The 60,948-nt window shown below is 31.7% G+C and overlaps 8 protein-coding genes across 40 annotated transcripts; 6 read left to right on the top strand and 2 right to left on the bottom strand.

The window, feature by feature from the left end:
- Positions 1-1,141: 1,141 nt before the first annotated feature.
- Positions 1,142-2,118, bottom strand: LOC146912165 (uncharacterized). Its single transcript, XM_085720413.1, has one exon. It carries the CDS (start codon positions 2,072-2,074, stop codon positions 1,427-1,429), a length of 648 nt encoding a protein of 215 aa, XP_085576539.1. The 5' UTR covers positions 2,075-2,118; the 3' UTR covers positions 1,142-1,426.
- Positions 2,119-6,939: 4,821 nt separating this feature from the next.
- LOC146912164 (uncharacterized) lies at positions 6,940-9,749 on the top strand. Its single transcript, XM_085717313.1, has 6 exons — positions 6,940-7,093; positions 7,544-7,636; positions 7,734-7,877; positions 7,968-8,075; positions 9,190-9,241; positions 9,514-9,749. Exons 1-6 carry the CDS (start codon positions 7,070-7,072, stop codon positions 9,543-9,545), a joined length of 453 nt encoding a protein of 150 aa, XP_085573439.1. The 5' UTR covers positions 6,940-7,069; the 3' UTR covers positions 9,546-9,749.
- A 3,868-nt stretch (positions 9,750-13,617) lies between these two features.
- On the top strand, positions 13,618-15,157 carry LOC146912163 (uncharacterized). The gene is made up of 6 exons (XM_085717653.1): positions 13,618-13,739; positions 13,956-14,048; positions 14,135-14,278; positions 14,362-14,469; positions 14,776-14,827; positions 14,981-15,157. The coding sequence occupies exons 1-6, from the start codon at positions 13,716-13,718 to the stop codon at positions 15,007-15,009; spliced, it is 450 nt and encodes a 149-aa protein (XP_085573779.1). The 5' UTR covers positions 13,618-13,715; the 3' UTR covers positions 15,010-15,157.
- A 3,606-nt stretch (positions 15,158-18,763) lies between these two features.
- On the top strand, positions 18,764-28,371 carry LOC146912161 (uncharacterized). 2 transcript variants are annotated; one of them, XM_085719549.1, is made up of 7 exons: positions 18,764-18,840; positions 19,520-19,851; positions 21,014-21,106; positions 21,191-21,334; positions 21,633-21,740; positions 27,528-27,579; positions 27,905-28,371. In XM_085719549.1, exons 2-7 carry the CDS (start codon positions 19,540-19,542, stop codon positions 27,934-27,936), a joined length of 741 nt encoding a protein of 246 aa, XP_085575675.1. In that variant the 5' UTR covers positions 18,764-18,840; positions 19,520-19,539; the 3' UTR covers positions 27,937-28,371. The 2 variants fall into 2 exon arrangements, with proteins under 2 accessions (XP_085575675.1, XP_085575676.1); XM_085719550.1 differs by lacking the exon at positions 18,764-18,840 and adding an exon at positions 19,086-19,311.
- LOC146912162 (uncharacterized) lies at positions 23,205-27,424 on the bottom strand. 31 transcript variants are annotated; one of them, XR_015015855.1, is made up of 8 exons: positions 26,550-27,424; positions 25,938-26,448; positions 25,078-25,157; positions 24,832-24,962; positions 24,666-24,739; positions 24,307-24,393; positions 23,949-24,092; positions 23,205-23,531 (listed from the first exon to the last, which is right to left on the bottom strand). XR_015015855.1 is itself a non-coding variant. In XM_085719554.1 (8 exons), exons 4-8 carry the CDS (start codon positions 25,968-25,970, stop codon positions 23,269-23,271), a joined length of 510 nt encoding a protein of 169 aa, XP_085575680.1. In that variant the 5' UTR covers positions 25,971-26,059; positions 26,162-26,226; positions 26,314-26,448; positions 26,550-27,424; the 3' UTR covers positions 23,205-23,268. The 31 variants fall into 31 exon arrangements, 14 of the variants coding, with proteins under 14 accessions (XP_085575680.1, XP_085575684.1, XP_085575683.1 ...); XR_015015856.1 differs by having other exon boundaries at positions 25,078-25,145; XR_015015857.1 differs by having other exon boundaries at positions 24,832-24,957; positions 25,078-25,145.
- A 3,173-nt stretch (positions 28,372-31,544) lies between the features above and the next one.
- Positions 31,545-36,023, top strand: LOC146912160 (uncharacterized). 2 transcript variants are annotated; one of them, XM_085719546.1, is made up of 7 exons: positions 31,545-31,634; positions 32,678-32,895; positions 33,463-33,555; positions 33,641-33,784; positions 34,091-34,198; positions 35,331-35,382; positions 35,693-36,023. In XM_085719546.1, the coding sequence occupies exons 2-7, from the start codon at positions 32,698-32,700 to the stop codon at positions 35,725-35,727; spliced, it is 630 nt and encodes a 209-aa protein (XP_085575672.1). In that variant the 5' UTR covers positions 31,545-31,634; positions 32,678-32,697; the 3' UTR covers positions 35,728-36,023. The 2 variants fall into 2 exon arrangements, with proteins under 2 accessions (XP_085575672.1, XP_085575673.1); XM_085719547.1 differs by lacking the exon at positions 31,545-31,634 and adding an exon at positions 31,724-31,843 and having other exon boundaries at positions 35,693-35,912.
- Positions 36,024-38,612: 2,589 nt separating this feature from the next.
- On the top strand, positions 38,613-42,993 carry LOC146912159 (uncharacterized). Its single transcript, XM_085719548.1, has 7 exons — positions 38,613-38,741; positions 38,989-39,209; positions 40,364-40,438; positions 40,525-40,668; positions 40,981-41,088; positions 41,806-41,857; positions 42,169-42,993. The coding sequence occupies exons 2-7, from the start codon at positions 39,009-39,011 to the stop codon at positions 42,198-42,200; spliced, it is 612 nt and encodes a 203-aa protein (XP_085575674.1). The 5' UTR covers positions 38,613-38,741; positions 38,989-39,008; the 3' UTR covers positions 42,201-42,993.
- A 13,485-nt stretch (positions 42,994-56,478) lies between these two features.
- LOC146912158 (uncharacterized) lies at positions 56,479-57,455 on the top strand. Its single transcript, XM_085720412.1, has one exon. The coding sequence runs from the start codon at positions 56,523-56,525 to the stop codon at positions 57,168-57,170; it is 648 nt and encodes a 215-aa protein (XP_085576538.1). The 5' UTR covers positions 56,479-56,522; the 3' UTR covers positions 57,171-57,455.
- The last annotated feature ends 3,493 nt before the right edge of the window (positions 57,456-60,948 follow it).

Raw genomic sequence — 60,948 nt, 5'->3', positions numbered from 1 at the left:
GCTATGTGTCCATCCAAATATTGTTTCAAAAAGCACAGAAGCACGGATCAAAAGGTCTTTCTAGGGTTATAACTTGGCCGGGCTACAAGAGAAATGTCATATGTGGGGCAATTGAAATCAAAAAAGCCTATCAAAGAGGAACATTTCTTGTAACAACAATTGAAATTCAAAATCTTCCCTACCAACCATTACAAACCCTTTGGTGATTAACAATATAACCAATAACCTTGACAACTTATTCTATTTTTGGTTTTTCTTTCTTTTTCTTCTTCTTTTTTTCTTTTCTTTTCTTTTTCTCAAATGTACAAACTAAGTATATACACTTCAATGTTGTCAGGTTATTCAAACAATTTCACCAAGATACTTGACATAAGATTTACATCCACCTTCTCTCCCCAACTTGAATCAAAATACACCCTATTTGAATGTTCCTTTACTCTAAGGCAAAAGGGACAATTTAACAATAAAGGTTAAGGGTTCAACAATTAAAATCATATCAGAGTCCTAAAGTGCATCAAGAATGAACTGGATTTTGAAAACTTCAAGGGCAAATTCATCAAGCATTGTGCTTATGAATTGACAGTTCATAATTGAGGACTCCGATTCATTTGGCTCAAGTGGGTTAGCAAATACTCACTCTTCTCACAAGGTAGGCTATTTTGTGGTCAAGTATGTTTCACTCAATAACAAAAATGTGCCTTGATCCTTTCCATGCTTTCATACAATTCAGAACAATTATTGGATTTAACATAACAAAAACAAGTTTAGACGGTGATTGTTGGTCTCCAGCATATAGTACAATTTGAAGATACCTCACATTTAGGTTATGTACTAAGTGGTTCACAAATAAACACATTATTGCGGAAAACTAAATGAAATGAAATTTGTACAAAGTACTCGTTTCATATTCGAGTAAAACCTAGAAAAACTGGAAACTTGTACCTTGGCTTTGCGCTTTAAGAACAATTATGTATCATTACCAATCATCTGAGACTTGCAAATGAAGCAAGAGTGATACTAAAGAAACTTCCATGATTTCAAAACAAAAATGAAATACTTAATCAAACAAAAGTGCTAACATATTATTCAACATAAAACAAAGTACTAACAAAACAAACTACGAGCCCATGTGCCAGAATTAAACAAACTGCAGAAATCAGAACTGAGGTAACTCGCAGTTGCGAGCAGAGCTACTCGCAGTTGCGAGTGAACAGGTTACTCGCAGTTGCGAGCTGTTTTACTCGCAATTGCGAGTTATGACAGTTCAGAATTCTGCTCTCTGTTTGGATTCTGTTTTTGAATGTTTTTGGCTTATGCACATGACTCCTAAACTATATTATGCATTAAAACAGTAAAATAAACTTAAAAAGTTGGGTTGCCTCCCAACAAGCGCTTGTTTAACGTCGTTAGCTCGACGCCTTTTTCGTTAGGGTGGCCAAAATGAGACGGACAACACATCATCCTTTGTGTTCCTTTGCTTTGGGAGGAATTCCATGAACTTTAAGTACAGATGATGTGGAGTCCATAACCTCCCTATCTTGATTTTGAACAAGGCACAAATTTTATCAATGACTCGGTCAATTTCAGCCTTGCTCACTTTCTTCCCCTTTTGTTCACATGTTTCTTCCTTGCTAAGTAACCATTCCCGTTTCTCTGCCATCTTCACTTCTTCTCCATTATCAACAGCTTTGGCCTCTACAGCATAAGACCTTTGAGGAAGTTCTGGTTCATGTGGTGGCTCTATTTCTATTGCATTCTCTAGTACACCACATTCTTCTAATGTTGTGTCTTCCTCAGTTTGAACAACACCTTCTTCAACAATCTCTCCGTCATGAGTGGATTGAATGTTGGATTTGTTCTCCATGATTTGTGCTTGAATCATCTCCAACTGGATTGATAAATTCCTCAATCTTTGGTTGGTATTTTGCATGTTTATCATGGATTGTTGCATGAAGATATTCAAAGTATTTTCCACATTGGAAATCTGCTCCTCTTCATAAGGATATTGTTGATACTGTTGATATGGCTCAAACTCGGGTGGAGTGTAGAAGTTACTATAACCATGATCAGCCATGATTGTGGCTAGGTGAGGATCCTGAAACGGAAACAACTAACAAGAAATTTTTCTTTGTATATCAAAGAGGGGTTAGTACAAACAACTATCAAATAATGAAAACTATTTACGGATTATATACAAATACTCAAAACGATAAATCAATCGTTCTATCTATGATAACTAAACACCATTCCCCGGCAACGGCGCCATTTTGATGTAAGCATATTTTCACATCAAACGAGGTAAGTATTTGTGTATCGTCTCCACAGGGAATAGTGCGTTATCAATGACAGTTTAACATCGATTATCATTCAAAGTATTAAGAGTACTTGTTTGTTTGAATTGAAATGTATCTAGCTAAACTAATTGCAAAAAGTAAAAGATGAGATAAATAAGGATTGAAACTTGTTAGGAGTAGCGTTCCTTAACCAAGCGTCACACGTAACCTAATGATCCATACGAATTCTAGCTTCATAAGCAACATTATCACAATCAATTCTAAACTATCCTTCGTGTCCAAAGTGATATAATTATTTCTAAGTTATCGTTTAAACATTCGTGTCCAAATTCCTTAAACGATAACAAAGTCGATCGGATAACCTAATCGACCGTGTCCAGCCTGGTTGAGTTATACGAAAGCATTTAGCTCTTGATTATGGTGATTATCACAAGATTAACAAAGATGTCAAGTAAGTTAACCTAAGATATATTGCTATTCTAGCTCAAGATTCAAGAGTTTGTGTCCAAATCATCTTTGAATCTCATTGAAAGCATTAACACAAGAATAACAACAATATTGAATATAAATTGCTAGAAACATATTTTGCAAGATCAAAAGATTACATGTTAAGCAAAGATCAAGTACCTCTCATCCCAACAAAGGGTATTTAGCTACACATCATCATGGAAGCCATGCAAGGATGGATTGAAAAGGAAGGATTCATTACACTTGTGATGTCTCAACAAAGTATTAAGATCCAACTTCCAAAACCAATCTCACTCTATGAAGAACTACCTTACTTCTCTCTATGAAAATATCTAAACTAAAACCTAAGAGAAGCTAAGAAAATATCAAGCTAAGATATGATAAGATCCTCTCCAAAGAGTAGCAAGAGGCTATATAAAGACTTCTGCCCTGCCTCAACTCGCAGATGCGAGCTACACCACTCGCAGATGCGAGTTGCTTCTCTGGCCCAATAATAAGCTGCCACGTCATAAATGAAGGGATCAAACCGCCCTAACTCGCAGCTGCGAGTTAGGGAACTCGCAGTTGCGAGTTACTCGCATTTGGAACTCGCAGATGCGAGTTTGGGTGCGAGCTGCTTGCTTCCAGGGACAGCTTCTGCCCAAATAGTACTTTTTCATGATTTTGCTTCTTTGATCAATGTCTTGGGCTAATTCCTGCACAAAAGGATAGAATAATGATAAGTAAAGCGTAATAAGGCATTTAACGCTTATTTCTCGGCTTTTCCTTCAATTACTTGCAAAGCAAGCAACAAAAAGTGCTTAAAATATAACATGAAATTAACACTTTTTAGCATTTATCAACCCGCAGTACTTTTTTTTTATTTAAGTGTGTTAGATTATTTTATTTTTTTTGCTAGATTATTAAAAAAAATATTGAGGAAGTAAAGTGTAGATTTTAACATAAGAAGAGAGAGGAATGTAATTCAAGCTTCTCTTAAGAGAGGGGAATGAAATGTTTTCTAATATGTTTGGAATAAGGGGGGAGGGGAGTGTATATTTTAACATAAGAGGGGAGGGGAGTGTAATTCAATAATCTTTGAGGGAAGAAGAGTGTAATTTACTCTTTTATTTAATTATATTAAGGTGTTCAATCTTAATTAATTTACACTACAAGACTTATAACAAATAAAATTTTTACATCAAATTTCTTTCATCTGGATGTCCTTAAATTCATCGCTTACATTCATAAAATTTCTTCCATTCCACAACCCCGGACGTGAGAACAAAAACATATCCTTCATTCAAATTTCTTCTTTATTCTTCCCTATTGATCAATTCTTGTTTATTTTTCGTTTTCTTCCCATTTTGATTGTTCAATTTTGTCGTTCCAAACTGCTGCAGTTTCAAATTATAGTGAGAATTGTCGTTGTTTCTAGAACCGCGTCAGGTATCGTGACTTTCTTTTATTTAAGCAGCCAACCTAATAAAATCTGCTAACACGCATAGACATGCCTCACTATCAGCCAAAGCCTTTAAGTCCAAACAAAAGAACAAAAGCCTCATGACATAACCATTTCAGCAACAACCAAAAAAATGCTAGCAAACTCCCAAAACATCACAGCGGCAACACCTGCTAGCAATCCTTAAAGTATAACGGATGACTTACTCAATTGTTATAATTAACTACCTCACAACCAAGAAAAATCAAATCAAAAAGAAAAATCAACTCACCATACCTGACGTGGTTCTGGAAATAACGGTAATTCTCACGATATTTGGAATCAAACGAACGACGATGATTCTCACGAAAATTTAAAAAATGCGACAGTTTAGAACGACAAAATTGAACAATCAAAATGGGAAGAAGAAATTTTATGAATGTAACCGATAAATTTAAGGACATTCAGATGAAAGAAATTTGATGTGAAATTTTAATTGTTCTAAGTCAGTCTTGTAGTGTAAATTAATTAAGATTGAACACCTAAATATAATTAAGGCAAGATTACATTAGGAGTCCTTTATCTTATTTTTTTTGTAACAATTTGGTCATTTATCTTTATTTTTTTTCCGTTTAGGTCCTTTATCTCTATTAAAAGCACATATACATCTTTTTCTCATTTTTTATTAAAAAAATACATAATTTTATTTTTAAAAATATATTTTTATTAAAAATGAAAAAAAATCCAGAAATATGATGAAAATGTTCATCATCTTGATCTTCTTCCTTTGAATCTTCATCATCTTCTTTAAATAAAAAAATTTCTACTAAAATATATCTCCAAATATCGTGAGTTAATGTTATATTCACCTCAAATCTTCTTTTAAACACAAAAATCAAAACCTTAATTTCACAAATGGTGCAAGGCGGATGGTGGAGGTTTAGTCACTGGCGGAAGGGTTAGACTTTACAAAAGTTAAGATTGTTCTGGAAACAACAAAATTGATGTGCAAAGCTGCTCTCATTTTGGGGTTATTTTTATGCCGGGTTTGAATATTGAGTTAGAAAATAATAATAATATACGGTGTGACAATTTATATAACTAATTTTCTTTTTTTTTTTTGTGATGAAACTAAATCTCTTTTCTATAGGGTTTTGATTTTTGTGTAGAATTTTTTCTGATTCAATGAAGATGATGAAGATTCAAAGAAAGAAGATGGAGATGATGAACATCTTCATCATATTTCTGGATTTTTTTTATTTTTAATAAAAATATATTTTAAAAAATAAAATTATGTATTTTTTTTAATAAAAAAATGAGAAAAAGGATGTATATGTGCTTTTATGAGAGATAAAAGACCTAAACGGAAAAAAATAAAGATAAAGGACCAAAGTGTTACAAATAAATAAGATAAAGGACCTATAATGTAATCTTGTCTATAATTAAATAAAAATTAAAAGTACTAAAAGTTACCTAAAATTGATGTTTTTTTTTTATAAAAAAAATTTACTCATTTATTTGACATTTAATGTTGCCAATGTATATTACTTTTTGATTGGTTGATATCATGAGGGGGTAAATACCCTCTAAACAAGAGAGGGTAATCTAGAAAAAACCGAGGGTAACGTAGTTCTCACCGTAAATTATTTTTGTTTGGAAAATATTTGTAAACTATTGTGACTTTTCATGTTTGAAGGAAAAATATAGTTCAGTCAATGAATGATTATGACTTATGAAGCTAGTTCCTAGCATCGGATGATGATGCCATTGAAAGTAGCTAAGACAACTTTAGGTAAATTGTTTGTTCACGACTGCAATCAAACTGGCGATCTTTAATCCGAAACTAATTATGTAATATGAGTCGGACATTGCTCATAAAAAATCACATCAAAACCATTTTCACACCAGCTGTTGCTAAAGCGTCTGCTCACTTGTTTACCTCATGATATGTGAGACATAATTTCGCTTCCCAATCCATTTCTAACCATCAAATAATTCGCTACACTAACCTATACCAAAAACCGTGCATCCCGCCTTAGCAACTAACGGGTTAACTATTACACTAGAATTCAAATGAAGTTGAACTGCCTTTGACCATGAGACCAAGCCAACTCCAAGCAAATGTTTCACCAATTTAAGCGAAATTAAAAATATTTAGCATCAGAATATGTGGACTCTAATTAGAGAATTAAATCAAAAATATTAACGTCAACGAGTAGCGTCTACGTGACTGAAGCTAAATTGTGTAAAAAAATGGATTGGAAAAATGCATTTGCATTAGAATTAGTGGACACTAAATTGTAATTTTCTTGTAGTGTTATTACACTTAATGTGAAGTAACTGATTTCACTAATTATGTTTCCTTTAGTTGGCTTTTAAGCATTGAATTTGATTTAGTAACTAACAAAACATAGGCTTGTCCCTTTGATGTGTAGTTCACATGAAAGCCTTTTGAGGCAAATTGATTAAGTTTTTCATTTTGATACTTGTTATCTTTAAATTTATTTTGATACTAATTATGGATATTTTGCAGCAGACAGCAGTGAGTAGTTGGTCTTGGATCCACCATGTGCATATATTCACAAAAATGTGGTGTGTACAGTTCATAATCTGTGCATGCACATGCAGTTTAACATTTTGAATATCACACATATGTAGCAAGTCAAATAAGCAGGTTGAAAAGATCCATTTTACTGCCATATAGTACTCAGAGTTAATTACCATAGTTACTTTTTGCAGCAGTGGTAAAAAAATCATTTAAAATTCGGTTTCAGAATTTGTTATAACAAACCAATTAGTTTTGTACTATATAGTAGTGTGAGTCTACACAACAAACATTGGTGCAAAAGAATTGAAGTTGAAAACCTTAGAGAGTGAGAGAGAAATCATGAGCCTTGGAAACCAGAGAGAGGTGATTCATCTTCTTCTTATTCTTCTCCGTATTTTTATTTGTTTATTTTGTCTTCTAATTCATTAATTAGTTAATTTTTTGTTACTAACTATAACAAATAAAATAGGAAAAGAGATAAATAAAAAATTAGGATACTGTAGAGTACTCTCGAATATGTCAATGAGATTATGAATATTTTTTTTGACACCGTCGAATTTTACTCATATTTGTCGTCTTGATTATATGCTAGGGACTAAATTGATAATATGTATTTTAGGTCAATATATACTTATATAATTGTAATTATGACCAACTCTATATAAAATTAGTTGCATGTATAGTTAGTGTTAGTGACTGTCCAAGCTCCATATCATGCATGATTTTTTTTGTTACTCTTCTATCAAAATTTAAAACTTGTATAAAGTTTTGACAATCATACGTTAACTCCAAAGTTCTATATCTTATTTGCAGGGTTTGTGTATCGTTCGGTTTGGTGGTGCATCGAGTGGAAATCCTGGACCAGCTGGTGCAGGAGTTGTTCTGTTCGCGGAAGATGGGAGGAAGGTATCAACAACTATATGCAACAATTCAATTGGTTTTTATTTTATATTGTTGATTTATAAAATATTGTAGCTGATTATTATGTTTCTTTTCTTCATAGCTCTACCGATTCCGTGAAGGACTGGGCGATCAAACAGATAGTTCTGCTGAGTATCGCGCTTTAATTTTGGGACTAAAGCAAGCAATCTATAAAAGATTTAGGAACATCACTGTGCAAGGGGACTGCATACGTGTTATCAACCAGGTTTGTGTTCTATTATGGTTTCTACTTTCTACATTAACAAGAAAATGAAATTTACAATTTCCTTATAATATGTTATTGATTTTGCAACAGTTTTTGGGATCATGGAAAATCATGAACCCTAATTTATTGAGCTTGTGTGATGATGCTTTGCAGCTAAGGGAATGTTTTCACTCATTCAACATTCAACACATTCCTATGGTATTTATTTAGAAATTTGGTCTATAAAAGAAGTCATGTGATCCTAGTTAACTTTATAAATTTGAAATTAGATATACACAATCTAAATGTTCCACCTTGAATTAAAAATCAGCATCCTAACTAATTATATATTTTGTTCAATCTATGCATACACAATTCCCAGTGAAAGTCTATCATGGTCAGAAACATAAATGAATAGTGTTTGGACACACACATCAAAAGATTTTTTTCTAATAATAAAAAAGAAAATAATAATAAAATGATTTAGTATTTTGAAAAAAAAAAAAATTTATGTGTGTGACCAAATATTATTCATTTATGTTTGTGCATACAAGAATGCCTTCAATTCCTAATACTTGCTCGTGTGTACTCAAAGATCACTAGCACCTACATCACTAATATGAATATTTTAAGGGAAATATTAACGAGTGCCTCCGGAGCACTTTTTAAGGGTCTTAAATAGTAATTTTTTTTATTTATAAAACATGTGTATTTAATGCATCGGAAATTGAACTATTTGACTTTTTTAAAGAATAATTTCCTAAATAGAAATGCTTAAAGAGTGCCCCAGGAGCACCCGTTAACCCGTTAACATGACTCATATTTTAATTACATGCAAAGATTACGTGCATCATATCATCATGCTCCTATTTTTATGAATATTTACATTACATGCAAGTATAACTAGCTTATTATCTTTTTGTTTCTATTTTAGATTACAACTCTCCCTCTTTTAATTATATGGTATTTGCTTTGTGGAAAATCAAATAAACCAAAATTGGAGGTTGAAAACATTTACAGTGGTCCATGCTACATTGTTCATGCTCACTCGCACTAAATCTGACAATTTTTTTTTTTTTTAGATTATAACTCTATGTTTTAGATAATAACATTAAAAATATTAGCGTCCACAAATAGCGTCTACCAACTGAAGCTAAATTGTATAAATAGAAATGAACTGAAAAAAAAAATGCATTTGCATAAAAAAATTTGGACGCTAAACTGACGTTATTAGCATCAGAAATGGTCTGAAGCTAAAATTTCTGAAACTAAATTGCATTTTTCTTGTAGTGGCCATTAACATCTACTAACGTTTTTTTTTTTAATGTGTAAGGAATATAACATTGAAGCTAATGCTCAAGCAAACCGGGCTATCTATCTTCGAGGTTAGACCTTAAGACTTTTCTTAGTTTCCTATATGTTTCAAATGTTTGATTTCCTAATTACTGAGAATGATAATGACTTGCAACTAAAACTACTTTGAAACCAAAAAACATATTTGGTTTGTGTTTAGTTTTCTATTTCAATATATATTTCATTTAGATAACTTTTTGAAAGAAATATTGTGAACAATATGTTTAGCATGCGTTAAATTTTGGTTTCATATATGCATTTGGTAGGAAAACATAAAATTTAATGGATCTTTATATTTCTGTAGATGGTGAAGTTGAAGAAGATGCATATTGTTGATCACATGACAGCGCCGTTGTCAAAAACTAATGACGACTATGTTAGATTTCTACCAAAAACAATTTAGCGTAATGGATGTTTTGCATGCGACACTATATGTCAAAGGTCAAATGTTGTTTACAATATTGTTAATTTGAATATGCCACCATTTGCTTAGGGATTTAAAAAAACAAATATTGCTAGTATGAAGTTTGGATTGTTATATTTTCATGTGCATGTTTGTGAATATCTATTTTCTGCTATTCTACTTTGGATAATGCTTGATGTAGCGAATTTTGGTTCACAACACTCTCACGATGGCTTAAGTGTATAAAACGTGTAACCACATACAAGCAATACTTGCTGTGTTTTCCGTGAGAGGCACAACTTAATTGGTTGAAACTTTATTCGTGAAACTTTCGATATGATATTAGTTGCTAGAAATAGCGTTGCTAATCTACTTTCATTTATAAACTATTTTCTATTTGATTGATGACCACCATGAATGAAGGTGTTTTGATGTTTTTGACCCTAAAAATGAGCTTTTTTTATACATAAGTTCTTCCTAATAATTTGACTTGAAGTCATAAACTTTAAGGTAATTTTATAACATACCCAAAAAAAGGATTAGGAAATTTGATTTTGTATTTTTTTTCCTCTGGGGTGCTTGCTTCATGTCGTGTTCATTCTTATTGTTGAACATCAAACTCCACTTTGAATCTATTAGTAAGGTGTAAGTATTTAACTCACAGTTTGCACTTGTGTGACTGTAAAACTAAAGAACGTAAAAATTGTGGAGTGAACCAAAATATCTATGAGGTAGAATATTCACTATGAAAACGCCACTCATTTTTATTACTATGTTAAAGTGGCACTATTTAGTATTTATAACAGTTTTGTTTTTGAGGGAAAGTATTTATAACAGTTGTGTAACTTATTTTGAGATTTGGATCTCTAATTTTTTTTTTCTTTCTTTCTACTTTTTGGTGATTTTGGGCTTAGAAAGGAGATGGAGCGTAGAAAATATGAAGAAATATGGAGATAACGAATGAGAGAGATGAAAAGATAAAATGAGAGACATATGAAGAAATTGAACATTAATTTGTGAATTAATTGAATCATTTACTTAGAGTAAACCTAAGATAAGGAAAATTTAATCACAATTTAAATATCAAATTTAAGAAAACTGAAGCTCCAAAAAGAAATTACATCTTAATTAACCGTGGAGTAGTAACTCCGACAAAATCAGCGAATAATAAATGTGTAATATGAGCCAGACATTGCTCATAAAAATCAAATCCAAACCATCATCACATTTAGAGCTGCTAAAACATCCACATACTTATTAGTCTCACGATACATGTGACTCACTTTCACTTCTCGGTCCAATTCTAACTACTGATGAACATGTTTCACCAATATAATACCTGAAACCTTACCTCCCAATTTAATAATTAATTAATGTGTTAGTTAACTAGCACTACCCCGATCTCATTTGTAAGAAAAAAAAATTAACTTTTTAAATTTTTTCAATAAATGATATATCTCGGATCAAACCACCCCAGTCAGCACTAAACGACCCAACCATTTTGAAAAACCATGTACCAAATACCATTCTTATCTTGGATCAAACCACCACAATCAACACTTAACATCATCCTTTGTTGCACTATCGGTATATAATTTGACCCAATAAATAGCACGATGCAGTCAATTAATTTCTCTAAACTGTACTACTTTTGCAATTCTTCTATCATAAATTTTTACTTTCTCTAAGACACCAATACATGGCCTAAAAGTATAAGAAAACGACTTATATCAGCCGTTTGGATTGAGATCCACAATTCTTATATCAACTATACCCTAATCCTAACCCTTCTCATCTGTTTGGATTGGAAAATTATAAGCTAAATGAAAGCAATAAAAATAAATTTATGTAAAATGGTGAAATAAGATCATTAAATATTTGTTTGGTAGTACTTAAAGTTAGATAGAAAAAAAGGTTTATATGATATATTTTTTATAAAGATTGTTTGCTTGGATAGAAATAGAATAGATGTAAATATATTTATTTGCTAAAAATATTAATATCACGACTAATCAAACCATTTACCGGATAGTCAAGCTTACAACTCTACCCTAATGACAAGATTTTTTGACCTAAACTACTTCCAAGATGTCAAGACGACTCATGAAACTCACAACTCTTACCCTAACTGAAAGAATCTTGTAGTCAAAGTACTTGATTGAATGTTCAAGGACTAATCAAACTCTACACCGACTAATCAAAGTAGTTGGATGAATGTTCAACGACTAATCAAAATCTTTATCGACTAATCAAGCTTTACAACTCTCACCCTAATGACAAGAATCTTCGACCTAAACTACTTCCAAGATGCCAAGACGACTCATCAAACTCACAACTCTTATCCTAACTGAAAGAATCTTGTAGTCAAAGTAGTTGGATGAATATTCAACGACTAATCAAAATCTTTATCGACTAATCAAGCTTACAACTCTCACCCTAATGACAAGAATCTTCGACCTAAACTACTTCCAAGATGTCAAGACGACTCATCAAACTCACAACTCTTACCCTAACTGAAAGAATCTTATAGTCAAACTACTTGGATGAATGTTCAACGTCTAATCAAAATCTTTATAGACTAATCAAACTTACAACTCTCACCCTAATGACAAGAATCTTCAACCTAAACTACTTCAAACATGTCAGAACGACTTATCAAACTCACAACTCTTACCCTAACTAAAAGAATCTTGCAGTGAAAGTACTTAAATGAAAGTTCAATGAATAATCAAATTGTTCACCGACTAACCAAGCTTACCACTCTCACCCTAACGACAACATTCTTCAGCCTAAACTACTTGGAAGTCTATTAATTGATCAGTCAAAAGGTCACAACAACTAATCAAACTCACAACTCTTACCATAACTAAAAGAAACTTATACGGAAAGTACTTTGATGAATGTTCAATGAATAATCAAATTGTTCATCGATTAATCAAGCTTAAAACTCTCACCCCAACAACAAGAATCTTCGATCTAAACTACCTGAAAATTGTTAATTGATCAATCAAGAGTTCACAACTCTTACCGTAATAGAAATAATCTTATACGGAAAGTACTTTGATGAATGTTAATCGATTTATAAAGATAATCATTGCTTGGTTTGTATATAATTATTATTATAGTTATTATTATAATTAATTTGTACTTTAATATAAATAAACATTAATAATATTATATTATAACGGCAAAACTAATTTTATATTTGTATAGAAAATAACATAATACAATTTTATTAATAAAAGCCAAGATTAAAAATACAACAACTAAAATTCATAAAAATACAAAAACGGAAAATCGATAATTAGTAAATAATGTATGTGGTCTTTAATATATATCACATACAAAAACCTAAAATGACCGGATTGTGTATTTATTAGCCAAATTAATATTACACACAATTTATTAATCTTATCATTTTTCAAAAAAAGATAAAATCCAATTACAAGCGTTTATAAAAATAAAATGAATCAAAATTCAATTTACTAAATTTTTATTCATTTTCATATTTTTTCCATATAAATACAAATTGCAATTTCAGGTGCCAAAAAAAAAAATTAAGCATTCAAATTATTTTCATAATTTTCTTCCAAATATGAAATTTCAGATTTTATTCATTTACTAAATTGGAATTTCAGATTTTTATTCATTTTACTAAATTATTTTTCATCCAAAAAAAATTTAATCAATTTCAGATTTTATTTATTTACTAAATTGCAATTTCAGATTTTTATTCATTTACTACATTATTTTTCTTCCAAAAAAATTAAGCAATTTCAGATTTTATTCATTTATTAAATTGCAATTTCAGATTTTTATTCATTTTCATATTTTTTCCATATAAATACATTATGAATAAAATTATGAGCCCATTTTTTCCATAGTACTCATTGGAGTTAATTACCATAGTTACTTTTTGCAGCTGTGGTAAAAAAATAATTTAAAATCTGTTTCAGAATTTGTTATAACTAACCAATTAGGTTTGTCAAAAAAAAAAAAGGTTTGTACTATATAGTGGTGTGACTCTACACAACAAACACTAGGCCAAAAGAATTGAAGTTGAAAAAAGAAAATTGAAAACCAAAGAGAGTGAGAGAGAAATCATGAGCCTTGGAAACCATAGAGAGGTGATTCGTCTTCTTCTTATTTTTCTTCATATTTTGATTTGTTTATTGTGTTCTAATTAATTAATTCATTAATTAGTTGCATAGTTAGTGTTAGCGACTGTCCCAAGCTCCATATCATGCTTGATTTTTTTTTATTACTCTTCTATCAAAATTTAAAACTTGTATAAAGTTTTGACAATCATATGTTAACTCCAAAGTTCTATATCTTATTTGCAGGGTTTGTGTATCGTTCGGTTTGATGGTGCATCAAGTGGAAATCCTGGACCAGCTGGTGCAGGAGCTGTTCTGTATGCGGAAGATGGGAGACTGGTATCAAATTTATGCAGTAACTTTTTACTTTATAATGTTGATTTATAAAATATAGTAGCTGACTGTTATGTTTCTTTTCTTTGCAGCTCTATCGATTTCGTGAAGGACTGGGCTATCAAACAAATAGTTCTGCTGAGTATCGCGCTTTAATTTTGGGTCTAAAGCAAGCAATCTATAAAAGATTTAGGAACATCACTGTGCAAGGACACTGCATACGTGTTATCAACCAGGTTTGTGTTCTATTATGGTTTCTACATTAACAAGAAAATGAAATTTACATTTTTCTTATCATATCTTATTGGTTTTGCAACAGTTTTTAGGTTCATGGAAAATCAGCAACCCGAATTTATTGAGCCTGTGTGATGATGCTTTGCAGCTAAGGGAATGCTTTCACTCATTCAACATCCAACACATTCCTACGGTATTTATTTAGTACTCCCTCCGGTCACTATTATAAGCAAAAATCAACTTTTTAGGTTCATTCATTAAATGATGTATTTAGTCTATGTTATTGACCAAATACATCATTTAATGAATGAACCTAAAAAGTTGATTTTTGCTTGTAATAGTGACCGGAGGGAGTAGTAATTTGGTTCCACCTTGAATAAAAAAATTAGCCTCCTAACAAGTTATATATTTTGTTCAATCTATGTCTACACAATTCCTAATACTTTTTTTTTGTCTCGCCGTTAACAATTACTAACATGTTTTTTGTTTAATGTTTAAGGAATATAACACTGAAGCTAATGCTCAAGCAAACCGGGCTATCTATCTTCGAGGTTAGACGTCAAGACTTTTCTTAGTTTCCTATATGTTTCAAATGTTTGATTTCCTTTAAGAATTGCAATGACTTGCAACTAAAACTACTTTGAAACCGAAAAGCATCTTTGGTAGGAAAACATAAAATTTAATGGATCTTTATATTTTTGTAGATGGTGAAGTTGAAGAAGATGCGTATTGATGATCATATGACAACATTGTTACCAAAAACTAATGGCAATTATGTTACATTTCTGTCAAAAACAATTTAGGAGGATATTGGGTGTTTTGCATGTGACAATGCATGTCAAAGGTCAAATGTTGTTCACAATATTGTTAATTTGAATATGCCGCCATTTGCTTAGGGAATTAAGAAACAAATAACTGTATGAAGTTTGGATTGTTAAATTTTTATGTGCATGTTTGTGAATTTTATTTTCTGCTATTCTACTTTGGATAATGCTTGATATAGCGAATTTTGGTTCACGGCATTTTCACGATGGCTTAAGTGAATAAAACGTGTAACCACATACAAGCAATATTTGTCGTGTTTTCTGTGAAAGACACCACTCAATTGGTTGATACTTTATTCGTGAAACTTCCGGGATGATATTAGTTGCGAGAAATAGCATTGCTAATCTACTTTCATTTTAAAACTATTTTTTTGAAAGAATTTTAAAACTATTTGTTATTTGATCGATCTGAAGGTGTTTGATGTTTTTGATCCTAAAAATGAGTTTTTTTTTTTATTTTTTTTATATACATATAGTTCTTCCTAATAATTTGACTTGAAGTTTAAACTTTAGGGTAATTGTAGAACATACAAAAAAAAAGGATTAGGAAATTTGATTTTGCATTTTTTTTTACTTTGGAGTGCTTGTTTAATGTCATGTTCATTCATATTGTTGAACATCAAACTACACTTTGAATCTGTGAAATTTAATGTGGATTTGTAAAATTTGGATTATTTACATAGAGTAAACCTAAGATACGGAAAATTTAATCATAATTTAAATATCAAATTTAAGAACTTTTTGTTTTTGGATAAGTAGAGAGCCGAAGCCCAAAAAATAGATTACATCTTAATTAACCGTGGAGTAGTAACTCGGACAAAATCGGTAAATGATAAATGTGTAATATGAGCCGGACATTCCTCATAAAAATCAAATCCGAACCATCTTCACATTTAGAGCTGCTAAATCATCCGCATACTTATTAGAGCATGTTTGGTATCACGTTCCAAGGCAAAATTGCGCTTCCCAAGGCAAAGCAAACGTGAAAATCCTGAAGCTGGAAATTGGAGCTTCTGCTTCACCGTGATTTTTCACCGTGCTTTTCAAAAAGCAACGGGATCCCAAACAGGCATTTAGTCTCACAATACATGTGACTCACTTTCACTTCCCGGTCCAATTCTAACTACCGATGACTTCGTTTCACCAATATAGTATCCGAAACTGTGTCTCCCAACTTAATAATTAATTAACGTGTTAGTTAACTAGCACCGCTCCACTCTCATTTATAAGTTAAAAATTAGCTTTTTAAATTTATTCAATAAATAATGTATCTCGGATAAAACCACCGCATTCAGCACTAAACGACCCAACCATTTTGAAAAACCATGTACCAAGATACCATTCTTATCTCGTATCAAACCACCACAATCAACACTAACATCATCCTTTGTTGCACTATCGGTATTTAATTTGACCCAATAACTAGCACGATGCATCCAAGTAATTTCTCTAATCTCTACTCCTTTTGCAATTCTTCTAGGAGTTACACTGTCATAATTTTCCACTTTCTCTAAGACACTAATACATGGCCTAAAAGTATAAGAAAACGACTTATCATGGTGACTTTTATTTCTCCACTGCCCCAACTCATTCATCTTCCAAATTAATCTACAACCGTATATGAACAAGATAATTAAGATTAGTTTCTCTCATGTGGGAAAGTTTATCTTTAACTAATATATGATTTTTTTTATTTTATAATTTTACTAATTTACTAATGATATTTTTTCGACAAATAATTTACTAACGAATAATATACACCTTAAAAAGTCTCATATAACTTGGAATTAAAGGACAAGGGTAGTTTATATAGAAACACTAACATTCCTCTCCACCAACGAGGCGCCTTTTATAAGGAATAAAATTGTGAAGAGTTTACACCCAAAGCGGACAATACCTCGAAACATGGTGTGACGTGCTTAAGGATGGAAAGGAACATTGACGACTTCACAACCAACAATCGAACGTAGACAAGCTCCCTTAACCTCGACATATACAATACCCACACTCCTCCACCAATGAAGCGGTTTTTACCAAGGACAAAATCTTGAAGACTTTACACTCAAAACGGACAATACCTCGGAACGTGATGCGGTGTGCTTAAGGATGGAAGGGAATACTACGTACTTGTTATGTTACTCGTGCTCGTGGTCGATTTTATCTCCTAATATCCGTGAGTACACATTTTTTGCTATCCCTAGTTCCAATTCTATCTTTCGCATTAACGAAATTTCATTACATATTAGTACAAAAGGTGCACGCCTCAACATACACACAAAATACAAAGTCTGTGCATGTTTAATTTGAGGCAAAAACTAATAAGAACCATTTTCTTAAATGTTCATCGTGGATCAACACTTGGATCAACACTTGAAAAAAAATTATAACGACAACAAAATCGTATCTTGAAAATAGGAGTTAATAGTCATACTTACTTTCATGGTTAAGATAGTGACTCAATATATATTGATTAAAAAAAAGGAAAACGAATATGTTATATAGTATTGAATCGACACCAATCAAGTCACCACATTATCCACAAAGATGAAGAGGTTCATGAACTATTAATTTTGAGAAGTATAGTTAATTGTTGTTAGAATTTCTGATAATTTTAAGTACTTATAATTTCGGTTATATAATTATTTTTATCATAATATTTTAAATAAAATCATTAAAAAAAGTACCAACAAATTAAGTGGCCATATGTTCAATCTCAATCTAGTAAATTTTACGGAGATTAATCACCGTCGACAATGAAAATTATACTTATAACATGATAATCCATTAAAAAGAGTACTTACGAAAGTACTTTCAGATCGATCATTAAAGAGGTCCTTACATCGATATCAGAAGTTGACTTGCAATCTTACGAGTGAGTGTCTAAAATTCTAACTTTTAGTAACTATTTTACAATTGCGTCAAAAATTCTAACCGACTATTTTACAATTGCGTCAAAAATTCTAACTTTTAGTAAATGAAACTTTCATGATACTCTAAACGTGTCTAAAAAAAATCGTTCAAAAATTTAAGAGTTTAAGGAATTTTGTTTTAGCAGAGACTAAAACTACATATAATTTTTTTTAACAACTAAAAATATATTTAACTCTTTTTTTTTTAGGGGAATTAGTCACTTTAGTCGCTGAATGGTAGAGGATTCGTCACTTTAGTCCCTGAATGAAGAGAAATTGCAAAACAGTCCCTGCATGGTCAATTTCAGGGACTAAAGTGACTAAAGGAGTCTACATTCAGGGACTAAATTGACTAACGAAGTTTGCATTCAGGGACTAAATTGACTAACAAAGTCTACATTCAGGGACTATTTTGCAATTTATCTGCATTCAGGGACTAACGTGACGAATCCCTTCTGATTTAGGGACTAAAGTGACAAATTCCCTTTTTTTTTATTATTCACAATATTCTATGTAATTTTGCAAAATACAAATTTGCATTAGCCAAGTTATTAGTCTCTAATACACACGTGACATTGGATTCTATACCGTTGCTATACAAATTAACCAACCTTTTTTTTTGTTTGAGCAACAAATTAACCAACCTGTTTAATCTTTATTCTTTATTACCGCAATACTCCGTAGAAAAATAACTGCGGTTAGTTTTTTCTTCACCATAAGCACAAATTAGTTATATTGTGACTTGTGTGTGACTCTACACAAACACAAACACAAACACCTGAAAGCAAGAATCGGAGAGAGAAAGAGAAATCCCATTTTCTTCATTCAAAGGTAACACTTTGTTTTCTCTCAAAATGCAACGCATTGTGTTTAGTTGTTCTTCTTGTTTCATCTCTGGAGCCGGTGTGTTCGCCGGCGGTGCATTTTATCATTTTATCATTTTTTTTGTAACTTTTTATTTGAACGTAGCTTTTGATTTTGACTTTTGATTTTTGCTTGAACAGTTTAGTTTTTTCCGGCAACGGTTCCGTTGATTCTCCAGCAATGCACATGTTTGATTACTTAGGGGCATTTTAGGGATTTTGATTTTGGTGTATATAGTAATTAAACTCTTATTTATTTCTAATTTTTGATTATTTGATCTTGTTTTTTTGGTAACAATGGTAACAAAGGAAAAAAAAGCAAGACTCAGTTGAATGAATTTTACTTACAATTGTAATTTACCCACGTAAGTGGAGGAGTATTGATTCGAACCTAGTCATAGCGTTTCACCTAGCAATTTCGGTATTTTTACCAATTGAGGTAGATTAGTATATCTTAAAATTGTAATTATTATGAGTAATGAATTTTAATTTAGATTAATTATATTGTGAATGTGATGTTACTAGTTTCTTTATCTATGTTAGTTTCTTTGATGTTAGTAAGATACTTACAGTGGTAAATATTTGATATTAATTTTTTTACTGATTTTTTTTTTCTTTCTGTTATTCATTTTCTATGCTCAATACAGTTTGGTGCTTTAATCTCACAATGGAAAACAACATGGGAACGGCGGAAATGAAGCAAGTAACAGAAACTGTTGAAAATGTAGAATTTCAGATGGAGAAGTTGCAAGAAACTGTAGAAAATATGGAATTAATGATGGAGGAGTTAAAAAAAACAGTTGAAAATGTAGAATTTCAGATGGAATCATTGAAAGAAACAGTAGAAAGTATGGAAGTAACGACCGAGGAGTTGAAAGAAAGCACTGAATCCGGATTCAAACAGATGAATGTCAAGCTCGATCATCTCACCAATGCCTTGAAGACACTGCAATCGCAAGTTGACCCAGCCAAACTACAGGTGAGAAATGATAAACTCGATTTCCAAAATGTTATGGATTGGCTGGTTATTATTGTCTTTGGTTACTATGCAACATCTGATGTAGATAGATTAATTAACAATTGCATGTATACGTTTGGATTTAGAGGTTGTTCCTCCTTGGTTCCAAGTACTCATTTCATTAATGACGTGATTTTAGATGAGTGTTAGAGCTTGATTTTGGACCTTGTGTGTATGAGAGTGCTCTGGAGGTACATTCTTTAAGGCATAACCAGACTGGTTATGAGGGTTTTGGACAGTTTGGTAGGGCCATGTGTATATTTGAGATTTAAAATTTATTGAAAGAATTCCATGATGTATGATCATATTAAAATTCAATCACACTTCATTCATTTTTAGAAACATTTTATAGCTTGCTTACTTTAAAAAAGAAAATTGGGTTTATGGGTTGAGCAAATTGGGTTTATAGGTTGAGCAATGAAGCTTTTATGGATTGTTTCTCGAGTGGATTACATGAGGATGAAATTGATTAAATTATTCACACATAGGTGTATGGGTAGAGTTAAGCAGAGATACCTTGTCTTAGAATTAATATAGTATAGATAGAATATTTGTGGCCATTCATGCTAGCCTTTCGGCAAAGCAACTTTCTATGGCTGACTGCTACCTTTTAATTGAAATTTGGCCACTGATTCTGCATTCTGCATTCTGCATGTGGGTTTATCTAAATCTTAGTGTTGCTTGAAATTACATCTTTTGATTTAGGATTATGATTGTGTATGCAGTAAACATTTGTTCAACCCCCTAGCACTAAACCTTTTACCCACAAACAGAAAAACATGAATATAAAAAGAGTTTCCAGTGTTGAAATGCAAATCAGAAGAGATAAATGGATCATGTTATTTTTGTGATAAATATTCTCCTTCTCGAACAAATGTCCCAATAGACATTTGATTTTATGATACTACAATTCGCGGATAATGGTGTTAGGGTCTGATAGCTTTCTACACCCTAGAAATTCTCAATTGCTCAAAGTGCCTATTGAACTAGCACCATGCTTCAAAGTTTATGCACTATAAATTCTGGAAAAATAAAATCCTCTATGAAGTATTAAACTCTAATGTTTTATATCACATTTTATTTTATCTGAGAGATAATATAGTATAACAAAGTAATTTTGCAGCTTTCTTGTACCATTGTATTTGGTGGTCAATCTTTTGGGATGTCTGCCCCAGCTGGTGCGGGAGCTGTACTGCTTGCTGAAGATGGGAGTCGGGTATCTATTTTATTCAACAATTCATTTGGCTCTTGTATTATTCATTATTCTTAAAATATAACCAACTCCTGTATTTCTTTGTAGTACTATGGATTCTGTGAAGGACTGGGGTGTCAAATGAAAGAGGTGGCGGAGTATCGGGCATTGATTTTAGGTATGGAACAGGCTGTCATGAAAGGATTCAAGCATGTTACCGTCAAAGGCGACTCTGAGTTTGTTATCAATCAGGTTTGTTTTATTATTGAGTATGCATTATTATTATGTTTAATATATTTTTCTTTACTTAATCTTAAAATTGCATTTGAATGTAGATAAAGAAAATTGTTAAATGAATATTACATGCTTATTTGAAAATTCTAAGTAATTATATACTTATGGTTAGATATTGTTAAGAAAACAAAGGCTCCTTTAATCCATTGTTCCTAATTGGTTAGATATTGTTAAGATTGACTCATTTTTACTTTTCATTTTTTATGCATTTTTCTTTCCTAAACAATTTACTGACATGTTATTGGTTTTGCAACAGTTTGGGGAACCCTGGCAGACCATTGACTCGCACTTAAGGAGCTTATGTCTGCAGGCTATGAAGTTGAGGAATAACTTTGACTCATTCTCCATCCAGCACATTCCTAAGGTAATTGCGTTGATGAGTTCAAATACTGGTTCTATTTATGGTTGAACATTATGATAAATATAGAAACATTTCTACAAAATTCATGTAAAGTTGTTTAGTCTGTCACCTTGAATAAGGTATCTGTAAAGGAAATGGATGTTCCTGTAACCGTATACTAGTTATATATTGTTCAATCTATGTACACTATTCCTAATATTTGCCTGGTACAATCAAAGAGCATTAGAACCAACTTTATTAGGATTCTTATTATAGGAATACTTACATGCAAAGGTCACTAACACCACATCAACATGCTCCTCAGTTTCTGAAAATTTATATGCAGTTATGACATGTTTGTTAGATTACAACTCCCCCTCTTTTTTTTTTTTATTAAGTATTTGTTTTGTGGAAAAATCAAATCAAATAAACCAAATATGGTGGTTGAAAACATTTCAATGGTTCAAATCTTGAATTGAAGCCCGTCATCTTAGCTAATATTGTTCATGATCACTCACACAACTAGCATTAGGGTCCTAATTGTATGAATACTAGTGTTGTGCCCGTGCGACGCACGGGTGGAAAACGGTTGACATTCGACTACACGTCGTCGACAATCTACACGATAATTTGTATAGAACTAAATATTACGCGCGTTACAGCCGACGACACAACACATACCAAACGATGTGCACATCACACGAACATAAAAGCTAAGAACACTAAAACTTTAAAATCATCTACAAAATATTCTTGCATCGATTCTCTATTTCATACGTATAAACCAACAAAAAAAAAATTCATGCTCATTTTTATTAGTTAAATAATATGTTTGGTCCTATTAGTAAGTGAGTAAATCAATTTAATCTTTATGATGATTATTTAATGTTTCTTAATAGCCGTTCATGATCAAAACACAAGAAAATAAGTACTCATATAATAGGGTCAAATAATTTGGTTTAACACGGCTACCCAAAATTTCTCTTTTTCTTTCTTTTTTTATATCCTTTAGGTGTGCTACTGCAAATATGTCCAATGGTCAAAAAAAGAATGCCAACATTTACACAATACATTTGTCCTTAGAAATGGATGACACAACAATTTTTTTTTTCTTCTTTTATATTGAGACATTGCACTGTCCAGTTTAATCTAAAATGTCAATCGATCCACGAAAACAAAGCTAAATTACGAATATCAATTAAATATAATTGAAAGCTTGCTATTCAATGCTTTTGTTGGTGAAGCAAATAGACTATCATGAACAGCTTGTTGAACATTTCTACAGAGTCAAGAAAGAATGATACATGTATGTATATATCATTTACAAAGTATTATAACTCATTAGTGCTATCCGCTTACATTTTTGCAAAAAGCACGTGCATTAATCAAACAATCCATGGGTATATGAAAGAATCAATACTGGATATACCATAACTTTAAATTTTCAAACATAACCTATATAAATATAATTATGAAATGGGGTTAAGCTAAGCTATAAAAAGAATTTTCCATTATATTTTACCAAAGAGTCATCATCCATCAAATGTCATTTCTAGAGTAGAATGTACAGAGCAAAAGTAATGTCATGAATTAGGTGTATATCATATATGCTCAATAACTGCATATAGATAATGTATGAGAAGTAGGTGTTACATAAAGAATGAGTCAAAATCCAAATCCTAAGAGAAACTAACATGACTGTAAATTTATTTGACAGTATATCCACCTCTGGTAAACCTTTTAAAATTAAATGTTGTAGCTGAAGTTGCTTTATCAAGCATAAGGTGCTTCTCCATAGATGTTTCTTGATTGCAGCTATTACACGAAAATGTCTCATCAATCTTTAAACTTGTGTCAAATTTAATCTCATCTTCTATATTAGCTAGTTTCTTCTTCTCTTTAAAACCCTCTTTAAAAATAAATGAAGCTTTAAACCAAGTAAGACTTTACACGGTTAAAAGAGTTCAGTTTTCGAAGTTGTAAAAAGGCATGGAGATTTAAACTAACTAATACAGCTTCATAGATTCAAAAAGGTCAGATATGTAAGTTCAAAAACTTCTTTAAAATCCTATTGAAAAAGTAACCTGCTTTTAACAAAGTAATACTTTAAGGTAACCTGCTTTTAAGACTATAAAGCTTTATAACTCAAAAAAAGTTAGATTTTAAAGTTCTAAAAGCTAAAAAAACTTCCCTAGAATGAAATATATAAGATGAAGAAATGAGTTGGTATACCTTTGTACTTTTTACTGAAAATCCTAAGCTGGGAAACAAACACCAAGCTGGAAAACAAACACTGTCTGATATATGATAATGATGATGGTGCTCAAAATACATTATAACTTGTAGAGTGTAGTTGACCATTGATTGTAAACGAAGCTGCAAGTATAGAAGCTATTTTAATTACAAACCAATTCACAATCACTGAAATGCAAAAAGCAGTGAAATAAAACAAAATAACCAAAAGCATAATATCGTCCAATAGATGTCTTGCATTGTCAACTAAACATGTTTCTCATTATTGAATATCAATTGTGGCTATACTCATAAGAATGTAGTATGAATGCAGTTGTTTGTTTCTCATTGCCTATACCTTTGTTCAGGACAACAATCGTGAAAGTGAATGATTATTAAGCAAAACAAATCTGGTGTGGACAAATAGGCTCGACATGAAACTCCTCTGCAACAAAAAAAGGCCAAATAGAAATAACATGTGAGATGAATGATATCCAACAAAACCCAAAAAAATAAAAAATAAATATAAAGAAAAAATCAAGTAATAAGTTCATAACAAAAGAAGGTAGAATTTGACCCCAAAAAAAAGAATATTTGGTAAAAACTGTTTTCCTTTTCAAAAAGCTTTCCTGAATCTACTTGTACCAAAAAAACTCAACTGAATCTACACACACAGGAAATGGCTTCAGAGTAAAAAGAATAGACAATGACAACAACCTCAACAATTCATACTACCACAATAATCCCATCTCCCTTTAGTTGTACACAATCACTTCCCATTCCAAATTACCCTGCAATTCAATCAACCACCCAACCACAGTCATATTCATAACTCTCATTCCTACTAAATTCCTTCAACCAATCCATTAACAGTTGCACTTACAATAAAAGTTCCATCGTCAGGTATATCAGTCAGCTGAGCAATGGTTTTCTTTGCATAAAATCGCTAAAACACTTCATCAAAAGACGACCTTACACAGGGAGCAAGTATGGGAACAGTCTTGGATGTCTCAACTCCATCAAATCCCACCCATAAATATACCACACGCGTCACAACAATTGATATACAATAACATCTACATCAGAAAATTCCAAAGTTATATAGATATATAATAAAAAAAAAACATACCCATTCTTCAATTGAAGAGCCTCTGGAATGTCAGGATTGATCAAGAGCCTAGTTATATTCATCACATTCTGCACAAATGCCTTATATGCAACTCAGACAATAACAAACACAAAACAAAAGTAATATCAGCGAGGTTTTGATACTTGAGCAGATCCATCCCAGATGCAAATATTTATAGTAATTAACAACAATAACAAATGCTTTATCTGCAACTTAGACAATAACAAACAACAAAATCAAATTGATATCATTCTGACAAAATGCAACAGCAGAAGTACAACAGATTTTTGCAGAAAAAGGCATTTGAATCTGACAAAACCAAGTTAAACAACTGAGTGAAAACTGAACTCACTAAATTGGTGTTTCAACGGTTAACAATTTGGCTATTCTCTTTTGAAAGAGTTATTGAAATTCAAAATATGAAAAGCAACATTATTTTATCACTTATCTACACTAACATACGAAATTCAAAATCCATGACCTGGATTAGATTTGCCAAAATGAAATCTCTCAACACAAACGGGCAGAGAACAAAATCTGTGAATTCCCTTTTATTTTTACTAATCCCAACCTCGATTTCTATCTCATGTTATTCAAACTCATTATCTATAAGGTAGAAAATGAAAACAAAGATATAATAAGTCTCCATGAAATTCAATGCTAGTTATAAATTATAAATAAATAGATAAATCAAATAAGCTGAAGTCATCACTTTAGAGAAATCACTTTAAAGTGTTTATCAAATAAGCTAGTTATAATACTCCATCACACTTGTTTGCAAAGCTCTTGAGTTTGGTTGTCTGCTTCAAAACAATGACTTAAACAAATAATAAGAGGTTCTATGGCATAATAACTCAAACCTGCCTTCTCGAATTGCATAAATTATTCTCCATTTTTCATATGTAGCTATAAATTCATAAGTTGACAAAATCACACTAAAACAAAAACTCTTCAACTTGAATGCTTTTAGGAACCGCTCCACCTGTCATATGTAAAGTTTGAGGAGCTTAAAAATACTAACCAAATAAAAACAAAGGATTCAGCAATGCAAATGACAGTCCATTGTAAGAAGATCAGCACTTACATGATAATCTAGAGAAATGAAAAATTTGCAAAAATCATGTGTAGATTCAACATTAGTTTCTTATCCTGAGTCAATTTCACAAACATGTTATGAGCATAAAATCAAATACAAAAAATGATAATGACTTGAACAAACCCAATGCCTAAACCCACATTCTCTGACGGCAAGAAACTTACCTGCAATACAGTAGTTCCATTAGTATACAATATTGTATTTAGATTACTTTCCATATTTAGGTCCCAATTCTTCTGAAAAACATACAGCAATTGTTTCCTAGTTGTGGCATCCTATAACAATAACAGAGGGTATGATTCACAATTACATAATTCAACATAATTCAAAGAGGAAAATCACTACCAAGTATGAATAACAAAATGAAAGTAATTACCTTCTCATCAATCAGCAAAACTTGAACAGATTTTGGTTGATCAGGTTTCAAAAAGGTTGGGACTTAATCCTCCATGTCTCTCTACCATGAACCACATCAGAGTTTCGACAAACAATCAATGGATTTTTCCATCTCAAATTCAAAATCAGACCCAAAGTGATATCAGTGAGGTTTTGATACTTGAGCAGAGAAATTCAATCCACCAATCAACTGATTTCTCCATCACAGAATGAACCTAAAACTCAATTAACATGAAACCAAACAATGAACACAGCAACCAGTCCGCGATGAAACCTAACCTTAAAACGCCAACTTTCCCTTCCGGGCATCACCTCAGACAACGAATCAAAGGAGTTCTCCATCACAGAAAATGGAACTGGATCTCAGAAACAAAAATTCCACACACACATATGAGAGATGTGAAGAACGAAAGTCGGAACTGCAAACTGATCACAGCAACTAAACAACACGTGTATATATTGAAAGGGCATGGGGTAGTATAGAGATTTCACCGCAAGACAGAGTTCAACAACTACGGAACAAAACGACGAAAAACCCGACACACACAGATCAAGTACATCCACAACAAAACAAAACATGAGAATATAGAGGAGGAAGATGACGTACAAACACGCTGGATTCTTCGATAAAGACAAAGGACACATTCCAAAACAAAGCCTGAACCCTAGACAACCATGCCTCACGCCGAAAATCTACATACAAACAAATTCAATCACATGGGGTAGCCACCGGAATTTACGACACTCGAAATGAAATTGCCATTAGTTTGTAGAAGAAAATCGATCCCACCAGAATGTTGATCTACAGGATAAATTGGCCAGGAATGGCTTTTATCTTTTGTAAGATTTATTGATTTACATTCTGTTCTGACTTTTTTATCTCTTCAATTTGGATTACAACTTCTTATATTTTTACCCCAACTTCTACAACTAACATTTCTTTTTTCTAATGTTCAAGGAACATAACAGAGCAGCTCAGGCATATGCAAACCGGGCCTTCTATCTTGAAGGTTAGACCTCAAGACATTTTCTGAGTTCCCTATAGGTTTCAATTAATCTTTAATATTTTGATATTCTAATAAATGAGAATTCCAATGTTTTGCAACCAAAGCTGCTTTTAAACCAACAAGTATATTTGGTTTGTGTTTGGTTTTCTATATATGAATTGATATAATTTAGATAATTTTTTGATAGTAATATTGTCAAAGGTTAATGGATTTGGTAGGGGCGCATATTGTGAAAGAAATCTGTTAGCTTGCCTCAAATTTTATTTTCATATCCCTTTTTGATACAAGGATATAAAATCTAATGGATTTTTATGTTAAACTTTTGTAGAAGGTCAAGTTCAAGAAGAACTCGTGACTTAATGATCATCGGACAGCATGTAACTGGCAAAAACTATGGACAAGTGTGTTGTTACATTTCTTGTTTTAGCATATTGGACTATTGGAGGTTACTTTTCAAGAGTTACTTGTTTACATTAGCTTAGGGACTTGAAAAATGCTGCTGCGATGTTCAGATATAATTTGAATGGCCCTGAATTTCTATTTTGTACAAGTTCATCTTAAAAATTCTTGGCTATGTGGCGACCATCATATCATAACCGAAGGTGTTTGATGTTATATATGACTAAAAAATTGGGTACTTGTTGAACATATAATGTAAAAGATTAGGATACTTGATTTTGCATAGTTTCTATTGTAGAGTGTTTGCTTGAGATCGTGATTTAGTTTTTTCAGTTCATTCATGTTATTAAACTTCAAACTCTCTGGTTTAAACAACAGCTTTGGTTTAAGTAACAACTTTCACTGTTTGTAAATTATCATTATTTTAAATTACATTTGTGTTTTCTGTTTCTAAATAAGATGTATCTAGTCCCAAAAATGTGAGTTTTTTCTTTGAAATACACGTTTGAAATTTAGTTTGATAGCTAAAGGTGCAAAACACCAGATCCGACCCTTAATTTGTAAGTCATACTCAAATAGGTCAACGGCATTATGAATATTTCAAAAATGTCATCGACTCTGTCGAAATTTTACCCATACTAGTCCTTATTGCAACATGTTCGGGATTAAATTGATCATAAGTGGTTAAATATAGGGACCAACTCAAGAGTTTGAGACATTTTTTAAATATTCAGACAATAACCTATTTGACATTGGATCTTGTATAACATAGTAAGACTAATTTGATTTGATTGTTTGTCTAAACCTAAAAAGAGTGTTTATATGAATGAGGCCAGTCCCAAAAGCATTGGACGATGCTCGTGAAATTAGCTAAAGCTTAAGACAGCTTTTTTTGTAATGGAAAAACTAACAAATGCATATAAAGTTTCTTTGGGTGAACCCAAAATAACTTATGGAATTTATTTGAGTAGTTATTTCAGTTGCAAAACAGATTTTTATATATATATATATATTTATTATCCAAAAACGCTACTTATTTATAATGGTTGTATAAGTTGTGTCACATTTACATCGACTAAACACTCACTTCCCCCTCAATTTCTACACTAAATTTAGAAACATTTTGTGTCAGTTTGGTTTTGCCATGACAAAATATATTTTAAATGTCGTATGGTGGGGGTTTACCTGCAAACATTCTTATTATCTAGTTAGTGTAATGCTTGAGGTGGGTGAAAGGTTTAGAATAATGCATATATACTTTAAGCATAAAACATGTAGTATTGCATTTAAGCTAGTCTAAAGTCATGAGACTATGCCCTATACAATTTATGTCTTTGGAAAGTTTGCAATTGGAGAAAACTTTAACTTGTAGTCATAATGCATACTCTAGGTGGGTAAAAGGTTTAGAATAATGCATACTTTGATAGGTGATGACGTGAAACTTATAGTCATAAGTTATAAAAACAAAGGTCAATAAATAAATAAAAACATCATCCGAAATCTAAAGCTCTTGTTTGTGTCGGTGCTACATAGATAAAAGCCATTTTTTTGTGTGTCCAAGGCTTGATATTGTTAACTTGAACTATATATTACAACTTTTACGTTTTCCTCAAAGTTGTCACGGAGGAGAATAGCACCTTGTTCAAATTCTGCAATGCTACAACTCTGTTATTGCCATAATTTGGCAACACTTCGTGCTAAATTGCGTATCGTAGAACAATAGTGGTTTGTCCAAATTTTATGTGTCGAAAATTTTGACATTGTTAACTCGAACTTTATTTTGCAACTTTGACTCTATTTTATGGTGGAGTTTAATACGTAGTGGTTCATCTACATTTAACATTATTAGTGATTACTTCTAAACCCACTTTTCTATTTGAAAAAGTTTGGAATATCCTCATCCATGAATTTGTACCTTAATATCACCAATGAAATGTTATTGATTTGCGTAAACCAACAAACATACATTTGAACCTTTATTTGTACAAACCATATAACCTCGGAGCAAAGTTCAAACCATTTTGTGGATGGTTACCATTAATGTCGAGGTGCAGGTATTCTTTACTTAGAGATTTGGTTGAGAACACGGACAATCATTGTGAGGAATAATAAACACAACTAACACGACACTTTTAAATTTCATTTACCATTGCATGGCTCCATGATCCTTGATCTTTATTACACCTTGTTTATTTGAACATTAAGTCACATGAATTTTATAAGTGACCTTGCATGAAGAAGTTGGAACAATAAAGAATGTCCACCCCTAACACTCTCTCCTCCTCCAACGATACAAGAAACCTCCCTAAGCCTCAGCCATGTTCTGCTCCAAGCCCTGCCATGTTGGACTTCCCTTCTCTACTTGTCCACCAGCCATTATCTCCAAGGCTATGTCTCTGATGCGACCAAACCGTGGTCCAATATCTAGCAACAATCTTATCAAGGGCCTCAGAGAATCTTCTGCAGGTCTAGGCAACAAGCCAACAAGAATAGATGTGAATTGATGAAATATCATCTCATGTATGTGAATGATGTCTCGATACCATGCAGGGCAAGCACTTTCTATATAGAAACTCAGTATAGAATTCAAACACATGTTGTCAGGTCATCGTGGCAGAAGCAGACTAATGTGGATGCCTGAGAATGATTTGTACTATGCCAAACTGGCACAACATGTGCTCCATCAGATAATGAACCATATGAGGTACATATATGAGCCAACTCTAATAGACACTTATCTCCTGGAACGGGCGTGTCTGGAAGTGTTGGGTATACATGTTGAAGGTACAACATGTAGTTATGATCCGGTCCAAGAGCACCATGTAAGGACTTTTGACAGTTAGACCCTTCACCAGAACAAACATCATAATACGTGATAAATGTTGGACAGTTATTTTACATATTCATTCACGACACTTGTTAACTTGTTTTACAAGTAATATAAAAGAAAACCCATAAACCTTTGCAAATAAAAAGTCTTAATGCCTAAAATGCCAGCTAAGCTGCTTTCACCTCATTCTATTTAATTTTGTTGGTTTTTGAGCTAAATGCCAAAGTAAAAAAATACAATAATAAATATCACTTAATAAGTTTACTAAAATTTAAAGAAATCAAAGAAACTAAACTTAGTAAAAAATTAAAGGACTATAATTTATATGAAAACATCATTATTTCTAATATTGCAAGTAACGTTTACAACATTCAAATATGCATTATCAACGTTTATAGTAGTGACATACAATTCTTTACCATATAGTACGTACTCCCTCCGGTCCTTATTATAAGAAACATTTGACTTTTTAGGTTCATTGTTTAAGTGATGTATCTAGTCTACGTTTATAACGAGATACATCACTTAAACAATGAATCTAAAAAGTCAAATGTTTCTTATAATAAGGACCGGAGGGAGTATGTATTTAAAAATAGGGACTAAAAATAGGGAGTACATTATTACTTCCCTAAAAAAGGTACATTATTACTCGTATACTCCTACAATTACCTTGGTTAAATGTATTATTACCGCTTTAGTACTCACTTGATTTACCATAGTTAGTTTTTTGTTCACCATAGTTACTTTTTACACACTATTTGTGTGACTTGTGCGCGACTCTAACCAGTAAGCACTTGAGCAAGAATTGAAGTTGAAGAAAAATCAACAAGTGAGTGTGATTCATATTCTCTGAAAATTCAATTCAATAATCACTTATTTCAACGAAGCTTTTGATTTTTTTACCGTTTGTTTCAACACACACACTTTTTTTTTGGTTTGATAAAATGCATTAAAGTAAAGTTCCGTTCTTCTTGTTTCATCTCCGGTGCCGGTAGTAGTTGGTTCGCCGCCGGTGGTTCTGTTCAGTTTCCGGCGCCGGTTCTGTTTCATTTTTTTTTGTTTTTACTTCGATTTTGATTTATTTGTTTATTTCTAATATGTGATTATTTGATTTTTTCTTTCTTTTGGTAACAACGATACTAAAGAAAAAAGTCAAGAAAAAATGCAAGACCGAGTTTAATGAATTTTGGCTATGTTTGGTAAAAAAATAAATAGCGAATAGCTGATAAGATAGCTTATAACTGATGAACTTAAAGCATATAGTTGATAAGCTAAGATACCTTATAGCTGATAGCAGATAAACTAGCTGATTGAATTTGTACTGTATGGTAAATTAGCGGTTGAACTAGTTTATAAACATGATAATGATATATTGGTTGAACTACTAGTTTATAAACATGATAATAATATATTTAATTTTTTTCAGTTAAGATTGCAAGGGTAAAATTGAGATAAATAATGATAGCTGTAAGATTTAAGCTATAAGCTGCTACTAGTTTATTAAAAATTGTTATAAGCTAGTAAAAATAAGCTTTAAGCTTGTAAGTAAGTGCCAAACGGGTCTTTTTTTGTCGAATGAGCATATAAGACATAAGCTATAAGCTCAAAAACATGTCTTACTAAGCAAAAAAAAAAGAACTTGCAATATTGTGAATGTATTTTAAGCTATGTGTAATGAATTTTAATTTAGTTCAATATTGTGAATGAGATGTTACTAGTTTCTTATCTATGTTAGTTTCCTTTTTCTGTTGTTCTAAGTTTGTCTTTGTTAGATTCTTTAATGTTAGTAGATACTTACAGTGGTAAATATTTGATATTATTTTTTTTTTACTAATCCTTGTTTGTGTTATTCATTTCTTATGCTTACTACAGTTTGGTGCTTTCATATCACAATGGAAAACGACATGGGAATAGCGGAACTTATAGCTGAAATAAACCAAGTAACGGAAACGGTTGAAGACTTGCGAGAAAAGATGGAACCATTGGAAGTGACCACTGCATCCGTATTCGAACAGATGGATGACAAGCTGAATCAAATCATCAATGCCTTGAAGACACTGCAATCACGAGTTGATCCAACCAAACTACAGGTGAGAAATGATAATCTTGATTTCCAAGATGTTATGGATTGGATGATTTTTAAAGTCTTTGATTACTATGCACCATCTGATGTAGATAGATTTGTTAATAATTGCATTGATACATTTAAATTTAGAGGCCGTTCCTCCTTAGCTCCAAATACTCATTCATTAATAGCGCGATTTTAGACTAGTGTTAGAGCTTGATTTTGGACCTTCTGTGTATGAGAGCGCTTTCAATAAATGAATATAAAAAGAAGATAAATGGATTGTGTTATTTTTGTGATAAAAAGTTCTCCTCCTGAATGTCCCAATAGACATTTGATTTTATGATACTACAATTGGTGGATAATGGTGTTAGCTTTGATAGCTTTCTACACCATAGAAGTGCTCAATTACTCAAAGGGCCTATTAAACTAGCACCATGCTTCAAAGTTTATGCTTGGCTTTCTTCATTTTTAGAAATTCTATATATAGTTAATGCAGCATAGGTTCTGGAAAACTTAAATCCTCTAAAGTTTTATATCAAAGTTTATTTTATCTATGAGATAATATAGTATAACAAAGTGGTATTTGCAGCTTTCTTGTACCATTGTATTTGGTGCTGCCGCTTTTGAGATGAATGCACGAGCTGGTGCAGGAGCTATGCTGCTTGCTGAAGATGGGAGTCGGGTATCTACTTTATTCAACAATTCATTTGGGTCTTATATTATTCATTTATTTATAAAATATAACCAACTCTTGTGTTTCTTTGTAGTTCTATGGATTCAGTGAAGGACTGGGGTATCAAAGAGATGAAGTGGCGGAGTATCGAGCATTGATTTTAGGTATGAAACAGGCGGTCATGAAAGGATTCAAGCACGTTACCGTCAAAGGAGACTCTGAGTATGTTATCAATCAGGTTTGTTATATTATAGAGTATGCATTTTCTTTACTTAATCTTAAAAATACATTTGAATGTTGTTAAAAAATAAATTGTTAAATCAAATTACATGCTTATTTGAAAATTCTAAGTAATTATATACTTTCTACATTAACAGTATCAACCTAAGGAACCCATCCCCTTTCTAAGAAAAACAGAGGCTCCATTAATCCATTGTTCCTAATTGGTTAGATATTGTTAAGATTTACTCATTTTTACTTTTCATTTTTTATGCATTTTTCTTCCTAAACAAATTACTGGCACATGTTATTGGTTTTCCAACAGTTTGGGGAACCTTGGCAGACCATCGACACGTGCTTAAGGAACTTATGTTTGGAGGCTATGCAGTTGAGGAATAACTTTGACTCATTCTCCATCCAGCACATACCTAAGGTAATTGCTTTGATGAGTTCAAAAACAATTACATTTGAATTTAAGAATCATTATTTTTTTTGAATTTTTAAATGTAACCATATACTGATTTTATTCATGGTTGAACATTATGATAAATATAGAAACATTTTTACCAAATTCATGTAAAGATTGCTTACTTTGTCCGTCACCTTGAATAAGTTATCTAAAGGAAATGGATGTTTCTAGAAAGTATTGCTAGATTAGGCTCATGAACATGCCTTAATTTGTTGCTTTGTTATACACTTACTATAGTAATAAATGTGTCATATGGTTGCATTTAATTTAGCAACAACTGAATTGTAAGTTTGCTGCTTAATAAGTTATGGTTACTATCCATGTATCTTCAGTTTGTAATTTGCAAAACACCAATATTATATCTTTATCCAATCCCTGTGTTTCTGTGGGAACTTGAGATTATACCAATATCACATTATTGCAGCTTGTTTTCATTTCCCTTCCCTTCCCTTCCCTTCTTTCCTAATAGAAGAAACTTCATTTTACACAACCCTGTATTTAAAACTATGAGCGTTACTCAATTCATGTTTAACATGTGACGGAAAACGTAAATAATCTTTCCATGAATTTGGTAGACATGTATGATGTATCTATATTTATCATAATGTTCAACCATCCCAGCTTGTTATATGTTGTTCAATCTCTGTACACTTCCTAATATTTGCTCGTGTTGAATCAAAGAGCACTAGCACCAACTTCATTAAGCTTCTTATTATATGAATATTTGCAAGCAAAGACCACTAGCACCACATGATTTTGCTCCTGATTTTATGAATATTTGCAGTTATTGGCTTGTTTGGTTATATTTTAGATTACAATTCCCCCTGTTTTTATTGAGTATTTGCTTTGTGGAAAAACCAAATCAAATTAAATCAACCAAATATGGAGGTTGAAAACATTTACAATGGTTCAAATCTTGAATTGAAGCCCGACATCCTAGCTTCATGATGATCACTCACACAACTAGCATTAGGATTATATGAATATCTACATTCTGTTCTGAAATTTTTTATCTCTTCAATTTGGATTACAACTTCTTATATTTTTACCTCAACTTCTACAATACAACTAACATTTCTTTTTTCTAATGTTCAAGGAACATAACAGAGCAGCTCATGCATATGCAAGCCGGGCCTTCTATCTTGAAGGTTAGACCTCAAGACATTTTCTGAGTTCCCTATAGGTTTCAATTAATCTTTTATATTTTGATATTCTAATAAATGAGGAATTCCGATATTTTGCAACCAAAGCTGCTTTTAAACCAACAAGTATATTTGGTTTATGTTTGGTTTTCTATATCAATTGATATAATTTAGACAATGTTTTGAAAGGTTAATGGATTTGGTAGGGGCACATATTGTGAAAGAAATCTGTTAGCTTGCCTCAAATTTTATTTTCATATCCCTTTTTGATACAAGAATATAAAATCTAATGGATTTTTATGTTAAACTTTTGTAGAAGGTCAAGTTCAAGAAGAACTCGTGACTGAATGATCATCGGACAGCATGTAACTGGCAAAAACTATGGACAAGTGTGTTGTTACATTTCTTGTTTTAGCATATTGGAGGTTACTTTTCAAGGGTTACTTGTTTACAAATTTGCCAATTTGAACTTGCCACGACATATAGATGCCCTGAATTTCTATTTTCTACAAGTTCATCTTAAAAATTCTTGGCTATCTGGTGACCATCATATCATGACTGAAGGTGTTTGATGTTATATATGACTAAAAAATTGGGTACTTGTAGAACATATAATATAAAAATATTAGAATACTTGATTTTGCATAGTCTCTATTGTAGTGTTTGCTTGACATCATGATTTAGTTTTTTCAGTTCATTCATGTTATTAAACTTTAAACTCCGACTCTGGTTTAAACAACAACTTTGGTTTAAGTAACAACTTTGTTACATTTGTGATTTCTGTTTCTAAATAAGGTGTATCTAGTCCCAAAAATGTGAAATTTTTCTTTGAAATACACGTTTGATTTTTAGTTTAATAGCTAAAGGAGCAAAACACCAAATCCGACCCTTAATTTGTAAGTCGTTCTCAAATAGGTCAACGACATTATGAATATTTAAAAAATATCATTGACTCTGTCAAATTTTACCCATACTAGTCCTTATTACAACATGTTAGGGATTAAATTGATCGGAAGTGGTTAAATATAGAGATCAAATTGATTGCACGTTGTTAAAATATAGGGATCTAATTGATTGCCGTGACAAAATAGATTTTGATTGTCTGATGTTGGGGTGTACCTGCAAACATTCTTATTATCTAGTCAGTGTCATGCTTGAGGTGGGTGAAAGGTTTAAAATAATGCATACTTTGATAGGTGATGATGTGAAACTTAAGCATAAAACATGTAGTATTGCATTTAAGCTAGTCTAAAGTCATGAGACTTATATTGTCACGAGCTATAAAAGCAAACTGTAAAGAAATAAGAAACATCATCTGAAAGAACTAATTTGTATATAGTTAATGTTATTACTTATTAATCTGCTTTTCTATCTGTATATCTGGTTCTTAAGCTTATGCCCTATACCATTTATGTCTTTGGAAAGTTTGCAATTGGAGAAAAATTTAACTTCAATAAGTGATTAATTTTCTTTCAAGATTCATATTCTTATGAAGGAAGAACTAATTTGGATAAATCGTAAGAGCTTGCAAGGTAAAACATACGTTGATGCTAGTGTGACGTATCAGTTTTTTGAATATCCTCATCCATGAATTTGTACCTTAATATCACTAATGAAATGTTATTGATTTGAGTAAAACAACAAACACCCACTCGAACCTTTATTTGTACAGAAGGGAGCTGAATCATCTTCATTTTCACCAAATTTGCAAATGAATCGTTATATAGATGGATTACAACTATAAGAATAGTTGTCTACTAATACTTGTGTAAGTTTGTTTGTATTTTGTGTTGTTAATATCATTACTATACATATTTCATTACGTGACATCTCAATGGCAAGAGTTTGACCATATAACCTTAATTGGAACTAGTGTGTAATTTACAAGAATCGACTAGATCAAGGATATTCAAAAAACTAGATAGCTTACACGGTCAATTATGTAATTTACAAGGATATTTTAAATGTGACTTTTAAATGAATCGTTATATAGATGAATATCCTCACTTTTAAATTTGATTTCACTTTTAAATAGAATTGATTTTGTAGGTGTAGAATCGATTCAACATGTTCAGATGCTTTAAAGTAAAATTGACTTTGCCTCTAATGACATGTTGTCATATGATTTTTTCGTCAGTTTATTATTTGTTTTAGTTGAGTCTATAACATGTTTAGATAGCTTAGAGTTGAAGAATTCGAAAGAAAAAAAAAAAATCAATGGTGTTGTTTTAATAGGATTGTGACACAGTTTTCAACATCGTGGGACGATTTAGGTTCTAGAATGGAGCATTGACTACTGACTTGCAAATCTTGGCACGATATGCAGCACCGTGCCACAATTTTGGGAGTGCCAGAATAAAAATTTGAAATTAATGAAGACACCGTGACACGATTTTAAGCGCTCCAAAACCCTAGTCTATAAAATGAGAACATTGTTTTTGAAAAGCGTTCGAATTTACGGGATCTAAGGAGGCATTTTGTCGCAGTAAGAAACTTAATATCTCGTGGTGGCTCGCCATCCAACTCATATTTGATTTTATTTCAAGTAGTGATTAAAACAAGTTTTGTTAAGACGAACTTTACATTTTATTACTTCAATAACTTTAATACACTATCAAGTTTCTTACGCCGTTGTCATAGATTGTTGAATTATTTAAACAAAACAATTTCGCTATTATTTAAGATTCTTTTCATTTCAATTTCTGTTAAAAAAAATCGTCATTAAAAAATCTATACATCACCGTTTTTTTAATTAACGCTATGCTTTAACAATCAATCATTTTTTTTCTTCTGGTGATCGGAGTTTGAACTTCGGACCTTACATATATTATGCATTGTCTTTACCAACTGAACTAAACTATAACAATCAATCATTTAAGGTGTGTTTGGATGGAGGGTTTTGGAGGGGAGGGTTCACTATGAAATGTTTTTTAAGAAGTTAACATATTAACATGATAAACGATCATATAATACTTCAATCACACTTAATTTATTTTAAAAAAACATGTTAGATAGTCCATAATTTAAAAATAAAAAAAAAAAAAAAAAAAGCAAATTCTCCCCGCATTCTCCTCCTAAACTCTCAATCCAAACACACTCTTAAAGATCGGTTATATACCCCATAAGAAATGCTTAAAAAAATAAAAGATTGTGCTACATGACATTTGATTCTTTACCATTAGTTAATCTTCATTACCGCAATAGTGAATAGAAGAGTTACCATAGTTAGTTTCTTTCTTCACTATAGTTAGTTTTTTGTTTGCATAAATTTGTTACATGTTGTGACTTGTGTATGACTCTACACAAACAAACACGTTAGAGCAAGAATCGGAAAGAGAAAAAGAAAGCGAAAAATCACGTTTTGTGTAAGTTTCATTCATCTTCTGTTATTTTCTTCATTCAAATGCAACGCATTGTGATTCGTTCTAACCGTTTTTTACTTTGATTTTTATTTATTTGTTTGTTATTATATTTTTTTTCTTGCACAATGATTTGTTTAATTGAATTTAATTATCTTTGGACAATAATTTTACATTGTAGCTTTATAGTAATTAAACTCTTGTTTTTTTGCTAATTTTTGTTTCTGTTATTAATTTCTTATGCTCACTACAGTTTGGTGCTTTAATCTCACAATGGAAAACAACATGGGAATTGCGGAACTTAAAGCTGAAATGAAGCAAGTAAAGGAAACAGTTAAAGAGTTGCAAGAAAACACAAAACAGTTGGAAGTGGCCATTGCATCCGATTTCGAACGGATGAATGCCAAGTTTAATCAAATCATCAACGCCTTGAAGACACTTCAATCGCAGGTTGAACCAGCTGCAAACCGAGAGGTGAGAAATGTTAAACTCGATTTCCAAAATGTTATGGATTGGATGATTTTTAATGTTTTTGATTACTATGCAACATCTGATGTAGATAGATTAATTAACAATCACATTGATACATTTAGATTTAGAGGTCGTTCCTCCTTAGTTCCATGTACTCGTTTCATTAACGGCCTGAGTTTAGACGAGCGCTAGAGCTTGATTTTGGACCTTCTGTGTATAAGAGAGCTTTCGATAAATGAATATAAAAAGAAGATGAATAAATTGTGTTACTTTTGTGATAAAAAATTCTCCTCTTGAATATCCCAATAGACATTTGATTTTATGATGCTCAATTCCTCACTAGCACCATGCTTCAAAGTTTCTGCTTGGTTTTCTTCATTTTTGGAAATTTTCTATATAGTTATAATAGTCATATTTAACTCTAAAATTTCATGAGATTATTCAGACAAATGTGTATCGTTAAAGCTTAGCAGATATACGGTGTCTTAGAATTAATATAGTATAAATAGAATATTTGTGATCATTCATGGTAGCTTTTCGGCAAAGCGACTTTCTATGGCTGCCTGCTACCTTTCAATTGAATTTGGCCAATGATTCTGCATTCTGCATGAGGCTATATCTAAATCTTAGTGTTGTTTGAGATTACATCTGCTCAAAGCATCACGTGATATCTTTGATTTAGGATTATGATTGTGGATGCAGTAAACATTTGTTCAAACCCCTAGCACTAAACCTTTTACCGACTAACAGAAAAACATGAATATAAAAAGAGTTTCCACTGCTGAAATGCAAATCAGAAGAGATAAATGGATTGTGTTATTTTTGTGATAAAAAATTTCTTCCTGAATGTCCTAATAGATATTTTATTTTATGATGCTACAATTGGTGGATAATGCTGTTAGCTTTGATAGCTTTCTACACCCTAGAAATGATCAATTCCTCAAAGGGCCTATTAAACTAGCACCATGCTTCAAAGTTTTTTTTTTATGCTTGGCTTTTTTTCATTTTTAGAAATTGTCTATATAGTTTATGTAGTATAGGTTCTGGGAAACTTGAATCCTCTATGAAGTTTTAATAGTCATATTTAACTCTGAAGTTTTATATCAACGTTTATTTTATCTATGAGATAATATAGTATAACAAAGTATTATTTGCAGCTTTCTTGTACCATTGTATTTGGTGCTGAACCAGCTGGTGCAGGAGCTTTACTGCTTGCTGATGATGGGAGTCAGGTATCTATTCTATGTAACAGTTCATTTGGGGTCTTATATTATTCATTTATAATTAAAATTTAGCCAACTCTTATGTTTCTTTGCAGTACTATGGATTCTGGCAAGGATTTGGGCATCAAACAAAAGAGGGGGCGCAGTATCGGGCGTTGATTTTAGGTATGAGACAGGCGATCATGAAAGGATTTAAACACGTTACCGTCAAAGGAGACTCTGAGTTTGTTGTCAATCAGGTTTGTTTTATAGATTACGCATTATTATTATATTTAATATATTTTTCTTTACTTCATCTTAAAATGGCATTTGAATGTTGATAAAATGAATATTACATACTTATTTGAAAATTCCAAGTAATTAAATACTTTCTACATTAATAGTAGCAACCTAAGGAACCTACCCCCTTTATAAAAATAACAAAGGCTTCTTCAATCCATTGTTCCTAAATGGTTAGATACTGTTAAGATTGACTCATTTTTACTTTTCATTTTTGATACATTTCTCTTTCCTAAACAATTTACTGACACATGTTATTGGTTTTCCAACAGTTTGGGGAACCCTGGCAGACCAACGACACACACATAAGGAGCTTATGTCTGGAGGCTATGAAGTTGAGGAATAGCTTTGACTCATTCTCCATCCAGCACATACCTCGGGTAATTGCTTTGATGAGTTCAAAAACAATTACATTGGAATTTAAGAAGTATTATGTTTTTATGAATTTTTAAATGCAACCATTTACTGGTTCTATTCATGGTTGAACATTATGATAAATATAGAAACATTTCTACCAAATTCATGTAAAGATTGTTTACATTTTCTGTCACCTTCAATAGGTATCTTGTTAAGGAAATGGATGTTTGTAGAAAGTATTGCTAGATTAGGCTCATCAACATGCCTTAGTTTGCTATACACTTACTACAGTAATTCATGTTCAACATGTGACAGAAAATATAAACAATCTTTCCATAAATTTGGTAGACATGTATCTATATTTATCATAATGTTCAACCATCCTAGCTAGTTATATACTGTTCGATCTATGTACACTGTACACACAATTCCCAGTATTTGCTTGGTACAATCAACGAGCATTAGCAGTAACTTTGTTAGGATTCTTATGATAGGAATACTTACATAAAATGATCACTAGCAGCACATCAATATGTTCCTAAGTTTCTGAATATCTTGAGTTGAAGCCCAGCATCTTAGATATATTGTTCGTTATCACTGACACCAATTGCATTAGGATCCTAATTATATGAATATTTACATTCTGTTCTGACTTTTTTTTATCTCTTCAATTTGGATTACAACATCTTATATTTTTTCCTCAACCTCTACCAATAACATTTCTTTTTCTAATGTTTAAGGGACAAAACAAAGCAGCTCGTTATTATGCAAGCCGGGCCTTAAATTTCCAAGGTTATGCCTCAAGACATTTTCTCAGTTCTCTATAGGTTTCAATTCTTTGATATCCTAATAAATGAGAATTCCTATATTTTGCAACCAAAGCTGCTTTTAAACCAACAAGTATATTTGGTTGTGTTTGGTTTTCTATATCAATGGATGTAATTTAGAAAAAAAATTGAAAGTAATATTGTGAAAGGTTAATGGATTTGGTAGGGGCACATATTGTGAAAGAAATCTGTTAGCTTGCCTCAAAATTTATTTTCATATCCCTATTTGATACAGGATTATAAAATCTAATGGATTTTTATGTTATACTTTTGTAGATGGTGAATATGACGAAGAACGCATCACTTGATGATCATCTGACAACATGACATTGACACTTGCAAAAACTATGGACAAGGGTGTTACATTTCTTGTTTTAGTATATTGGAGGAGGTTACAATTTTGCCAAAGTTTGGAATATAAATCATTTCTTGTTTGCCGATTTGAACTTGCCACGACATATGGATGCCCAAAATTAGCTTAGGGGCTTAAAAAAATGCTGCTGTGATGTTCTACAAGTTAATCACAAAAATTCTTCTATGTGGTGCCACATTATATCACGACTGGCGACCGCAGATGTTTGATGTTATTGTTGAAATTGGGTCTAACTCGTCTTTTAAAAAAAACGGCTTGTAAGATAAGAGATGCCACTTTTTATAAACTTTTATCAAGGGTCCTAACTGTCCTATGTGGGACTTGAGTTTTCCCCATTACACCCCTCACGTCCAACGCTATTGAGCTTAGTGCATGTATAAATGGTGAGTGGCACGAATCGATAGACTCATATACCATGTTAAAATTGGCTTGAGCTCATCTTTACAAAGCCAAATTTTAAGGGGAGGGGTGTCTTTTTATAAACTCTTATCAAGAGTCATAACTTTCATATGTAGAACTTCTTTTTGATGCATTGCATTCTTCCTAGTTCCTAATATTTTGACCAAAAGAATTGGGTACTTGTAGAATATACCGTAGAAAAAGATTAGGAAAAATAATTTTACATATTTTCTACTGTAGAGTGTTTCCTTGACAGTGATTTAGTTTTTCCGGTTCATTAATGTTATTGAACTTCGAATTCCACTTTGAGCCTTTAGTTTAAGTAACAACTTTCATTGTTTGTAAATTGTAATTGCTTTAAATTATAGTTGTGTTTTCTGTTTTTAAATACGAAAATGCATTTGGACCCAAAAATGTGAGTTTTTTCTTTAAATACACGTTTGAATTTTAGTTTGATAGCTAAAGCAGTAAACTATTGAGATCGTCCTTTGCTTTGCAGGACGTTCTCAAATAGGTGTATGACATTATGAATATTTCAAAACGTTTATAACTCTTTCATATTAATCCTTTTGACAATATGTTAGGGTTTAAATTGATAGTAAGTGGTTAAGTATAAAGATCAAATTGATAGTAAGTTGTTAAAATATTAACAAGATATAGAGATCAACTTGAGAGTTTGATAGAGTTAGTACGTGTTTGTTACCACGTTGGTTTTGGCTCCCACCATGGTTTTTTCCAACTCTACAATTTTGAGCTTCACAAATATCACGGTAGCAATGCATTGGGAAGCGAGAAAAGTGATAAAAACGTGATACCAAACATTGCCTTAGAAGTGTTTTTGAAATATTCATAATCTTAAAGACCTATTTGATGGCGTACTATAAAGTCGGGGGCTAATTTGATGATTTATTTGTTAAAGTAGATTTTTGAATCATTACTTGATGGCCAAGTTATTTTAGTTTTGAAAACACTCTTCTAACAATTGTCGCTTTTCACGTTCGAACAAAAAGGAGGATTTTCTTTTTGTCTAAACCAATAAAGAGAGTTTAGTCCAACAATGAGGCCAGTCCCAAAAGCATTGGACAAAACTCATGAAATTAGCTAGAGCTTAAGACATAACATTGGTGAGGTATGAGTAATTAATTCACGATTTCCTTGTGCACTTGAAAAAGTAACAAATGTATTTAAAGTTTCTTTAGAGTGAACACAGAATAACAATTAGAACTTATTTGATCGTTGTACGTTTGCAATTGAAAAATAGATTGAAAATTGGTCTTTAGGCACCTATGATGCTCTCATGCACCCTAACTAACAAAAATACCCCGAACTGCAGATAATTACCGTTCAAACGATAATTAACAATCGTTCATATTGTGGATCGAAAAAAAGTACCGTTCATATTATTATTATTTGTAATTTTTTCTGCATTCAATCAATAAAAGGACCGCAACACACTAGAGAATAAATATATATACATGACATATGTCAAATACTAATTTCTTTAACATGGGTTACATCAATTTATGTCCATATATAAAACATTGATTAGTCCTTTATAGACATTTTCATCACATGGTATAAAACATTGGACAAATCATTATTGATAGGCAGACCATAATTAGAGACTTCCAAGCCAGTTGGAAGAAAATTATTTGGGCTTAATATGCCATTTGATGAGATGGTGGGACATGTATGTTGTCGCCATAGTTGCATGTGAGAGTCCTTCCATGCTAATATCCATGAAAGGTCGTTGTTGATGATAATAGAATTGTATACACTAATCATCATAAGTAGTAGCAATACCATTCATGGTTTCAACAAGTTGGTAATGAAGTGATGCTATCACTCTTATATCAAATTAAGACTGTCCTATTCTGAGAGCAAGAAAGCACAAGCTTGGTTTGTCATATATATCAATCATACATAAAACGCTACTTATTTATAATGGTTGTGTAAGTTGTGTCACATTTACATCGACTAAACACTCACTTCCCCCTCAATTCTACTAGATTTTTCATATTAGTTTCTACACCATATTAAGAAACATTTAGAGTTTGTTTGGTTTTGCCATGACAAAAATAGATTTTGAATAAATTGTTTTTTTTTTTTTAAATTGAATTTGGTTAAAAGTTAGTTGAACAATAAATTTAAGAGTGTATAAAAGGTACTTGTGGTTAGAAAATACATGTTTTAACTGAAAGTGTCCGTGTTCGATACTCTTCTCCGCCATTTTGTAACAAAACAAAAAAACAATAAATTTAAGTGTAAAACTATAAATTTCAAGTTTGAATCAATTTAAGAGGCATAATCAATTTTAATCGACTTCACTCAAATTCGTCAAAATCAATTTTAGATTTCTAAAAAAAAAAATTGCCTCCTCCAAATATGGAAGCAAACATACACTAAACATAGATAAATCTTCTCATCAATCACATTAGGAGTAATGTGACCGACGGAATTTCGCTATGCTATGATGCTCTAGCGCCTCTATTTGACGACATTGGTTTGTCAACACTTTGTGCTAAATTGTATATCATAGAACAATAGTGGTTTGTCCAAATTCCGCTATTGCTATGATGTTCTAGCACCACTATTTGACGACATTCGTTTTCCTCCTTTGATATGGTGGATTGTATTGCATAGTGGTTCATCTATAATTATCATTATATCTGATTACTTCTTAAGCTTATGCCATTTACGTCTCTGGCAAGTTTGCAACAGGAACAAAATTAACTTCATGAAGAGATTAATGTTCTTTCAGGATCCATATTCTTCTTGCGGGGGAACTTTTATGGCAAATTCCTCATCAGAAACTATATCATCATTGGAATAAAGGCTCTATGTAATTTATTTTTAGTATCATTAATTTCACTATACATCATAGTTCATGATGCATCAACCCAGTAGTAAACATTTGATTTTATAACCTCAACCATTTCACAAACGGTTGTACTCGAGGTGAATGTATTCCTTACTTAGAGATTTGCTTGAGAACCTTAATCCTTTTTATTTACCATTGTATAGTTCCCTGATCCTGAATCTATATTACACCTTGTTGATAAAAACTTCTCGTTAAGATTTGTCCAGTCCTTTGAAGTATGTATATATGTGGCCCTAGGATCAAGATTAAAACATTAAGTCACATGTATTTTATAGAGTTAAATATGTTTTGGTCTCTTTAAGATTTTCAAATTTCAAGTTTTCAGTTTCTATAAAAAATTTCATCAATTTTTTGTCCCTAATTTTTTTTTTTACCACCACTTACGGTCTCTGTTTTTTAATCAAATCATGTGTACACTTCACATTTTTTAATGAATTTTCATAGAGATGTTTATGATATTATAACAATCGCTTAAATAAAATTCAAACATTAAGTAGTTATATTGTGAGAGAATTCTTAATTAGTTCTAATGCACGAAGAATGAGTTGCTATCGAATATCAACTATTTTAATACAGGAACCATATGACTTATATATATTGCATTCGCTAGACTTGTTCTATACAAAATGAGTTGTCAAACTATAATAACTTATTTTCGCTGAGTTTTAAAATAACAACTAGTTACAAACCCATGCTTCGCACGGGTTCAATAACATACTCCCTCTGGTCTCAAATGTAAGAAATTTTTCATTTTTTAGATTCATTCAATAAATGATATATGTGGTCATTATTATAGACCACATACATCATTTATTGAATGAACCAAAAAAGTGAAAATTTTCTTACATTTGAGACCAGAGGGAGTATTCAATAAAAAATTTCTTTGAAAGAAGAGATATTAAAACGACGGAACATTGTGATTCATCATAAAATATGTATGAGTTGATTAAGAGAGCATATAATCAGTTTATGAGATTAGGAATTGACATAATATTTAGGATGAAAACAATTGGAACCAATAAAGGAACCAATGATGTGTGAATTATGATTGCATATTATCCAAAATTATAAAAAAAAAAAAAAAAAAAAAGTGTTGTTGTTATAGAGTTACCAAAAAAGGATTGATACCCATATTTACATCGGATGAAATCAAGCAAAGAAGTAGCATCGGTGAGTGAAGATAATCTAGTCTAGGATTAGAGTTAAGGTGATATGTTGAAAGTGCAGATCATGAACACCAAATCTTTATTTGGGAACGACTTGAACATGCATATTTTTAGGTGGCTTCCCTAGATCAAAAATTAGTTTATCACCTACCTCTAACATATGTTCTCGGCAAAAGTTGAACCATTGGCCGCCTAAGTATTTTTCGTAACTTGCTCTCTTTGCCGTTATCAAGCGACACTTATACCTTTTTTGAGCTTGTTTGTCGATGAGTGTGATTGTTTTCCGTGTTCTTTTTAGAAATGTCCTTGATATCTCATTTGGGAAGTGCTATGTACAAAACAAATTGCAGATAAATAAGAACCTTGCTGCATATGCAGTTGGCCAAATCCATCTCTTTCACAATAGAACCCTTGCAGGATCTCAAATCTAGCCATTGACTACAAAATGGAAGCAAAAAACTCAAGGTAAATAGATGGTAAATGATAAAGTTGCGGAGTATTTTTCCCATAGTGTTACATCAACTATAATCCCACTGCATAAGGAAAGACATCTTTCAGGTCATTATCAAACTTATGCAAAATTCTATCATCTGATGCTGACAAATTAGAAAATAATACATTTTATCTTTCAACGCAATGTTCGTACACGGTTTCTTTCCAGTCCCAATTGGCGTTGTTTTGACAATCTCATGAAGAAGCCCGATGATTTCTAAGAAAAAATTACATCTATAAGAACATTATAATCGGAGAAAACACATAAATAAATTAAAGCACATAACTATACCATATAAAACGTCAGTTTTGAATTTTCTATCTAGAATTTCCTTAAATGATTTAAAACGAAATTCATGAGTAAGAACGTTAGTTAACTTATCATACTTCTGCACCTTTGTACCAGAACCAAAAACAACCTTAAAAGGATTAAATGCAATGTCATTATCAAACACATGACAATAATATAAAGTATAAGTCTTCTTTTCCTCGATCAAAGCCTTCCAATGCTCCAATTCTCTATATCGAGTTATTACATGAACTCGATCACCCTAAATTCGAGAAAGAAACTAAAAAATATAAATAAATCAAAATGTCCACTAATAAATAACATTGATAAATCATGAAGGAAATTACAATAAATCTTAACTAACTCATGTAACCTTTGCATCACAAATAATGAGCTTCATATGTTGATTCTCATTACTACCAGTCAAAATCCAAGAATCCAGCACTCCAAATCCTATTTTCCAAATGTCCAAATCATTTTTGAGATCCTTAATGTAGTCATAATCACTTGACATTGAAAGTCTTATATAAAAATACAATAATACATCATTTAATTTTATTCCCTTTGTTCATTCTGATATCGAAAGAAGCTAACATATTTCTATGTGATCAATTTTTGTACCATCAAATCAACCTGATCTTAAATGCACAAATTTCTGTATCATCAACTTTTTGGACCTCAATGATATGACCAAAACAAATTTACATCAATCAACTTTCGTACGGCTCAATGATATAGGAAAGAATAAACCAAATATGAAAAATGTTACTGCTTTAGGATTACTCACAAAAACTAAAATAACTCACATGCATCAATTTTTTTTCAACTACAGTACCAGAAGATAAAATAACAATTGTGTCAAAACCTTACCATGAGCTAAAATTCAATCATTATGACCTCTACTATACTCCACATAACAAAGGAAGATTTTTCTAAAGTCATGCAACATAACAATTTCTGTTACATAATCCGCTAACAATTGAAGAAAAAAACAAAAAAAAACCCTTAAAATGCAGAATCTTGAGAAAGGGAAGAAAACCACCTATGATGAAGCAAAAACTAAAACAGTGTTAAAAAATGAACCCCTGAAGCCATAAAAATCAGTCAACTCATGTCATGTATGGTCTTAGAACCATGAAAAAAGGAAGAAAATGGCCTCTTATGAAGAAGAAAGTGAAACAGTGTTCCCAGCTGAACTTAGATAGCGTTTGGCCAAGGTTTTTTACGGTCTAAAAGTTACTTCAAAACAAAGTTAAAATAAAGGCCTTTAAGAAAGAAGCTAAAGTTATTTGGTTTCTTGGTTTTGTTAGTTTTAAAGCTATTTTTAAGTTAAATGTTGTTTGGCAAAATATTGTACAAACTTTGATTTTTTTTTTATGGTGTTCGGGGTTCGAACCTCGGACTTGGCATATATTTATGCATTGTTCCTATCTTTTGAGTTAAACTCACGAGGACAAAACTTTGAATTTATTATGAATTAACATAATAAATAAAAAATGTTTAAAATATCTCCTGAAGGCTAAAAATGTTAAAAAATAAAAGATATTTTTTTTGACAAATACTATATTTACTCAATAACATTTATTTTGTGTAACATGAATACAAATTTGTATCATCATATAAATTGTTAAATATTTGAATAGGAGAAACAATTTGAGGAGCCTGAAATAATAACATAGATAATATCAAAATAATTGGTTTTTTCTATTTCAATTATACTCTATAACAAATTTCGTTATAAGAATACTATATTTTTTGTGTCTTTCAAAAAGATAAGAATTTATATTATATGATATTATATTTGTTACATTTTTGGTGTCATCATGGAAACATATATGTTTAGTTTTTTTAATAAGAAAAAGATATGCATAGTTTGTTACAATATAAAGGTGCAATATATATATATATATATATATATATATATATATATATATATATATATATATATAATTTTTTTAGGCATCTAGACATTTTTTGAAGAAAAGACATCTACAATTTTACTTTTAATTAAAATCAAAATTTTATAAAAATAATCATACGCATTACGCAACGCAAAAAAAAATTATACGCAGTAGCGTAACAAAAAAATAGACACACATAAAGTATTACTCTAAACGCTAATGTGTGTGTGTGTATATTTGTGAGGTTGAAGAAAGCAAATAAAAATATTTGGTATCATTAAATGACAACGTGAATAAAAATATTTGTGAGGTTGTGATGATTAAACGATATTGAAATTACATATATAAGTGATAAAAAGATAATAAAATTCCTTTGAAAAAATGTAATAAAATTAAATGGGACCTCCTTAAAAAAAATTAAATGGAACGGTTCAAAAAAAAATTAATGGAAGAAAAAAACATATTGACATATAATATTAAAAAATCAAAGAAAAGGTTCCAAACGTGAATTGAAGAGAGATGCTTGTGAAATAAATTGTCAAAAAGTAGTTTTTTGAAGTAACATTCAACAACTTTTGGCCAAAGCTCGTTCCATTCAATTTTATGCATTAAAAAAAAGTACCTTTTATACTGAGTACTTAATTGATATTGTATTTGGCCTAACTTCTCCTTAAAAATGTAGAGAAGTTGAAAAAAAAGGGGTCAAACGGTATCTTAATCTCCCACAACGGCAGTGTAGAAGCAACTGAATTTGAGAGAAAAAATTGGAAATAGTTAAAAATAAAAAAATTGGAAAATTATTAAAAGTTTTTAAAAATATAAAAACTGGAAAATAGTTAAAAAAAATCGGTGAGGTAACACTCAACCAAGCAACACTAAAAATAATTATATGCATTAGTGTAACAAAAAAACAAACAGACGGACATAAAATATTACTCTAAACGTTAATATGTGTGTGTGTATATTCACGAAGTTGAAGAAAGGAAATAAAAATATTTGGTATCATTAAATGACAGCGTGAATAAAAGAATTTGTGAGGTTGTGATGATTAAATGATATTGAAATTAAATATATAAGTGATAAAAAGATGATAAAATTTCTTTGAAAAAAAGATAATAAAATTAAATGGAACCCCCTTAAAAAATTAAATGGAACGGTTCAAAAAAAAATAAAGTTAAATGGAAGAAAAAAAATATTGAAATATAATATTAAAAAATAAAAGAAAAGGTTTCCAACGTGAGTTGAAAAGAGGTGCTTGTGAAATAAATTGTCGAGAAGTCGTTTTTTAAAGTAACATTCAACAACTTTTGGCCAAAGCTCATTCCGTTCAATTTTATGCATTAAAAAAATTACTTTTTTTAGTAAGTACTTAATTGATACTGTGTTTAGCCTAACTTCTCCTTAAAAATGTAGAGAAGTTGGTAAAAAGTCGGGTCAAACGATACCTTAATCTCCCACAACGGCAATGAAGAAGCAACTGAATTTGGGAGAAAAATTTAAAAATAGTTAAAAACATAAAAATTGGAAAATAGTTAAAAGTTATTAAAAATATAAAAATTATAAAATAATTTAAAAAAAATTGTGAGGGGCAAAATGGGAAATGCACCCATATAATAGTGAGATGGCAACAACCACATCCCACCAATTAGAAAATTACAAAAATGCCCCTCCTAGGGGCAAAATGGGAAATTCATAGGGCATTTATTTTAATAGTTTGTTAGTAGATGTTAATACTTTGTCCATTTTTTAAAAATTACTTGGTCGGCACGCATTGCTTCCTTCCCAAAGGTCCACTCCATCCTATGCATACACCAACCTCAAACCTATTCATTATATAATCATCACTAATCTATTCATCTATTTCACATCAATCTCTTTAGTCCACAACTGAATTCGACCAAAATGAAGCGAGAGGGTAAACAACATGGTACGGTGAGGACTTGTCGAATCCTACCAAACCCGACACCTGGTACTCGATTCATCACTCGGTTTGATTCGCCTTCAACTGCTGGAATCTTCACAAAAGTGTCCTCCAAGCCCACCAATCATTCCAAATTCACCGAGAAATGTGGCACGCCGCAGTGCCGTGGCTGCCGCCTCCATCCGGTTGCCAAGTCAAAGAATAAGTCCAAAGGCAATTACAAGAACAAAGAAAAATATGAAGATGAAGATTGGTGTTTGGTGGAATGTAGTTCATGATTTGATGATGTTGTTTATTTCTAATTGTAACTGCTTCAAAGGAGTGAAGGTTCTTATCATTCATTTGGGTTTGAATTGCATCTTTTTGAGGGAACTGCTTGTACTAGAAAAGAGAAAAGATCCAAAATTATGTGTTCTTGTTTATCTGCTTAACAATATTATGGATAAGAAATTGGAGTTTGTTAATAACCTTTGTTGTTGTGAAGTAACATAATGCTTTCAAATAAATATTACTCTTTTTTTTTAAAACATTATGTTGCAATGCATAAATATTACAGTCAAAATTGATGACTTGCTTTTTTTATTTTTAAAATTAAAGACACTAAAAATAATTTTTGAAATGAATTGAGTGCAATTGAAGTATTCAATAATTACTTAAAATATTTGAGGGACATTTCTTAAAATATTATTTATTTAGTAAAAATATTTGTGAATCATATTTGGCAGTAATATCTTATAATACTTTTGCGACTGACTTTATTTATTTACTATAGCTTATGTGATTTTGTATAGTTAAAGAGTTTGTCATTATTAATTTTTCTATCTCTTCCATGTTTGTTTTTCTATTCACCGTTGATGTAATTATGTTTGGAATTGTGGGCAGTTTCTTTGTGATAACTTTGTTCCTTAGTTTGGACCAAGGTTCTTTGTTTATGTATTGGGGTTGAGCTTACATGCTAAACAAAAAAAAATCTCAATATCTTGCTTTTGAATTTAAAACTAGTTAAATATAAAATGGTTTATGATTAGGGAAGCCCCTAATATGGACCCCAAATAAAAGGGACCATGGATGGACCTCAATATATGACCTGCAACAACCGGTCACTTTTAATCAATTATTTTTGGGAAAATAAAATTGGGGTTATTGGTTTTAGTCCTACACCACACGTTAAAGGGAAAATCATCAAAAACCAATCAATCTGCAGCACAATCATACTCCCTCCGTCTCTAAATAATAGTCGTTTAAGGTTTATGCACGGGTATTAAGGAAATGATTAATTGTGTTGATTTTGACGGTAAAATTAGTATCATTTACTAAAACACCCTTATTAATTGTAGTTAGTGGAGTAGTTAAGTTGTATGAAATTCAATAAATAAGGGTATAATAATGGAAAAAAATAATAAATGCTGCATTGGTATTCTAAAGTGACAATTATTTTGAGAAAAAGAAAAAATGGTAAAGAGACAATTATTGTGAGATGGAGGGTTTTTTCTAGATTACCCTCTCTTGTTTAGAGGGTATTTACCCCCTCATGATATCAACCAATCAAAAAGTAATATACATTGGCAACATTAAATGTCAAATAAATGAGTAAATTTTTTTTATAAAAAAAAAACATCAATTTTAGGTAACTTTTAGTACTTTTAATTTTTATTTAATTATAGACAAGATTACATTATAGGTCCTTTATCTTATTTATTTGTAACACTTTGGTCCTTTATCTTTATTTTTTTCCGTTTAGGTCTTTTATCTCTCATAAAAGCACATATACATCCTTTTTCTCATTTTTTTATTAAAAAAAATACATAATTTTATTTTTTAAAATATATTTTTATTAAAAATAAAAAAAATCCAGAAATATGATGAAGATGTTCATCATCTCCATCTTCTTTCTTTGAATCTTCATCATCTTCATTGAATCAGAAAAAATTCTACACAAAAATCAAAACCCTATAGAAAAGAGATTTAGTTTCATCACAAAAAAAAAAAAGAAAATTAGTTATATAAATTGTCACACCGTATATTATTATTATTTTCTAACTCAATATTCAAACCCGGCATAAAAATAACCCCAAAATGAGAGCAGCTTTGCACATCAATTTTGTTGTTTCCAGAACAATCTTAACTTTTGTAAAGTCTAACCCTTCCGCCAGTGACTAAACCTCCACCATCCGCCTTGCACCATTTGTGAAATTAAGGTTTTGATTTTTGTGTTTAAAAGAAGATTTGAGGTGAATATAACATTAACTCACGATATTTGGAGATATATTTTAGTAGAAATTTTTTTATTTAAAGAAGATGATGAAGATTCAAAGGAAGAAGATCAAGATGATGAACATTTTCATCATATTTCTGGATTTTTTTTCATTTTTAATAAAAATATATTTTTAAAAATAAAATTATGTATTTTTTTAATAAAAAATGAGAAAAAGATGTATATGTGCTTTTAATAGAGATAAAGGACCTAAACGGAAAAAAAATAAAGATAAATGACCAAATTGTTACAAAAAAAATAAGATAAAGGACTCCTAATGTAATCTTGCCTTAATTATATTTAGGTGTTCAATCTTAATTAATTTACACTACAAGACTGACTTAGAACAATTAAAATTTCACATCAAATTTCTTTCATCTGAATGTCCTTAAATTTATCGGTTACATTCATAAAATTTCTTCTTCCCATTTTGATTGTTCAATTTTGTCGTTCTAAACTGTCGCATTTTTTAAATTTTCGTGAGAATCATCGTCGTTCGTTTGATTCCAAATATCGTGAGAATTACCGTTATTTCCAGAACCACGTCAGGTATGGTGAGTTGATTTTTCTTTTTGATTTGATTTTTCTTGGTTGTGAGGTAGTTAATTATAACAATTGAGTAAGTCATCCGTTATACTTTAAGGATTGCTAGCAGGTGTTGCCGCTGTGATGTTTTGGGAGTTTGCTAGCATTTTTTTGGTTGTTGCTGAAATGGTTATGTCATGAGGCTTTTGTTCTTTTGTTTGGACTTAAAGGCTTTGGCTGATAGTGAGGCATGTCTATGCGTGTTAGCAGATTTTATTAGGTTGGCTGCTTAAATAAAAGAAAGTCACGATACCTGACGCGGTTCTAGAAACAACGACAATTCTCACTATAATTTGAAACTGCAGCAGTTTGGAACGACAAAATTGAACAATCAAAATGGGAAGAAAACGAAAAATAAACAAGAATTGATCAATAGGGAAGAATAAAGAAGAAATTTGAATGAAGGATATGTTTTTGTTCTCACGTCCGGGGTTGTGGAATGGAAGAAATTTTATGAATGTAAGCGATGAATTTAAGGACATCCAGATGAAAGAAATTTGATGTAAAAATTTTATTTGTTATAAGTCTTGTAGTGTAAATTAATTAAGATTGAACACCTTAATATAATTAAATAAAAGAGTAAATTACACTCTTCTTCCCTCAAAGATTATTGAATTACACTCCCCTCCCCTCTTATGTTAAAATATACACTCCCCTCCCCCCTTATTCCAAACATATTAGAAAACATTTCATTCCCCTCTCTTAAGAGAAGCTTGAATTACATTCCTCTCTCTTCTTATGTTAAAATCTACACTTTACTTCCTCAATATTTTTTTTAATAATCTAGCAAAAAAAATAAAATAATCTAACACACTTAAATAAAAAAAAAGTACTGCGGGTTGATAAATGCTAAAAAGTGTTAATTTCATGTTATATTTTAAGCACTTTTTGTTGCTTGCTTTGCAAGTAATTGAAGGAAAAGCCGAGAAATAAGCGTTAAATGCCTTATTACGCTTTACTTATCATTATTCTATCCTTTTGTGCAGGAATTAGCCCAAGACATTGATCAAAGAAGCAAAATCATGAAAAAGTACTATTTGGGCAGAAGCTGTCCCTGGAAGCAAGCAGCTCGCACCCAAACTCGCATCTGCGAGTTCCAAATGCGAGTAACTCGCAACTGCGAGTTCCCTAACTCGCAGCTGCGAGTTAGGGCGGTTTGATCCCTTCATTTATGACGTGGCAGCTTATTATTGGGCCAGAGAAGCAACTCGCATCTGCGAGTGGTGTAGCTCGCATCTGCGAGTTGAGGCAGGGCAGAAGTCTTTATATAGCCTCTTGCTACTCTTTGGAGAGGATCTTATCATATCTTAGCTTGATATTTTCTTAGCTTCTCTTAGGTTTTAGTTTAGATATTTTCATAGAGAGAAGTAAGGTAGTTCTTCATAGAGTGAGATTGGTTTTGGAAGTTGGATCTTAATACTTTGTTGAGACATCACAAGTGTAATGAATCCTTCCTTTTCAATCCATCCTTGCATGGCTTCCATGATGATGTGTAGCTAAATACCCTTTGTTGGGATGAGAGGTACTTGATCTTTGCTTAACATGTAATCTTTTGATCTTGCAAAATATGTTTCTAGCAATTTATATTCAATATTGTTGTTATTCTTGTGTTAATGCTTTCAATGAGATTCAAAGATGATTTGGACACAAACTCTTGAATCTTGAGCTAGAATAGCAATATATCTTAGGTTAACTTACTTGACATCTTTGTTAATCTTGTGATAATCACCATAATCAAGAGCTAAATGCTTTCGTATAACTCAACCAGGCTGGACACGGTCGATTAGGTTATCCGATCGACTTTGTTATCGTTTAAGGAATTTGGACACGAATGTTTAAACGATAACTTAGAAATAATTATATCACTTTGGACACGAAGGATAGTTTAGAATTGATTGTGATAATGTTGCTTATGAAGCTAGAATTCGTATGGATCATTAGGTTACGTGTGACGCTTGGTTAAGGAACGCTACTCCTAACAAGTTTCAATCCTTATTTATCTCATCTTTTACTTTTTGCAATTAGTTTAGCTAGATACATTTCAATTCAAACAAACAAGTACTCTTAATACTTTGAATGATAATCGATGTTAAACTGTCATTGATAACGCACTATTCCCTGTGGAGACGATACACAAATACTTACCTCGTTTGATGTGAAAATATGCTTACATCAAAATGGCGCCGTTGCCGGGGAATGGTGTTTAGTTATCATAGATAGAACGATTGATTTATCGTTTTGAGTATTTGTATATAATCCGTAAATAGTTTTCATTATTTGATAGTTGTTTGTACTAACCCCTCTTTGATATACAAAGAAAAATTTCTTGTTAGTTGTTTCCGTTTCAGGATCCTCACCTAGCCACAATCATGGCTGATCATGGTTATAGTAACTTCTACACTCCACCCGAGTTTGAGCCATATCAACAGTATCAACAATATCCTTATGAAGAGGAGCAGATTTCCAATGTGGAAAATACTTTGAATATCTTCATGCAACAATCCATGATAAACATGCAAAATACCAACCAAAGATTGAGGAATTTATCAATCCAGTTGGAGATGATTCAAGCACAAATCATGGAGAACAAATCCAACATTCAATCCACTCATGACGGAGAGATTGTTGAAGAAGGTGTTGTTCAAACTGAGGAAGACACAACATTAGAAGAATGTGGTGTACTAGAGAATGCAATAGAAATAGAGCCACCACATGAACCAGAACTTCCTCAAAGGTCTTATGCTGTAGAGGCCAAAGCTGTTGATAATGGAGAAGAAGTGAAGATGGCAGAGAAACGGGAATGGTTACTTAGCAAGGAAGAAACATGTGAACAAAAGGGGAAGAAAGTGAGCAAGGCTGAAATTGACCGAGTCATTGATAAAATTTGTGCCTTGTTCAAAATCAAGATAGGGAGGTTATGGACTCCACATCATCTGTACTTAAAGTTCATGGAATTCCTCCCAAAGCAAAGGAACACAAAGGATGATGTGTTGTCCGTCTCATTTTGGCCACCCTAACGAAAAAGGCGTCGAGCTAACGACGTTAAACAAGCGCTTGTTGGGAGGCAACCCAACTTTTTAAGTTTATTTTACTGTTTTAATGCATAATATAGTTTAGGAGTCATGTGCATAAGCCAAAAACATTCAAAAACAGAATCCAAACAGAGAGCAGAATTCTGAACTGTCATAACTCGCAATTGCGAGTAAAACAGCTCGCAACTGCGAGTAACCTGTTCACTCGCAACTGCGAGTAGCTCTGCTCGCAACTGCGAGTTACCTCAGTTCTGATTTCTGCAGTTTGTTTAATTCTGGCACATGGGCTCGTAGTTTGTTTTGTTAGTACTTTGTTTTATGTTGAATAATATGTTAGCACTTTTGTTTGATTAAGTATTTCATTTTTGTTTTGAAATCATGGAAGTTTCTTTAGTATCACTCTTGCTTCATTTGCAAGTCTCAGATGATTGGTAATGATACATAATTGTTCTTAAAGCGCAAAGCCAAGGTACAAGTTTCCAGTTTTTCTAGGTTTTACTCGAATATGAAACGAGTACTTTGTACAAATTTCATTTCATTTAGTTTTCCGCAATAATGTGTTTATTTGTGAACCACTTAGTACATAACCTAAATGTGAGGTATCTTCAAATTGTACTATATGCTGGAGACCAACAATCACCGTCTAAACTTGTTTTTGTTATGTTAAATCCAATAATTGTTCTGAATTGTATGAAAGCATGGAAAGGATCAAGGCACATTTTTGTTATTGAGTGAAACATACTTGACCACAAAATAGCCTACCTTGTGAGAAGAGTGAGTATTTGCTAACCCACTTGAGCCAAATGAATCGGAGTCCTCAATTATGAACTGTCAATTCATAAGCACAATGCTTGATGAATTTGCCCTTGAAGTTTTCAAAATCCAGTTCATTCTTGATGCACTTTAGGACTCTGATATGATTTTAATTGTTGAACCCTTAACCTTTATTGTTAAATTGTCCCTTTTGCCTTAGAGTAAAGGAACATTCAAATAGGGTGTATTTTGATTCAAGTTGGGGAGAGAAGGTGGATGTAAATCTTATGTCAAGTATCTTGGTGAAATTGTTTGAATAACCTGACAACATTGAAGTGTATATACTTAGTTTGTACATTTGAGAAAAAGAAAAGAAAAGAAAAAAAGAAGAAGAAAAAGAAAGAAAAACCAAAAATAGAATAAGTTGTCAAGGTTATTGGTTATATTGTTAATCACCAAAGGGTTTGTAATGGTTGGTAGGGAAGATTTTGAATTTCAATTGTTGTTACAAGAAATGTTCCTCTTTGATAGGCTTTTTTGATTTCAATTGCCCCACATATGACATTTCTCTTGTAGCCCGGCCAAGTTATAACCCTAGAAAGACCTTTTGATCCGTGCTTCTGTGCTTTTTGAAACAATATTTGGATGGACACATAGCTTAATCAGGATGTTAGCATGATTGTTGGATGTGTGTTCATAACCCTCATTCATTTGATTTCAATTGTTTATCTACTTTCATAGAAGTGTGTTAGGTGTGGTTCGTAAATAAATATATTATTGTTTTGAAATGTTTGACATGAACTTTGTACTTAGGACTCATCTCATGTTAGTAGTAGAATTTTAGATTAGTTAGAAACTTAGACTTGCCCGCGCATTCACTTTTAAATCATTCATCTGAAGATGTTTTCAAAGCCTTTTGTACTTGTGTCTTGTTATTAACTTGTTTGATTTTCAATCTTTTGTTTGAGGACAAACAAAGAGTTAAGTTGGGGAGAGTTTGATAAATGCTAAAAAGTGTTAATTTCATGTTATATTTTAAGCACTTTTTGTTGCTTGCTTTGCAAGTAATTGAAGGAAAAGCCGAGAAATAAGCGTTAAATGCCTTATTACGCTTTACTTATCATTATTCTATCCTTTTGTGCAGGAATTAGCCCAAGACATTGATCAAAGAAGCAAAATCATGAAAAAGTACTATTTGGGCAGAAGCTGTCCCTGGAAGCAAGCAGCTCGCACCCAAACTCGCATCTGCGAGTTCCAAATGCGAGTAACTCGCAACTGCGAGTTCCCTAACTCGCAGCTGCGAGTTAGGGCGGTTTGATCCCTTCATTTATGACGTGGCAGCTTATTATTGGGCCAGAGAAGCAACTCGCATCTGCGAGTGGTGTAGCTCGCATCTGCGAGTTGAGGCAGGGCAGAAGTCTTTATATAGCCTCTTGCTACTCTTTGGAGAGGATCTTATCATATCTTAGCTTGATATTTTCTTAGCTTCTCTTAGGTTTTAGTTTAGATATTTTCATAGAGAGAAGTAAGGTAGTTCTTCATAGAGTGAGATTGGTTTTGGAAGTTGGATCTTAATACTTTGTTGAGACATCACAAGTGTAATGAATCCTTCCTTTTCAATCCATCCTTGCATGGCTTCCATGATGATGTGTAGCTAAATACCCTTTGTTGGGATGAGAGGTACTTGATCTTTGCTTAACATGTAATCTTTTGATCTTGCAAAATATGTTTCTAGCAATTTATATTCAATATTGTTGTTATTCTTGTGTTAATGCTTTCAATGAGATTCAAAGATGATTTGGACACAAACTCTTGAATCTTGAGCTAGAATAGCAATATATCTTAGGTTAACTTACTTGACATCTTTGTTAATCTTGTGATAATCACCATAATCAAGAGCTAAATGCTTTCGTATAACTCAACCAGGCTGGACACGGTCGATTAGGTTATCCGATCGACTTTGTTATCGTTTAAGGAATTTGGACACGAATGTTTAAACGATAACTTAGAAATAATTATATCACTTTGGACACGAAGGATAGTTTAGAATTGATTGTGATAATGTTGCTTATGAAGCTAGAATTCGTATGGATCATTAGGTTACGTGTGACGCTTGGTTAAGGAACGCTACTCCTAACAAGTTTCAATCCTTATTTATCTCATCTTTTACTTTTTGCAATTAGTTTAGCTAGATACATTTCAATTCAAACAAACAAGTACTCTTAATACTTTGAATGATAATCGATGTTAAACTGTCATTGATAACGCACTATTCCCTGTGGAGACGATACACAAATACTTACCTCGTTTGATGTGAAAATATGCTTACATCACGGGTCTATTTTAACATAATCAAAATTTGAATACATATTTTTCGCTATTTTTTATTCACAATTACATTAATATATAGGTTTAAACCCTATTATAAAATATGAAACAACCAAAAAATAAAATTACAATAATTACTAAATACAGTTAAATATGGTTATTTAAAAATTAGTTTTATACTATAAATTATAAACTTAATAGCAAAATATTTAAGTTTAATTACCATTGATATTTAAATTATAAAGAAATGAATTTATTTTTCTTAAATGGTGGTTCAAAATTAGTATATATCATAAAAATATTTATTTATGTTAAAATAGATTAAAGTGTAGTACATATTTAATTTTTAAGGGAGAGGGTTGTAATTCAAGCATCTTATAGGGAGAGGAGTGTAGATTTTATTTTTAAAGGGAGGGAAGTGTATATTTTAACATAAAAGTGGAGGGGAGTGTAATTTACTCTAAATAAAAATTAAAAGTATTAAAAGTTACCTTATGATTAAGATTAACTCTTTTATTTTTAGAAAAAATTGATTCATTTATTTGATATTTAATGTTGTCTATGCATATTACATTTTGATTGGTTGATATCATGAGAGGGTAATTACCCCCTAAACAAGAGAGGGTAACGTAGTTCTCACCCATTTGAGTCCATATACACAATATGAATGAACATGACTTGA

This window comes from Medicago sativa, chromosome 6 (genome assembly GCF_051527215.1).
Source record: "Medicago sativa cultivar Bolivia chromosome 6, Bolivia_mono, whole genome shotgun sequence".
NCBI lineage: Eukaryota > Viridiplantae > Streptophyta > Magnoliopsida > Fabales > Fabaceae > Medicago > Medicago sativa.
The sequence above is the reverse complement of the archived record's forward strand: the minus strand, read 5'-3'. Positions and strand labels throughout refer to the sequence as shown.

Excerpts from the sequence above, each read along its gene's own strand:
- LOC146912158 (XM_085720412.1), top strand. The coding sequence starts at position 56,523 with ATGGCTGATCATGGTTATAGTAACTTCTACACTCCACCCGAGTTTGAG.
- LOC146912159 (XM_085719548.1), top strand. The coding sequence starts at position 39,009 with ATGGAAAACAACATGGGAATTGCGGAACTTAAAGCTGAAATGAAGCAA. Across the intron at positions 40,439-40,524 it reads TTGCTGATGATGGGAGTCAG|TACTATGGATTCTGGCAAGG; the intron begins GTATCTATTCTA and ends GTTTCTTTGCAG. Across the intron at positions 41,089-41,805 it reads CCATCCAGCACATACCTCGG|GGACAAAACAAAGCAGCTCG; the intron begins GTAATTGCTTTG and ends CTAATGTTTAAG.
- LOC146912163 (XM_085717653.1), top strand. The coding sequence starts at position 13,716 with ATGAGCCTTGGAAACCATAGAGAG. Across the intron at positions 14,049-14,134 it reads ATGCGGAAGATGGGAGACTG|CTCTATCGATTTCGTGAAGG; the intron begins GTATCAAATTTA and ends TTTTCTTTGCAG. Across the intron at positions 14,470-14,775 it reads ACATCCAACACATTCCTACG|GAATATAACACTGAAGCTAA; the intron begins GTATTTATTTAG and ends TTAATGTTTAAG.
- LOC146912161 (XM_085719549.1), top strand. The coding sequence starts at position 19,540 with ATGGAAAACAACATGGGAACGGCGGAAATGAAGCAAGTAACAGAAACT. Across the intron at positions 19,852-21,013 it reads TTGACCCAGCCAAACTACAG|CTTTCTTGTACCATTGTATT; the intron begins GTGAGAAATGAT and ends GTAATTTTGCAG. Across the intron at positions 21,335-21,632 it reads CTGAGTTTGTTATCAATCAG|TTTGGGGAACCCTGGCAGAC; the intron begins GTTTGTTTTATT and ends GTTTTGCAACAG.
- LOC146912164 (XM_085717313.1), top strand. The coding sequence starts at position 7,070 with ATGAGCCTTGGAAACCAGAGAGAG. Across the intron at positions 7,637-7,733 it reads TCGCGGAAGATGGGAGGAAG|CTCTACCGATTCCGTGAAGG; the intron begins GTATCAACAACT and ends TTTTCTTCATAG. Across the intron at positions 7,878-7,967 it reads GCATACGTGTTATCAACCAG|TTTTTGGGATCATGGAAAAT; the intron begins GTTTGTGTTCTA and ends ATTTTGCAACAG.
- LOC146912165 (XM_085720413.1), bottom strand. The coding sequence starts at position 2,074 with ATGGCTGATCATGGTTATAGTAACTTCTACACTCCACCCGAGTTTGAG.
- LOC146912160 (XM_085719546.1), top strand. The coding sequence starts at position 32,698 with ATGGAAAACGACATGGGAATAGCGGAACTTATAGCTGAAATAAACCAA. Across the intron at positions 33,785-34,090 it reads CTGAGTATGTTATCAATCAG|TTTGGGGAACCTTGGCAGAC; the intron begins GTTTGTTATATT and ends GTTTTCCAACAG. Across the intron at positions 34,199-35,330 it reads CCATCCAGCACATACCTAAG|GAACATAACAGAGCAGCTCA; the intron begins GTAATTGCTTTG and ends CTAATGTTCAAG.
- LOC146912162 (XM_085719551.1), bottom strand. The coding sequence starts at position 25,970 with ATGGAGAATAATTTATGCAATTCGAGAAGGCAG. Across the intron at positions 24,394-25,077 it reads GCTCTTCAATTGAAGAATGG|AGGAGTTTCATGTCGAGCCT; the intron begins GTATGTTTTTTT and ends TTTTTGTTGCAG. Across the intron at positions 23,996-24,306 it reads GATTGTTGTCCTGAACAAAG|CTTGGTGTTTGTTTCCCAGC; the intron begins GTATAGGCAATG and ends TTTGTTTTCCAG.